The sequence below is a fragment of the Nannobrachium achirus genome (assembly GCF_963921795.1).
Source record: "Nannobrachium achirus genome assembly, chromosome: 20".
Classification (NCBI taxonomy): domain Eukaryota; kingdom Metazoa; phylum Chordata; class Actinopteri; order Myctophiformes; family Myctophidae; genus Nannobrachium; species Nannobrachium achirus.
This window is the reverse complement of record NC_137827.1, coordinates 8,939,076-9,011,164: the sequence shown is the minus strand read 5'-3', so window position 1 is coordinate 9,011,164 and position 72,089 is coordinate 8,939,076. Positions and strand designations below refer to the sequence as shown.

The 72,089-nt window shown below is 42.7% G+C and overlaps 2 protein-coding genes across 2 annotated transcripts; both read left to right on the top strand.

Annotated features, from left to right (window-relative positions):
* Window positions 1-21,185: 21,185 nt before the first annotated feature.
* On the top strand, window positions 21,186-29,958 carry LOC308305368 (E2F-associated phosphoprotein-like). Its single transcript, XM_080750152.1, is given in 8 exon segments — window positions 21,186-21,331; window positions 21,916-22,106; window positions 22,826-22,939; window positions 23,509-23,623; window positions 27,496-27,609; window positions 28,625-28,756; window positions 28,758-28,843; window positions 28,846-29,958. Coding segments are annotated over 8 exon segments (957 nt in total). The 5' UTR covers window positions 21,186-21,245; the 3' UTR covers window positions 28,965-29,958.
* Window positions 29,959-42,121: 12,163 nt separating this feature from the next.
* Window positions 42,122-65,169, top strand: strn3 (striatin, calmodulin binding protein 3). The gene is made up of 16 exons (XM_080750513.1): window positions 42,122-42,683; window positions 48,668-48,771; window positions 48,947-49,017; window positions 50,568-50,649; window positions 51,742-51,891; window positions 52,435-52,564; window positions 55,806-55,941; window positions 57,175-57,317; window positions 57,790-57,968; window positions 60,249-60,296; window positions 60,398-60,519; window positions 61,070-61,237; window positions 61,776-61,916; window positions 63,352-63,450; window positions 63,874-63,960; window positions 64,862-65,169. The coding sequence occupies exons 1-16, from the start codon at window positions 42,375-42,377 to the stop codon at window positions 65,029-65,031; spliced, it is 2,139 nt and encodes a 712-aa protein (XP_080606639.1). The 5' UTR covers window positions 42,122-42,374; the 3' UTR covers window positions 65,032-65,169.
* Window positions 65,170-72,089: the final 6,920 nt, after the last annotated feature.

Below are 72,089 nucleotides of genomic sequence, written 5' to 3'. Positions count from 1 at the left end.
CGCCCTTCCCAAACCAAAGAAGGGGGGCGAAAAAGCAACTAGCAAAGCCCACGGATAGAGGAGCAGTTGATTCCACATGATCTGCACGCTGAGCGGGGGCGGCGCCCACTGACTTCAATAGAATACGTGGAGCCAGCCGAGAGAACCGCCCGCGTTTATCATCAAGTGACATTTATCCACTTCCCATGCCCATGTCACTTCCAAAGTGACTTCCAAACCCTAGGTAAGGAGTTTTGGTCATAGATTCCCAAAACTAAAAACAGCACAGACCAGCACAATTTTCATGCTGGTCTGTGCTGGTCTATGCTGGTTTATGCTGGTTCATGCTGGTCTGTGCTGGTGCTGGTGCTGGTCTGTGCTGGTGGACCAGCATGGGACCAGCACAGACCAGCATAGACCAGCACCAGCACAGACCAGCATGAACCAGCATAAACCAGCATAGACCAGCACAGACCAGTACAGACCAGCACCAGCACAAACCAGCACATGTTGTGTTTTACTGCTGGTCTGTGCTGGTGCTGGTGCTGGTCCAGCATAGACCAGCACCAGCACAGACCAGCATGAACCAGCATAGACCAGCACAGACCAGCACCAGCACAAACCAGCACATGTTGTGTTTTACTGCTGGTCTGTGCTGGTGCTGGTCCAGCATAGACCAGCACAGACCAGCATGAACCAGCATAAACCAGCATAGACCAGCACAGACCAGCACCAGCACAAACCATCACATGTTGTGTTTTACTGCTGGTCTGTGCTGGTGCTGGTCTGTGCTGGTGCTGGTATGTGCTGGTCTGTGCTGGTCTAAGCTGGTCATGTACAAATAGGGACAAACACCCATTTTAACTAACAGGTTCCAGTGGCGCCGAGGATAAGTGCAGGACTGAAGTGCCGGAGGTAGTAAGTTAAAATCCCACTCACAATGTCAAAAATAATGTCACAATCTAATATGGTCAAATGGAGCAGAGCATCAGAACAGGATTCAAGCACCAGAGCAAAGAGCAAATTGCCACTGGAACCAGCAAAGACCTGTCCCACTTCTCAGGGGGGTCCCCCGGGGGTCCCTGACCACACCAGCACAGACCAGCACCAGCACAGACCAGCAGTAAAACACAACATGCGCTGGTTTGTGCTGGTGCTGGTCTGTGCTGGTTCATGCTGGTTTAGATGGTGGGACCAGCACAGACCAGCACCAGCACAGACCAGCAGTAAAACACAACATGCGCTGGTTTGTGCTGGTGCTGGTGCTGGTCTTACTGCTGGTTTTTCTAGCAGGGAAAGGAGAGAGAGAAGAAGAAGTCTAATCTTCTCTTCGCTGATCATCGTTGTAGTTTGAGAGCAGTTAAAAGCAGTGAACAACAACAACACGGTGCAGTGATGGCGCTGGGAGACTGTTGGAAGCAGCTCTCATGGTTTTATTACCAGTATCTGCTGGTCACAGCTCTGTACATGTTGGAGCCCTGGGAGAGGACGGTCTTCAGTATCCTTTCTTTTATAACATGCTAACTGTTAGCCTAGCATTGATTGTGATCCAAATGAGGAAGCTCAGAACTTGCTTTGGCCGAAAAGGACAAAATGTATTAGAGGACAAAACTGTATTATGACCCTGTAGCCCTAGGAAGCTAACGTGGTTGTGTAGCCTACTAGCCTTAATGTGTGGCTTAGCAGTCTTATTGATTGATTGATTGAAGACTTTATTAGAAGTTTGCATAGGAAAAGGTACAGTTTCATGACGGTACAGTTCACTGGTACAAGGTCTACTAAAAGGAGATCCATGAAAAGACTAAGCTTATTTCCACTGGAAACCATTGAAGTATCTCATATAACATTGAATGACAGACAAATAGAACACAGTACTATGCAGTAGTAAAGAAAAACAAAAAAGAAGACAGTAAGTCTAAACAAACAGTATATACAAAGAAGGAGCAGGGGAGGGTAGGGTTTTGTTACTTGCTGTGTCTGGAAGACAATGATTTAAGGAGCTATAAGTGATGTTTTGTTCAAATGTTGAATCTGTTATCTACCGTATTAATCATTGAGAGTGTTTTTCAGTAACTATGGTCTCTCCAGCTCCTTAGTAAACAGAAAATACATTTTCAGGTGGGTCACTAATTTAATCCAATCAGGAGTGAGTAATACATAAAGCATAAACGTTGTTGTTGTTGTTGTTGTTGTTGTTCCAATTGTTCAGCTCATTTGTTTTATTTGTTTATGTTCTGTAACATAAACAAATGCAAATACAAATTGGAGAGCTGAAGAGACCACTGTCACTGAACAAACACCTAATGATTACTTTTATAGCTATTTAACTTGTGTTTAATCACTTACACCTCCCTTAATGTGTGTACACATTTAAGATGTTATCTTATAGAATTGCTGATATGGGTTGTACTACTGACTGTAGTAGCCTACAGTTATATTGTTATATAACTGTAGGCTATATATTGTTGCTGTCGGACAGAAACCTCCTATCTCAATTATTTTACCTTGTGTTTGCTGAAACCGTCCCCAGATTTCGAGTCATATGTCACACATCACTGCTGTCATAGATCAGTGTTTCTCAGACTTTTACTATTCAAGGTCTCCTCTTAACTCTTGACAGTCTACAAATGTAGCTGCAAATTGCAACACTATGTTTTATTTTAATCGGATGAATCTAGAGTTGCAATACCTCCCATAGGCAGCCAATGCATCAAAACAGTTTTGTATAATTCTGATTGTATTAAATGGCGTCAAACTCACCAATATTGGGGCTGTATGGAAAGCTTGGAGTATCCTCTTTCTATCTGCAAAGTGTTTGTTTCATAACTAGACCAGGTCAACCTGGTTGTGCCAGACCCCCTGTCTGTCATCATCATTTATGACATCATGCCTTTTGTAGGCATGTCATCATCATGTCATCATCATATATACCCTTTATATAGAAAAGGGACAGACCGACATTTGCTTATGTAGGCCTACCCATTTCATGGGTCTGGCAAAAATCCGTAGACATGTTTAGGAGCTACTTTCTATCAAGAAATTGGCTTCAGGTGATTATTTTTTCTAAGTGCTGGAGCTTGTACAAATGGCTAGTACAAATGGAACCAAATGGACCCGCTAGGGTTCATTTGGTTCCATGTGTACACTGTCAGAGTTACAGACTTGTATGGGTCCATTTAGACCCCCTAAAGGAACCCCCAGAGTCCCTGGAATCCACTTTGAGTCACTGATGACTGTGATGATATGCATCTATGACTGCTGTCACAGGCTGGTCACATGAAGTTGGAGGTCCACATTGGAGCCAAGCTGTTTGAAATACACTGTTATTATTGTCCGGCAGAAACATCTTATATCCAGCTTCTAACTTTTTGTGTTTATTACTAACGCCTTACATGATCACTACAGTGTCACACAAAAGCATTTCAAAAGTAGCAGATTTGCAAGCTCAAAACGTGGAGCAAAGCGCCACATTTTGAGCTTGTTGTTGCAGATCTGCTACTTTTACATTTAGATCCTGAGAAGTAGCAGTTTTAGACCCCCGACAGCAACTATATGTAAAATCTAGAATTCAGCTTTCGCGTTGTGTGTAAATATTACCACACACACACGTTTGAAGTCACATTTATCCAAGTGACATCAAATCCTGGTTCATCATGCCCATCTGCTTTCCTGTTGAATGAGATTTGAATAGTTGAACTCAAATATCTGTGTTACTGTTTTTGTTGTAGTTTGTAGTCTTATGTTTAAAAGTGTGTTGCATGTGGTCAGGTGGATGTTGTTGTTGACAGTTAGTTGGTGCTGCTGTGGACTATAAAACTGTGTTTGTCTCTTATAATCACTTAAACCCCAGAGACGATCTGTTATTTTCAGTGAAAGCCTTCCCAACAATAACAGAAAATACACTTGAATAGGTCCCTGTGGGACTCCATTCAACCATTATGGGGTTTTTTAGACGTTAAAGCCTGCTCTCTCTCGGTCGTCCTCAGACGAGCTTCCATCGGAGTCTCCAATCTACTGCGATGATCTGCAGCATGGGGGTGATGCCCGTTCCGTCGGCGATCATGCCCACGTGTTTGGCTTTCTTTCATCGCGGCCTGACGACTTTCTATCCTCTTGCGAACGTTCCAGGAGGCCGCCTGGCCCTCTGAAATGGATGGTGGCGCCGAACTCGAGTTTCACCAAATACGGACTCATCTTCCCGCCTTCTGGGTACGCGGGATTGAAGTCCTTGAAGTCCTTTAAGTAAACCTTTCTCTGGCTGCCCCTGCCCCTGTTCCACTGACTCTCTCTGCTATTGACCATATTCACCTGGCGGCCATGTTTGAGATCTGCATTGAAACCGGGTGGCAACTGAGGTTGCATTTCATTAACTTAATGGCAATATGTCCGCCCTGTGAATATGGCTTGTGGATCTGCGGACACACACCACCCACACACTAGACGGAACCAGCATGATATGGTTTTTCACAAAAAAATAAATAATAATAAAAAAAAGAGTCACATTCTTTAAAAAAAAAAAAATCACACCCATGTGAAGTGAGCGGTGCTGCTGATGATCATGACACCCGAGGAACCATGTTTGAAATTTGCATTGACACCGGGTGGCAACTGGGGGAGCATTTCATAATGGCACCAGGGTTTTCGTGTCCATCTCTCACCTGGGCGAGCACGGCTCTGAGGACATGGCCCATTGCATGGGAGGACGGTTTATTGGAAGAGACCCTTAGGTGTATAAAACCCTTTCTTCGCCTTAGCTTTTTCTGTCAATGGCACCTCCCAATATCCAAACTCCAACATCTATTTCACTTCTTCACTTCGTCTGGTCTCAGGTAAATTATCTGTCAGACTATTTTACCAGGGGTGGTACGTATGTCGATGGCCTGGGTCTGTCCTGGAAGCTCAAAAAACACATCCCTAACCCTGAGAAGAGCTCCTTCACCTCCTGCGCTTGGTGTCAGACCCTCTCCTACGGCCACAGAAGGCGGGGTCAGCACGACCAACACGTGATTTCACAAACAGGGACAATCTTCTTCCACCAGTGTAATTCCCATACTATCTGTGACCACTGGGGATACAAATGAATCGCGAATGTTTCCGAAGAATATCCAGTATACCATGCCCTCTGTGGAACTATAAGTCGATATGGAAGTTTTACAAAAATATCGTAAGGGGGGGAGGTACCTGTAATAATACTGGTGTGACCCCCCCAAGACAGTTTGCTCCATTCTCCTTCAGTGCAAACCCACCAAAACCACGCCCAAGCCCAACTTGTACATCTAAATTCTGACCACGCATGCACCCAGAATTCTTTAACATGAACATGAAGTTTCCATGCCAGATAATGGTACTCTTCCATATCTCTGGGAACTATGAGATCCCCTCCCTTGCTCCTGCACCGATCTCTGCCTTGGTGCCATGTTCCTTGTTCCCAGATCATGAAGAAGTAAGACAGCTGAGGTCTGTTATTAAGCGGCCACACGTTCCTCAGCAACGTCTTTACGCTATTCTGTAGGGCATGAAACTTCTCCAGCAAGCGATCATAACTCCTTTTTAGAGCATCAAAGCTGAGACCCAAATCGCGGATTGACCCTGTACATGTGTTTAAGTCGGTATTGCAGACTTCACCTTTAGCAGTAAGTTGGGCGCTGAGAAACTGGCAAAGTTCTAACAGCTCAGGACAGGAGTCACGCTCTCTGCAGCTAGGTGACTGAGCCATGCCTGACCAATTCTGGCGCTCGGACATCTGAAACCTATCCACCATGGTGTCCTTGATATTCTGCAATGAGCTATTACTGCTAAATTCAATCATCTTATGCTTTCCTAACTTCCTTAGACAATTCTTTAGGCAATTGTATCTTCTCTCTAAGGCACGAACGGTTTCCTGCAACGAACTGTACTTATTATTCAAAGCATCAATGCTTTGCCTCAAATCGCTCTCCGTCACTCTGCATGTTGTAAGTTTATCACTGCACAAAATAAACTGTTCAGTGAGTAGAGAGTTGGTCCCCTGGCAGATCCTTAACTGTTCGTGACATGGTTCGTCGCTCTCGGCCGTTTGAGCCATTGTTAAGCCATTCTGGCGCTCAAAGGACTTAAACTTCACGATGGTGTCGTTGAGAGTCTGGCAAATGCTGTGCTGATAGGACACAGTGAACAGGGATAGACTGTTGGTCAATTCAAAGGAGGGGCCATCGGGCTGCATGCCACTGTCTGTCCCGTCGACCACCGCCTGCTGGATTTCTTGCAGGTCAATGTACAGAAGGCGATGGTCTTGCCCTCTCCCGGCAAACCTAGTTGAGACATGAACCAAGACATTGTCATTCTTCTCGCCCTGCAGTTCAATGTCAAACTGGAGGGCTCCCATCTTGTCGGCCGTTTGAGACCCAAATGGGTCCAGGTCAATGTCCGCTTCGAGGTCCGGAAGGCAATGGTCCTGCCCTCTCCCGGCAAACTTAGGTGCCAAGATATTGTCATTGTCATAAATATCCCCCCTGCCCAGCTTGGGGCCAACAGCGTCAAGGTTTTCGGTCAGCTCGTCGGCCATCTTGTAGCTTTCATTCACCACATGGTTAATCTGCTCCGGTACAGCAGTAAAGTAGCTATGAAGGCTGGTTACCGTTCCATTGATTCGGTCCACATCCACTTTGAAAGCTGCGTTTCCCTCAAACATCTTTGTGTTCGCTAGGAACATCACAGCAGTCACAAAGCAGAGAGCCATCTTCATACATTTGGTCTTGGAGCTCAGTTTCAGCTTGCCGCGGTGGCGGCCTGTCAGAGACGCAGCAGTGAACAATGGCATCAGGACAATGTACAACAGGCCTAATCCTGTACACATCAAGAAGCCCATCTCATACCACAGAAGCTGTCTCAAGGTAGTTTCCTCTGAATCAAAATCCCTCAATTAGATTTGTCAAATATAATTAGTATAGATAGTTAGATATTTAATAACCTTCAACACAAGAATATATGTGACCAACTTCTCAATGTGCCGCCTGTTTTTATAGGAAAATATTGTGGCGATGACGACACTGATGACGTCATAAAGTCGTCATGTGCGTTCTCAACGTCATGGCAACCCAACCCTCTACCACGTGTAATCTTCTTTGAGTGACACGCTATGAGCTTGCAGATCTGCTATTTTATTGAGCGGTGGTAAACCGCTCCTAAGAGTGGCTGTGCGCGTGTCTGTAGCCTTTTTCCTCAGTGTTTTGCCATAGTAAAATGTTTGTACGTAGCATCATGTTTGTCTAGTGATGTCATTGTATGTTATCTGTCTGAAGCCTTTTTCCTCAGCGTTTTGCCATAGCAAAACGTGTGTGTGTAGCATACCCTGTACATCCTAGACTCAAATCCTAGTCTGAAGACGTTATGCAAGCACGACCACCGCTCACTTCACATTGGGTGTGATTTTTATTCTAAAAATTGTTAAGATTTCAAACCCTACATTCCAGTCCATACAGTAGTCTATATGTCAAACTTATCTTTGGCCCGCAGGATGATTTGAGAACTGGCCCTCTATTGCACTAAATACCCTAATACTACAAGTCCCACAATGCACTGCGAGTGCATTGGCATGTATCGAGGGCACAGGCCTGTGTCTCCACTATTCATCAGCAGCAGAAGCGTATCGCCTGTGGTCACAGATATACAAGCTCTCGCAGCGCGGCACCGAGTGCCACGCTGCGAGCTTGTAGATCTGCTATTTCTTAAATGCAAAAATGTGTGCAAATATATTACTTTTTTATGCGAAGGTCTGTGGCCAAATACATATAATTTTGGAGGTCCTTCGCATGAAAAAGTTTGAGCACCACTGACATAGAAACATAGGTTTTTCAAAAAACCTTTTGATTTGAAATATTCAAAAATCAGATCTACAAGCTTGCAGCGTGGCACTCGGTGCCACGCTGTGAGCTTGTATATCTGCTATTTTTCAATAGTTAAAGCACAAAATAATGTGTAATCATTCATTCCCGGTCTAAATGGGTTAAACCCCCTCCCCCTATGAAGAACATTCATAGGGGGCCCGGCCCGCAGTGAATCCTTGTACCCAGGGCCCAGAATTTGATGCGACTTGCTTCTCCTAAATGGCTAAAAATGAAAGGTGAACTCTGAAAGCAGGGGCTTCCAAGCCAGGTGGGAGGCAGAGTATATTTTCACGGATGTAAAGGTTGTGGTTTGTGGTGGAGGTTGTGGTTGTGGTTTGGCTGCCAAGGGGTGTGTGTGCAAAGTTTGGCATGTATAGGGGCAACAGTGGCGGAGATATGACTAGGGGAAAAGTGTGACATGACGGACAGACTGACAGACAGACTGACAGACAGACAGACTGACAGACAGACTGAATGACAGCCAGTGGAGGTTTTGATAGTAACTGCGACCTGACGGTCGCAACCAGCGGTCCTCAACCAGAGGTCCTCAACCAGCGGCCAGCAAAATAATCATATCTGAACTGCATGATTATATTTTAACTTTAACTTTCCACACACACGCGTGTGCACACGCACGCACGCACACACACATTTTGAATTGCAAGAGTTGAGGCATTAGATTTAGCTGGGCTGGTCTCCACCAGCCGAAGGCAGGGGGAGAGTATGTTTTCGCCCCTGTCCGTGCGTGCGTGCGTCCGTCCTCCGAGTTTGTTACCAGCTAATCTCCGGCGCCGTTGGCCCGGACGCTGCTAAAATCAGCACACACACTCCCTGGATGCCAATTCATAACCTCTGCCCCACATTTTTCAAATGGCCCTGTTCTAGCGCCACCTTGAGGCCGATGTTTGCAAAACACATTTCTGTACACTACTCCTACAGATTTTGTCCAAAAATCACGCAAATCGGTAGACAGCATCTCTACAGTCATGTGATCGACACGGATCTGTCTGATTGTCCATATTCCATCCTGATTGGCTGATAATGTCTTTCAAAGTTTGTAAGATTGGTCCATTTTGGAAAAAATGCCTCAAATCACAAATGCAGAGTGCAATTAACATGAAAGCGCACACAGGTTCCCACTAGGATGAGGAAGAAATGCCACTTCAAACTTCTGAAATCAGCCTCATGGTGGCGCCAACAGGCCAATTCGTGGTTTTACCTATAACTCCACCAATCAGTTTCAAACTTTGTAAGCGCACTCCCTATTCACGATATTCCTGGCCCTGCCCCCGGCTTCCTGTTCATATCCTGAAAGAAAATAAAAAACATCATTTGGTTTCCTGTGTCCTTGCATTAAAGTGTCAGTAGAGGCGCTCTGGGCTCTTGGCTCTGAATGAACCGGTGTTGCCATGTCTGCTTATAATAAGCAATTGGTGTCGTTGTTTATTGGGCTTACTTTCTAATATTTTTTAAACCAGTGGTTCCCAAATCTTTTCATATCAAGGACCCCAGATTAACAGATTTGTCCACAGTCGCAGACCCCCATCTGAAAATATGTGGTGCCAGGGACCGCCACACAGATTTGTGTTGTTAAAATGTTTCAAAAATATTCAAATTATTTTCGTTTTTTCTTCCCTCTATATTTTTTAAATAGCAAATATACAAGCTCACAATGTGTCACAATGTGACACATTGTGAGCTTGCTGATCTGCTATTTTCAAATGTAAATGTAAAGTAGTAAAACTGAACCTAGTTAATTATATTGGGCTTATTATTCATAGACCCGCTTGTCTCTGGCAATATCTGGCAACAGACAATTCCCTGTCACTTCCTTGGGATCTCTTGTTCTTCGACTTGGGAGGAAGTGAAAAGATGTTTAAAAATGCTCCAGCGCCCTCTGTAAAAGGAAAATGGCAGCCTCCATAGAATGGCCAGGAATATCGTGAATAGGCCAAGGAAAAACCCGTTCCTTGCATTTTTCACATCACCCTTTTATAGCGCCACCTGGAGGCTGACTTATGTAAGACATATTTTTGGATATTACTCCTTCAGATTTGACCCAAAATGAACACAAATCAGTACACAGTATCTCTACAGTCATATGATCAAGACTGATCTGTCCTGTATTAAATATTCCATCCTGATTGGCTAAGATTGACCTCCAAACTTTGTAGGATTGATCCGTTTCAAACAAAATGCCTCAAATCAAACACAGCGTGCAATTGTAATGAAATTGTGCACGCACATTCGCAAAAGGCCAAGGAAAAAGGTTACACTACAAAATGTTCAAATCAGCCTCATGGTGGCGCCATGAAAGGCCTAAGATTGGTGAAGAACACATGCCACCCTTTTTACATTGGCCTATTATACCACCACCAGGACACGTGGCTGGTGGAGACCTGTGCTCGGAAGAGCACTTCTTCTAGTTTGATCTGATTTCTAGTATGACTCTATGACTAATATTGTTTGTAGGCCTATTTGTTGTGCTGAGGAAATGTCTGTAGGCCTATACAAGTTGTTTTAAATGTGCTATATGAATAAACGTCATTTGATTTGATTCCACAGGAAATTCCTTTCAAAATGCTTGCATCTTTCTTATATAATCTGACAATTTGGCCAATGTTTGAACATTTTTGAGCGGCGCTATCTGCTCCTACGTCTGGCTTTAGGAGCATGGAATGAGCATGAGCACGGAACTCCATGTATGGCGATAACTGACGTCACAGACAGGACAGCCCATACAAGGAGATATGCACGTGTGAAGTTTCATTGTACAATGTGTTGATTACTTTTGTAGCAGTAATTATGTTTTTTCATTCCATAAAAAAAAGTATTTACATTTACTGTCATCTGAGGACCCCCCCCCCCCCCCACACACACCCCCTCCCTGTAATGATGTTGTTTACAGAACAGACGACTGTCACACTATATTTCAATGCATCTTGGGTTTCTAGATCCCCTTTTCCACTGGCCCAACACCATACCACTCCACTCCACACCACACCGCCCACTTGTGAGAGGTTTTCCACTACAAGGACCTGGGTAAATTGGTGTGAAAGTGGTACTAAACGTGGTACTAAAAAGTATCCAATCTAGAGTAGGTCTGAGCTAGGCCAGGCAAACAGGGCCAAACACTTAATAATGACTGATCACTCACTGACTTTTCATTTAGACCACCAGGACATAGTTGTAATACATGATAATAGATTATATTGTGTTACAGTAACTTACAACCACTATTATAATCTATTATAGTGTATTATAATTATCATAGTAATACATTCATACTTTATAGTGTATTATAATCACAGTTCTATGTATTATAATTTAGGATAGTTGTAATACAAATGTATATTGTAATCACAGTTAAAAGGGTCAATTTGTTTCTTACCGATAGGGGTATTTTTGTGTAATGGAATATATCTATATTTTTATGTGGTGCGGTGTGGTGTGAATGATGTGGTGTGGTGTGGTGTGGTGCTAAAGCTGCGGGCGAAAAGGGGCTAGGAGCCACTTCTCCATTTGCATCCTGGGTGATGACAAGTGGACATACATACAGGTGTAATGCAGTCCTGGGGCCATCACCTCCTCTATCTTGGAGGCAGGGAGGAGGAGGGTGAACAATGAACATGTTCGACACCTTTTGGTGTCTGAACCGATCAAAGCTGTGCTGACAAGGAGGGGGAGTCAAGCCTGTACGGTGGAGAGCTATCCACCGCAAATTTGAGGTGGAAAGCTTTACACCTCAAGTCAGAAAATATGTGCAGGCCATCATAGTCACGGCCCACGGTGAAGTCCTTTACCCCGTCTAGACCGGTTCAGGTCGACCAATCAGTGAACGGGGTGTAGAGCCTGCCTGTCTGATAGTAAAAACAGAGAGATGTGTTGGGACTCGCGGTGGAAAGCTCTCCACCGTGAGGAATGATGTAACGTTGTAGTTTCACGACTCAAAAAGACTCAAAGACTACACCGCTGTGTAAAGCCTTCCACCGTGGACCCGACTATGATACAGGCTTCAGGCTACACAGGGACGAGTAATTGGGGATCCCATATACTGTTTACTGTATGTTCTAGGGCTAGGCAAATCCCCGCTGTGATTGGCCAGAAGTCGCTGTGATTGACAGTTCTCGTTTGATAGTTCTCGTTTGATTGATAGGTCTCAATCTCAGAAAATTTGAATATTTTGTAAAAAAGCATTGCAGATGCCATATAGCACCCCAAATCATAGCTGACCTCGGAAACTTCCCACTGGACTTCAAGCATCTCTGACTTCAGAAGGTTGGCATTTCTCTATTATAAATCCTTGTTTTGAGTGGTCTTATGTAATACCGGTATTGTAATATTTTGAAATGTGGACTTTTGATATTCATGTGCTGTAATCTGCTGTATGCCATAAAAAATCTACATAAAAAAAAAAAAAAAAGATTTGGAATTATTCACTGAATGTGCAATGTGTCTAGAATATTAAAGTTTCAATATGAAAGTTTCAACAATATTTACTTTTACAAAATATGCCTGCCTTAAATTAACTGTGTAGTTGACACACACACGTTTTCATACAACAAATATGTCTGCCTTAAATTAAAACACACACGTTTTCATACAAACTGCGATTTGATGGTCGCATTGCATACACCAAAGGGTTACACCTCTCTCTCTCTCTCTCTCTCTCTCTCTCTCTCTCTCTCTCTCTCTCTCTCTCTCTCTCTCTCTCTCTCTCTCTCCATCTTGTACAGACATTTCCAGCATCCACATACATAAATAGTCAGCTGAAAGGTTCCGTTTTAATTCCACGATCTCTGTCTCCCTCAAGTGGACAAAGTGAAAACTACAAGTAAAATTCTCCTAACCCAAAACTGCATCATTGAATTAAAAACAAACTATAAAACGTTTAATAAAGAGCCCTCTTCACTTTATCATCTCATCATCATCAAGAATAAGATAATGGGACTATTTATCTATCAGGGAAGTTCGGAACTGTAAGGTTAAACTACATTTCACAAAATACCCTGGTGCATCGTTTATGATTGCGGAACATTGACGTCACTTCTAGGCGGGGCACAGAATTCTAGCTTTGGGTGGGTGGGGAATGATTTAGCTGAAAGTATGGGAGTAAATGGAGTAGAGTTAAGCAAAACAGTAGTGTTTCCAGTAGTGCCCCCCTGGCTGTATGAGACGCCAAAAGTTGACTTCTACTTATTGGAAGTGAAAAGAAGGGAAAAGGGGGAGGTTGACTTGGTAAATGTTTTTAATAATTATGTCGAGAGAGAGTACAACGATTGGGTACAGATCTACACAGATGGATCAGTAGACCCAGAGACAGGAAGAGCGGGAGCAGCCTTTGTGGTTCCTGATAGGAATTATGAAGTATATAGACGGGCACCAGACAAACTCGGGGTGTATACTATGGAGATGTATGGGGTTTTAATGGCATTACAGTGGATAGAGGAGGTTAAAATAGATAAAGTGGTGTTGTTTTCTGACTCAAGCTCAATTCTTAAAAGCCTGCAGACTTTTAGATCTAAATGCAGAGAAGATTTAATGTATGAAGTGCTTCAAAGTTTCAGAAGTTTAGTGCAAATTGGACTAGAAGTAAAGTTTATGTGGGTCCCAGCACATGTGGGGATTGAGGGAAATGAACAGGTAGATAGTTTGGCCAAAAAATCACTTAAAAGCGAGGAGATACAGGTGAACATAAGTATGAGCAAAGCAGAGGCAAAATCAGTTATCTGGAAGAAAGCGGTGGCAGAATGGCAACAGAAATGGGATGAAGATGTAAAAGGGAGACATTATTATCAGTTTCATAGTAAAGTAAATGGAACCAGGACATGTAGAAATGGAAGTAGGAGAGAGGAAGTTATTATAACAAGGTTGAAAATAGGACACAGTGCTTTAAACAAGACGCTACAGTTGATGGGGAAACATCCTACAGGATTATGTGAACATTGTCAGGAGGAAGAATCTGTTGAGCATGCCATTATGAACTGTAGTTTGTATCAGGATGAAAGAGAGGCCATGAAGGAAGAACTGAGGGAGGTGGGAATAAGTGAGATTACTTTTAAGAAGATTATCAGGGCAGCAGAAAATAATGTGGGAAGAGGCACAGTATTTAGATTTATTAAAGAAGCTGGGTTGTGGAATCGATTGTAAATAGATAGAGACAGTAGAGGGCGGTAATGCAACTTTTTAGGATGCCAACCGCCATAAAACGCCAAGAAGAAGAAGAAGAAGAAGAAGAGTTGTGTGCTCAGACTCTGCAGCTGTGCTTATGGCCATGGGGGAAGGAGGGCTGGGGGCCCGGTCAGACCTGATGGTGGAGCTATTGGTCCTCTTATATAGAATTGAAAAGGCAGGAGGGGAAGTAGGTTTCCTCTGGGTACCAGCTCATGTGGGGGTGGAAGGAAACGAGATGGCCGATAAAGTCGCCAAAAGGTCTCTCAGAAAGGAGGTGGATATAGACCTAGCAATAGGAGCTTATGAATGTAGGTCCATCATTAAAAGAAAGGTAATGTCAGAGTGGCAGAAGCAGTGGGAAAGGGAAAAGAAGGGAAGACACTACTTTAGTATACAGGACAGTGTGAATAAGGGGCCGCAATACGTAGGGGCTGAGAGAAGACAGACAGTGACAATGACAAGACTGCGACTGGGACACTGTGGACTGGCCTGGGACTTGGCCAAAATGGGGAAACACCCAGACGGACTATGTGACACCTGTCATGAAGAACAGACTGTGAAACATGTACTCATGGAGTGCAGGCAGTTTGCAGAGGAGAGAAAGACTATGTTTGCTGCAGTGGCAAGTGAGCCCGCAAGGGAAATAACTCTTAAGTCTCTTGAACCCGACAGAAAACCAGCCAAGGGCTGTGAAAGCAGTGCTCGAGTTCATTGCTGCTACTGGCCTTGGAGTATAGACAAACGACAAAGTGAGGACTTTTCCCGACCAGAGGGAGGCAGCAATGTGCCGCAAGGCATCTAGTCTGCCGGAAACCACACGAAGAAGAAGAAGAAGAAGAAGTCACTTCTAGGCGCCTATGTGAAATGAGCAGAAATAGCGTTAGCAGAAATAAGGCTTCCGGCGCCGATCTCTTCAGAATAAGAGTACCCCTAAAGCCATTGCAAAAACATTGAAAACGGATAATTTTGTCATAATATGGACGTTACAAATATAGATTAAGTATCTAAACGAACAAACAAAATGCAAATTAGGTTTCTGGGTATAAAAGAAAGGTTTTAATAACATAAAAACATAATAAATGGATAAATGCTGTTCACTGGAGTGCATAGCCTTTACAAATTTGACTCTGGACAGCAGACGGCTCTTTGTGTCGCCACTTTGGAGACATGCACGCGTGCGGGAAAACCTCCTCTATCACGCCACACTCTCCGCTAAGCGGGGGAGGCGTCCCCTCAATTCTGTTGGCTTTGCAGTGCAGCCACCCGCTCAAAAAAGGGTAATTTTCGGACATTTTCAGACTCTAGTTGGCGCTGGAGAGCAGACGGCTCTTTGTGTCGCCACTTTGGAGACATGCACGCGTGCGGGGAAACCTCCTCTATCACGTCACACTCTCCGCTAAGCGGGGGAGGCGTCCCCTCAATTTCTGTTGGCTTTCCAGTGCAGCAACCTGCTCAAAAAAGTCAAATTTTCCGACATTTTCAGACTCTAGTTGGCGCTGGAGAGCAGACGGCTCTTTGTGTCGCCACTTTGGAGACATGCACGCGTGCGGGAAAACCTCCTCTATCACGCCACACTCTCCGCTAAGCGGGGGAGGCGTCCCCTCAATTTCTGCTGGCTTTGCAGTGCAGCCACCTGCTCAAAAAAGTGACATTTCGGACATTTTCAGACTCTAGTTGGCGCTGGAGAGCAGACGGCTCTTTGTGTCGCCACTTTGGAGAAAGTACACTAGTATAGAGACATACATCATATACTCATCTTTTAAATACATTTGTGTCTTTTAAATATACATTATTTACTGCACTTTTATTTTGAAGGCTGGAGCCTGGCTTATTTCTGCCCGCGCCCAGACCGGAAACGTTCTTTGACGGGCGGAGCGAGCGAAGGAGGAAGTGACGTCGGACGCCGGTTTGTCTGCCAGGAGCGGGCAGAGAGCGAACGCAAGTCGAATTCTTTCATGAGCTGTATCTTTGCCGTTTATTGAAACGGATAACATTCTTTATTGTATTGGGACTCAAAGCATCACTTTGTTGGAGGAGGACAAGTACAGGAACTGTCGATGGCTTCTGCCAAGGGGGGGGGGAGGGGGGAGCAAAAGTTTAAAGCGAGTCAACCCAGAAGGGGACTTAACTGCGGGGAAAATGAGGAAAACAGACGAGGAGTTTAAAGTTGTATTCAAGCTGAAGGACCCAAAGGGAGCGGGGGGGTTTAGAGCTGTGAATCCTTTAAAAATAGCAGAAACGCTAAAGGGAGTTGGTGAGGTGGACGCTAGAATTTTGGCTAATGGTATGCTTATGGTGACTTGTAAGAGCGCTGAAATGCAAAAGAAAGCGGCGACAGTCAAAAAGATAGCTGGGCTAACTGTAGAGGCGTCCATCTCAAAGAGAGCAGCAGAGGGAGTCAAAGGAGTGATTTATGGAGTTTGTGCTGACATATCTGAGAAAGAGATGCTTGAACAAATGAAGGGAGGAAAAGTTACAGAAGTGAAGAGATTTAAAGCGCGGGAGGGGGGTAACCAGAACGCCCCCGTTCTGATAACTTTCGAAGGGGATAGTTTGCCGACCAGAGTGTTTTTCGACTGTCTGTCTTTCCAAGTGAAGAAATATGAAAGGCCTCCGCTTAGATGCTTCAAATGTCAACGTTTTGGCCATGTTGCTGCGTCATGTCGCGGCAGTCAAAGATGCTCAAAATGTGGTGGGGGGCATGATTTGTTGAATTGTGAAGTGACGGATACTAAATGCTGTAACTGCGGAGGCACGCATATGGCATCTTTTCGGGGATGCCCTCACTTTGGAAAGGCAAAACAGGTCCAGGAGATCAAAGAGCAGCATAATATCTCGTATGCAGAGGCGGTAAAGAAAGTGGAAGGAAAAAGTGAAAATGTGTCAGTATACGTTGGCTCTCACTCTCAGATGTCCCCATCAGTGTCTCTACGTTCCCCATACCCTCCTGTGCCAGTTGCTCCTGTGCCAGTTGATTCGATTGTGGTTAAAAAAGAAGGTTTAATGGCATTTATGGTGGATGTACTGGTGTTTGCTACCAATCCGCCCAAAGGCAAGGAGTTAAGCAGGTCTAACATAATGAAGAAGGTGGTTGAGGCAGCCGGGAGGTTCTTGGGAACTGGAGCATGTGACCCTCATGTACTTCATAAATTTATGAATGACATGTCAGGCAACCAAGAGAAGGCACCTAAGCCACAGGATGATTTGGTAGAGGAAATTGAGGTTGATGAAGACGATGCTAATGATGATTAAATTAATTATCATGTTTGCTATTCTGCAATGGAATGCACGGAGCCTAATTGCAAATGGACAAGAACTAAAGAAATTTGTTGACATTGGAACAGACAAGCCTGATCTTATATGTGTTCAAGAGACATGGTTAAAACCATGTCTAGACTTTGTTATGCCAGGCTATGTGGGTGTAAGGAAGGATAGGGCAGATGGACATGGTGGATGTGCTGTGTTTATTAAAACAGGAATTCAGTACAAAGTAGTAGACATCGATTCTAGCCTTGAGTGTGTGTTAACTGAAATATGGAGTTCACAAGGGAAAATAACTGTTGTCAATTTCTACAATCCATGTGAGGCACTGTTACCGGAGGAATTAGACAAAATAATGGAGAAAATCAGATCCCCAGTTATTTGGGCTGGGGACTTTAATGCCCACAATCCTTTGTGGGGAAGTGAAAAGAGGGATAGGAACGGAATCATAATAGAGGACTTTTTAGAAAGGCACGGTTTGATAGTGTTGAATGACGGTAGGCCCACTAGGATTCAGATAGAGACAGGAAAACTGTCATGTATTGATCTCACGCTTGCATCGCCAGGGTTGGCTAGAGTGGGGGAGTGGGAACCCATAGAAAGAAACACTATGGGCAGTGATCATTTTCCCATTTTGAGTGGGTTTGGGAGAACACTAACAATAGAAATAGACAAGAGGCCCGAAGTGTTTAATTTTGCTCAGGCCCAGTGGGAAAAGTTTGAAGAAGAAACAGCAGCCCTAGTGGAGGAAGTTGAAAGTAATGGAACAATAGACTATTTTAATCAATCTCTTTGCTCAATGGTACTTGGTGCAGCACTAAACTCAATCCCCATGAGGCAGAGTCCCAAAAACAGAGTAGCTGTCCCTTGGTGGAATAAGGACTGTGATGCAGCCATAAAAAATAGAAATAGAGCATATAGAAAGCTAAGGAAATATCCTTCACAAATAAATGCAATTGAGTATAAAAGACTAAGAGCAGTTGTAAGGAAAATTATTAAGGAGGCTAAGAGGAATTGTTGGAGGAAGTATTGTGGGACAATAGGCCTGGATACCCCCCTTAGAGAAGTGTGGTCAAGAGTCCACAGAATGTCAGGAAAATTTAGAAGGCACGCAATGCCAGTTCTGAATGATGGAACAAGGGAGGCTGTTAGTAACGGAGAGAGGGCAAGTATGCTTGTCAAAGCATTTCAGGCTGTACATAACTCAACCACTCTGGGAGAAGAGGGGTTGAGGAAGAGAGTGGAAACGTTGAGGAGTGAGCAGTGGAAGCTTAATTACTGCCATGAGAATAGTGATGCATTTAATTTATTTTTTTCTCATAAAGAATTGAGAGAGGCCATTCAGGCCGGGGCCAACACTGCCCCAGGAAGAGACAGACTGTGCTACGAGATGTTTAAACATTTAAAAGACTCTGTGCTTGATGAGATAATAACACTGTTTAATATAATATGGGAGACAGGTAGCTTACCAGCGGAGTGGAAGCATGCAGTCATAATTCCAATACTGAAGCCAGGTAAAAATGCATCAAAGCCTGATTCTTACCGGCCTATAGCTCTGACGTCAGTTTTGTGCAAAATAATGGAACGTATAGTAACAAACAGGCTGGTGTATTTCTTAGAAACAAGAGGATGCTTTGTTGACTATCAAAATGGGTTCCGAATAGGAAGAGGCACAATGGACTCTGTAGCAGTCCTGGACTTGGAGATTAGAAAGGCCATGGTAAATAAGGAAGCTATAGTTGGAGTATTTTTAGACATTGAAAAAGCCTATGACTCCATGTGGAAAGAAGGAGTATTAATTAAACTGCATGATGCAGGAGTAAAGGGAAGGATGCTTAACTGGATAAAGGATTTCCTTATGGGCAGAACAATACAGGTGAGAGTGGGAGGGGCGTATTCCGAAACTGTGAACATAGAGAATGGCACTCCGCAGGGATCAGTTATCAGCCCAGTCCTCTTCAATGTTATGATTAATGATATTTTTAAAACAGTTGGGCAAGGATTTGGGAGGTCACTCTTTGCTGATGATGGGGCCATCTGGAGGAGAGGCAGGAATGTGAAGTTTTTGCTCAAGAAAACCCAGGAAGGATTAAATGTAATAGAAGAGTGGGCAAACAAGTGGAGTTTTAAAATTTCTGTATCTAAAAGTCAGTATATGATATTTGGGTGTAAAAGGAAAATCCCAGAAATAGGGCTAAAGTTGTACGGAGCTCCTTTAGAGCGGGTCAAGGAATTTAAATTCCTGGGAATGTGGCTCGATGAGAGACTCACCTGGAAAGTACATATAGGAAAAGTTGTGAGTAAATGTGAAAAGGTGATAAACATACTCCGGAGCCTGGCAGGGTGTGAATGGGGAGCTGAGAGGGGGACTATGCTCATGATATATCAGGCAATGATCAGGTCAGCAATAGACTATGGGAGCTTTGTGTATGGAGCTGCTGCAAAGTCCAACTTAGATAAGTTGGATGCCATACAGGCGAGAGCTCTAAGAACGTGCTGTGGGGCGTTTAGAACAACTCCCATCCCAGCTTTGCTCGTAGAAATGGGAGAGTGGCCGCTTAGAATTAGGCGCAATAAATTAGGGCTGCATTACTGGGCTAAACTAAAAGGATCCAGCCTGAGTCTCTCAGCCAAGTGCCTGCTGAATGAGAGTTGGGAGTTTGCTGCTGACGGAGGGAAAAAAAGAAATTTCTTAGCTGGGGCTGGAGAGTTGGCTGAGAGAGTTGGAGTGGATAAAGATAAAGTGGGCCTAGTACATGCTTTCTGGTCGATTGTACCAGTGTGGTTGCTCCCAGAGGCTATTGTAGATCTCTCATTGCTAGATAGGAAGCAGGAGGGAGGCATCACTAGCTCACAGGTTGACAGGTATCTAGAAGAGGCATGGGGGTCACACATGCAGGTTTTTACGGATGGGTCTAAGGACAGCCAAAAAGCAGGGTGTGGAATCTATGTTGTGGGCCCTCAGGTCCAGCAAGGCTTGCGTGTCACAAACGGGGCATCCGTCTTTGCCACAGAGATAATGGCCATAATCTGGGCATTATGGTGGATTGAACAAGTGAAACCCGAAAAAGTAGTGATATGCTCTGATTCAGCTGCGGCCTTGATGGCCCTGAGGAGTGGGACATCGAGAGCGAGAGCCGATCTGATAAACGAAGCTTTAATATGCTTAAACAAGATAGAGAAAGCAGGGTGTGATGTAGGCTTCCTTTGGGTCCCAGGGCATGCAGGTGTAGAGGGCAATGAAGTAGCTGACAAGTTGGCCAAAAACTCGCTACAGAGAGAGAACATAAATGTGAAAATCCCTTTGGGCAAGCCAGAATTCTATAGCACCATAAAAGAGGGGCTTGAGAAACAGTGGCAAGAGGAGTGGAACAATGAAGAGAAAGGGAGACTGTATTTCTCAGCGCAAACATCTGTCAAAAAGAGCATGGACATGGGGGGTGACAGAAGAGACTCTGTCAAACTGACTAGGCTAAGGTTTGGTCACTGTGGGCTAGCCAGCTGCTTGAAAACTGTTGGGAAACATCCAGATGGACTGTGTGAGTGTGGGAGAGCGGAGACTGTTGTGCATGTGCTACTTGAGTGTGAGAAATACAGGGAACAGAGGGCTCAGTTACGCAAAGAACTGGAGGATATTGGAATCTCTATCTTGGATTATAAATCACTGTTCAGTCAGCGAAAGGAGCATCATGCTGTGGAGAGGAGCATCCTGGCTTTCCTCCACAACGCAGACCTCTATCAGAGGATATAGGAACTCAAGGAGTGCAATACCACCCTGAACTGCGGAGGGCAGTAATACGCTAAAGCGTCAACACTGCCGGAAACCCCATTAGAAGAAGAAGAAGAAGGAAACGTTCTTTCTGCTCATTTCACGGACCTACATCGACTCACGCATTGGACTGAGGACATCAACAAGCAGCAGTTAATGTGAAGTGAAACATCGGATAAACTTGAATCATTGCATTAATGAACATGAATGTTGACATGCCGTCAGACGTGGACTCGTTCGGGATAGAAGAATGTCCCAGTGACGAGGAGAGGGCAGCCAGCAGGTTAGCAGCAACACCTTTTATTTAAACACGTCTGTAGCATGATGCTATGCTATGCTAATGCTAAACTAGTGCTAACATGTAAACAAACTTGGGACACTGGGGGTAAAGGCAGATGGATTGATTTGAATACTTTATTAACATTTAGAAAAGTACACGTGGTACTAATGGTGGTAAAAGGATAATTCTAAAAGCCCTACTCTGGCTTGTTGGTCCTGTGTATTCTACTGGGAGAATACCTGGGAGAAATACAACAATGTTCGAACACAGCAGCAAGATTTGTGAACTGTTGTAACAAAAGAAGGAAAGAAACAACCACCAGATAACAGATAAAAAGAATATCTTTCTCCAGATATGTTTCCATTCAAAGTGGATGGTACATACAGATAAAAAAAATATTGCCACAGATATAAAAAAAAAATATATATATATATCTGCCACAGATAAAATAATTATCTCTATGGCAGATATTTTTTTATCTGTATCTACCATCCACTTTGAATGGAAAAATATCTGGAGAAAGAGATATTTCTTTTATTTGTTATCTTAGAAATAGAACAATGACGTGGTGCTTGCTTTGGTCCCAGTTCAGAGGACGAGCTGGAGGTGCTGCTGAACGGCACTCCAGACCAGAAGAGGAAGCTGATCAGGGAGTATCTGACTGGAGAGAGTGAGTCCTCCAGTGGAGATGAGTTTGAGAAGGAGATGGACGCAGAGCTCAACTCCACCATCAGGACCCTGGAGGGCAGCTGGGGAGGAGCCACAGCCACACGCACAGGTCTGAGGAGTGCACGCTCACACACACACACACACACACACACACACACACACACACACACACACACACACACAACCCGAGGGATGCTAGTGTTCATGTGTTTTAGTTTTTCGTTACATGGGGGGACTTTTACATTTTGGGTGGCAATACCACTTAAGCTAAACTAAAGGTCTGTTTCATTGTATTTTGTCGCTCTGCTCCAATTTAAGGGGTGTGTATGTGTGAGAGAGAGAGAAGTGAGACTGAGACAGAGCAGTTGCAGCAAAAGGAAAAAGTTAATTTACTCTTCAATTCATAGAAACTTGGACAGACAAATGCAATGTGGAAGAAGAATAGTCAGAGATTTGGAGAAGAGGAGAGAAGTTGAGTTGCTTGTGCCAGTATTTATTGGTCTGATTTTTGATGGATCGGGGTTCCCTTTAGAAGTATTTACATTGAAGCCGGATAGTGTGTGTGTGTGTGTGTGTGTGTGTGTGTGTGTGTGTGTGTGTGTGTGTGTGTGTGTGTGTGTGTGTGTGTGTGTGTTGCCCTGGACAAGCTTGAAACGTATGACGGAACATACATTTAAACATTAGAAGATTTTGTCAAAGTCCCGGTTTGGGTGTTTGAAGATGGAAGATGGAGCCAGGTGACCAGATGGATAATGACACACTCACAATGTTTTTTGTCTGTCTGTCTGTCTGTCTGTCTGTCTGTCTGTCTGTCTGTCTGTCTTCCAGCAGAGCCAGTGGGACAGGCCATTGTCCCAGTGGGACAGTCCAGTGACCCAGTACCCCAGACTCTATATGACGATGTCTATTTTGACTCTGACTCTGACGAGGAAAACCGCCCAAGTACGTATTTATTTGTTCATTATAATGTTGGTTTAACTCTCTTAAAGCACTATGGTGCTATGTATGTAAATTAAGTTATTCCATCCGTGTCACTTTAGACTTGAACCTCTTTAACCATTATTTTATGCCTTAAACTATTGAAAAATAGCAGATATACAAGCTCACAGCGTGGCACTCAGTGCCGCGTGCGAACTTGTAGATCTGCTATTTTTGACCCGATTCTATAAATGTCTTATCTTTTTTTTAAATCAATGGTTCTCAAAGTATTTCATGTCAAAGGACCCTCAGAATTACATGTATTTGGCCGCAGACCCCCATCTCAAAATATGTTGTTCCAGGGACCCCCAGAAGCAGAGATTTGAGTTACAAAAGTTTGCTTTGAAAATAAGTCAAAGATTTGAAAAAATGTTGCGTAAGCATGTAGATCTGCTATTTTTCAATAGCTAAAGTATAAAATAATTACAGGTCTTAATGTGTTAATATTACGCAGCTCTTCAGATTTCCTAGCGCTTAGTGAAAGGGATTTTAAACATGACTCTTGTTAGATTCTCTTCTCTTTCTATTTCCAGGCAGTTCTACAGGAAAGAGGCGGAGCCAGCGGAGGATTCTGACCAATGATGAGCTGTTATACGATCCTGATGAGGACGACAGAGACCAGGCCTGGGTCGATGCCAAGAGGAGAGAGTACGACACGTTTCTCCTGTCTTATGCTCTGTCCAGACCGGCGAATTAGCGAAAGCGACGTGAATAAGCGAACCAAAAAGGCGAAGAATTCGCGATTCGCCTTTTTCCATACACACCAAAAAGCGACGCGAATATGCGTATGATATTCGCTTAATTCGCCTAAAACGAGGGGGTGATTATCTGCCTCTGGCGCAGGAGAATGGAGAAGAGAAGAGAGGAGAGAGTAGAACGGAGACAGGGTCCGGGGAAACAAATAGTACACGCGCTCCCTATTTGCGAGACGCGCTCTTCATATTATATCGCCTCTCTCTGAGAGTCTGCATGCAGTGCTTTTGGCCAGAGAGAGAGAGAGGGGAAGGGGAGCAGAGCGTTCACCGTTCCTCCTCCGCCCGTGTCCCTGCATACTGGCAGGTCCCCGCAGCAGCTGGTGGAAAGTAACTAAAAGTACATTTACTTGAGTAGCCTGTAGGCTACTTGTAGATGAGTCCAATTTCCAGTACTTTCTTTCTACTCCACTACACTTCGGATCCATTTGTATTTAATACCCAGCGATTTATTTTAAAACATTACAGTCTTTTTGCAGTTATAAATTAGCCTAAAACATACCATGCTTTTACCAGTAAATAATACATTCGAGTACTTTTTCAAAGCAGCCACGCTGCCACACAGAGAGAGACACGGAAAAGGAGAAAAACTCCCTTCCCCTCGGCCTCAATGTAACGTGAAGGTCCCTCCACCATTCTCTCTCTCTCTCTTGAAATATGGTAGAGTGAGCTTACTTTGATACAGAGAGAGAGAGGAATTCGCCTTTGAACGTTCACTTAATTCGACACAAGGGCGAATAAAAAACAGACGCCTTTTCGCTTTTTTTAAATTCGCGTTTGTTGTGGATGCTTCCATTGACTTTATAAGGTTTTAAACAAAAGGCGAATAATACGCTAATTCGCTATTCGCCAATTCGCCCTCTATGTGTACGGACCTTTAGACTTAGACAGATCTAACACACTGTTTAACTATCTAGAAGCTCAGGGATCTCCAAATATGGGCATAAAAGGGACAAGGACTGACATAGAGCATCGCAGTGAGGTGTCGGAAGCAAGCTGGCCATTCATATTTACCATAGGGTTTTTCATTATCAGCCACAAAGTCGTAGCAATTCAATGTACACTTACCACTAGGCTGGTGGTTGTAAAATGGTTCCATATGCTCCTGTAGAACCCCCGAGTATGTATGCAATCACTCTAGTTTGAGTAAAAACACGTTTTAATCCAGATCGCACGGAGAAGAACTGCATTTCCCATGCTGCTAAACGTAAAAACGACGTCTGTGATTGGTCTAGCTTCTTCTTCTTTCACATATCTTGCGGTTACCGCGGAAGTAGCTTACTGCCCCCTGTCTGCCCGGCAGATTATTGCACATCAGCAGAACTGCGTGAGCGAATACTTTCTTTTACAAATATGATGCACTGTGTTAAAGATGACGATAAGAGAGTCCACAGTGATGACAATCACTACATTTCAGGCCATATGCTGGCCTGGATAACTAAACTGAGCGTGATTTAAGGGCAAACAACAACAACATTCGCAAGGCATTCTGGGAGTGTAGTTTCCACGATTTTAAAGATAATGATGTACACAGTCTTGTACCCTGTCCTTTTTTTCAGCTTTCTAACTAATCTTTGCACTCAAAAAAATGTGAATATTGACATGATCCCTCTCCAGCCGAGGTGGCTTTGTCCAAGGCTTAAAAACGTTTAAATAAATACTTTATGAAATGTCTATGGAAGAAATGAATGCGGAAAACGCTTCCGACACCAGAGTGAGGACGGGGTGGGGCTTCAACTGCGATGCTCTATAGAGATCTCCATATATGGCCATTCATTTATTAAGTGAATTACATATACAATTCAAATGGTAAGACAGAATTAATTTGCAAGTGTGACTCACGTCAAGGCAACCACACTTGCAATTTCCAATTGCATCTTTCTAGTTGGTGTCCTGGGGAAACTTTATAGATTTCTAGGGTAACTTCTGGGGAAACCTTATTTATTACTAGGGTAACCTTTCCGCTGCCATTGGAAATGGCAGGGATAGGGAATCAATAGGGAATCAATTGGTGGAGCTTCACATGACAGTTAGCTTACTGTAGAATATAGTCAGCAACCACACTCGCTATTTTATTGAATACCTGGAGGCGGTGTCATTACTCTTATGTTATACCAAATCTTTATGGGTCAAGTTTATTCTCCTCAAAGAAATTAACAACAGTACAAAGGCATGGCCCTTAGCCAATGAGGAGCAGCCAAAGGGTAGATCTTTGTGCCCATACATGGTGTTCCATGCGAGCCCAGTCAGCCCACACTGTTTCGTAGGAACAGTATTTCTAGTTAGACAGCACACAGCCAAACAGTCAAATGGAGAGAGTATCCACGGCTTTCCAACGCTCCATAGTGCATTGCGCAGACGTTGTACCGAGCTTCCGGCGCCACAGCCGAGTGTGATTTACAAGCTCACAACGGGCTGCATCTGCGACGCGACGTGAGCTTGTATGTCTGCTGTTAAACCGGAAGTGTGGTCCAAATAATCTCCAGTAAACTCCAGTGGCAAGAGGTGGATAGTATCCATATCATGTGTCCTCCCCAAACGGTCTGGCCCCGAGTGCTGGGTGGGCGTTTTGCAGAATCAAGTAGAAGAACCAATCGCGGTCTGCCCTCAGCACCCTGTGTTCGACAGACGCTGATTGGCTCTTCCATTTTTGAAGCGGTGAAAGCCACTTCCAAGGAGTGGCTTTGTCTGTCCCGTACGGTCTGTCCCATAGGCTTCCAAGGAGTACCTTTTCCATGTGATGTGCGTCCAGAATTGAAGATTGGTCAAGCTTCACATGACAATTTGGCCCTCCAGACAAAATCATTCATTCATTAAGAATTCATAAAAATATAGAACTAAAACACATAGAAAGTATAGATCTAGAACACAAAATGTATAGCTCTAGAACACAGATTTCATAGCTCTAGAACACATAGAATAAAAATTCACTTCGAACCGAGGTTTGATTTTTGGTTTCTGCAGAATTTCCACCTAGAGTTTGGAGCCAGACCGGTCTGCAGAAGACACATGATAATGTGAATCCGCACGACCGGGATGGTTTACCAGGCAAATAGGCTACATAAAAGAGATGGACAGATCCAGACTTGATAGAATTGAGTATATAAAAAGCATTTTAATTAAATGGGGGAAAACATTGTCACACAGTGTTTCTTTATTTGGGGCTTTTATGCCTTTATTGATAGGACAGTAGACTGACAGGAAATGGTGGAAGAGATGGGTAGCGACATGCGGCAAAGGTTGTCTGGATCGGCAATCAAACCGGCGGCACCACCAGGCATCCATGCCTATGTGGCAATGCCTAAGTGGTATGCGCCTGGACCAGTAAGCCAGCGGGGACCCCGTCACACAGTGTTTCAAGAATATTTTATAATCTATAATCTGCCAACGCATTGTTGTGTGATGGGTTGTGAGCTCAGTTAGCTTTGCTATTTTTGCGCGACACTTTAATTATTTTTGCGTGACACTTAATATTAAATAATAGGAGTTAAGTGGTTAATCATCGATTTAGTCAATATGAAAAGTCTATTTACATTTACAGAGGAAGAAATAATCAATCGGAGCGCTCCCTACCTGGAGCGTGCATGTGACAATAGTGCCATGATACTATTGCGTAGTACGAACCTTCAGAATCCACCTCTGCATTCAGACCCCTCTCCTAATTCTGGCCATCACTGTCACATTTGACTTGCCTTGTTGGAAAGTGAAATTTCTCAGTAAAGTAAAAGAATCTCCTTGTATGTCTGTCTGTCTGTCTGTATTTTCCAGGTACAATGTAAAGCGTGCCAAGCTGTGTAAAGGACCTGTCCAGAGTCTGTCCAGCAGTGACGCTGTGCTCAACTGTCCCTCCTGTATGATCACACTGTGTCTGGACTGCCAGAGGTCAGAATAACCATCACAATATTAATAATTATGTGGATTTAACCAATTTAGACCGGTTACACCTATATGTTGTAACACCTTTCAATTCGAAAAATGAAAGTTGTTAGTTGTTGCCACTGTATGTATACTGGTCTATATAGCAACATTATCTATGTATACATAGATAATGTAAACTTAGGTCAGGAATTAGAAGCCATTATTAGAATTGACCTCATGTCTAAATCTCCCTGTTTTCTTGTGAAAAGACATATGACTGCATTTAGGTCAATATTCGCATAAGCTTACAGCACCTTGTGACGTGAAGGGATACCAATTTCATCCAATCAGGAGAGAGAACTCAGTCTCATACAGGATGAATAAGTGAAATCGGAAGAAAGTTTATTTTCTGTTAAATAGTGACAGGGAGACTCACTGAACAAACGCTCCATTGCAATGATTACTATCAGATTATAGAGTATAGAGCTTTTTCAAAACATACAGTATCACCAAAAACTAAATATGACTCTTGGAGAGTTCCTTTAACTGTCTCCTCTGCTGAAGGGACTCTGCATGTCCCACATGATGCCGCATTGATCAAATGTGATCTTTTTGTCTTTTTTGAATAAATATGGCTCTCTAGAGGTAATTAGGGGACTAATTATCTCCCTGCCTTTCGTTGCCCTTCAGTAACCAACCTCTGGAAACGGCTAATGCCAGAGTGATCATCTGTATATGTATTACTGTATATTTTAGCCTATTGGAACTTTTTAGCCTCCGACACACACTAGCATCATGTCCAGGGGGTGTAATTGTACATTGTGGTGGGGGGAAGTACTTGTATATCAAGCTACCTCACGCTACAGAAACAGGAGATGGGCTCCTGTCCCTATGCGCCACTTGGCTTGGGAACCTACTCGATTTATTATTATGTTATTGTTTTGCTATTATATTTGAATTGTGATATGTTATACTGTTGAGGTATCATGTTGTATTGTAATTGCATTGTGACATTGTAGTGTATTTTCTTCTGTTCCAGACACGACAGGTATCGCTCCCAGTACAGAGCCATGTTTGTTCTCAACTGCAGCGTCAACAAAGCTGAGGTGCTTCGATACAAAACACAAAACCACAGGAGAAACAGGAACAGGAAGAGGAAGAATACACCGGCAGCAGCAGCAGCAGCAGCAGCAGCAGCATCAACAACAACAGCAACATCAGAAGCATCGACATCGGAAGCAACAACAACAGCAGCAGCAGTGTTGGACTCAGACGAAGTCTACCATCCAGTCCTGTGTTCAGAGTGTTCCACTGAAGTGGCTGTGTTTGATAAAGACGAAGTCTATCATTTCTTCAACATCCTGGCTAGTCACTGCTAAACTAGATGGAATAAATGCCAGCACAACTTTGGACTGAAGTCAAACAATAACGACATGACAAACTTTCTGCGTTCAAGGCTCTAATTAGTTCGAAATTAAGAGAATAACACCAGCACTCTGTTCAATCTGTCCTTCAAATACTTTTATTTTTAAGTGAGAATAGACATTTTTGCCATGTTGCCTGCTAAACACACACCTGAACACTGGCTCTGCTCAACACAGTGTTTGTAATGTGTTTTGTAAAATCAGACTTTTGAGTTTGTTGAATCCAACACAGGTGAAGAGCTCCCATATCCTGACCCGGAAGAAGGGTCAGCAATACATCATGCGCTTCAATGAGAAAATGTTGTCCAAATTTAATCTACCCTGGAAAATGGAATAAAAGTCGACAACTACTGTGACAGACTTTTCTTTGTTTTGTTTTGGAGGATTTTGAAGAGGTCTCTGCTTGACGACCGACTAGTCAATAACATAGTGACAGTGAGTTCCTCTGGACTAAGGGATCTACACACCATCTTCCCTTGCTTTTATCAGTGGTTTGCAAAGTGCAATCCAGGGCGGTAGGGTTCCTTGAGGGCATTCTAAATGGACCCTTACAGGTCTGTAACTCAGAGTATAAAAATTTAACCAAATAGACCCTTAATCATGGTAGCCTGGGGTCCCCTTATGGGTCCATTTGGTTCCATTTGTATACCCTCAGAGTTATAGAGGTTCTTGAAATTAAAACAATTAGCGAAGTACTGATCTAGAGCGACTTAGTTCAAGATCAGTTAAGTTAACGTACTGTAATTAATTCTAGTCAGCTGAGAACAGGGCTGGAGGTAGCTCTGGTCCGAGTGTTAGCACTGCCAGGAATAGGGCTGTCACGATTATGACATTTTCTATGACTATTAATTGTCACTCAAATAATTGCGATTAACGATTTAATTGTGTTTCCGTCGTTGACAATTACACTTCTGTTTGGCTTGTAGGCTTTGAAGTTGCACATGGCAGATATGACACACAACCTAAATATACAAAGAAATGACTTACATATTTGACAACTGTATACTTGAAAAATTACTTTGATAGTGAAAATAGCTGATCTACATGCTCACAACGCATGCTCTACATGCTCGGCAAAGAGGTTTGGTGTAGAGGGGGAAAAGAGCAGACTAAGTACAGAGTGAAAGGTCAAGTTTAGAAAGTATTGATGGTTCAAGTGGTAAAATATCTGAAAACACATTGACATGAATCCAAAATACACTGATGATTGTGCTGTCAAACAATTAAACTATGGAATCTATGAACAGGTTGTGGGGGTCCCTGCTTAATCTCTCTCAACTAAGGGGTCCTTGACTGAAAACGTTGAAGACCCCTGATCTATAGGCATCACTGCTGTATGTTGGCCTTTCATATTGTCAAAAATAATCAGAATATGGTGCCCACATTTGGAGAGGTGAAAATAAGTGAACTCTGCAAAAGATTCATACTGTGTACTGTTAGTGTAATTGATTGATTCAGGGACTTGATGAGGAATCTACATCTGATGGTATCAGGCTTTCATTGCATTTCATTGCAATCACTGCAGAGTGAAAAGGGGAATCAGACAAATTAATCAAAATTATTAAGCCTGACTGGCAAAGGGAACTGTTTGAACAGAGTTTCAATAATGTTTTAAATTTATTATTTGAATATGAATCAAATATAAAAAAAAATACATCGTATGATTTAATGACTACTTTTAAAATATGATTTAATTACTACTTTTACTTTTATATTATATAGGCTAATAGGCCTATATAATTTGAATATGAAAATAAATAAAAAATACTGCCTATTATGATGACTGACTGCACTTAATCATAATACCTACAGGCATCACATGTAGTAGTTTTAACGGAAATAAATGTTTTGTTTTGTTTTTTGACAATCTCAAATGTCAGTCAGATCGACAGCTACTACGTCAGTGACCAATCCTAGGTATCTGCGCTGTAAACTTTGAACAAGGGAACGAAGCGAACCGGCGACGTCACTGACCACACCTTGGTGTGTGTACTGTGTGAGTTTCAACACCAGGAAGTGAAATCCCATTCTGATTCCACAGAAAGGAGAGAGAAACAACAAGAAGGATCAAGAAGCAAGAAGTCTAATCTTCTCTTCGCTGATCACCGTTGCAGTTTGAGAGCAGTTTAAAAGCAGTGAACAACAACACGGTGCAGTGATGGCGCTGGGAGACTGTTGGAAGCAGCTCTCATGGTTTTATTACCAGTATCTGCTGGTCACAGCTCTGTACATGTTGGAGCCCTGGGAGAGGACGGTCTTCAGTATCCTTTCTTTTATAACATGCTAACTGTTAGCCTAGCATTGATTGTGATCCAAATGAGGAAGCTCAGAACTTGCTTTGGCTGAAAAGGACAAAATGTATTAGAGGACAAAACTGTATTATGGCCCTGTAGTCATAGGATGCTAACGTGTAGCCTCAATGTGTGGCTTAGCAGTTTTGTTACTTGTTTGTGTCTGGAAGACAATGATTTAAAGTGCTAAAAGTGATGTTTTGTTCAACTGTTGAATCTAATTACTGTGTATTAATCATTGAGAGTGTTTGTTCAGTAACTATGGTCTCTGCAGCTCTTTAGTAAAACAGAAAATACATTTTCAGGTGGGTCACTAATTTAATCCAATCAGGAGTGAGTAATACATAAGCTTAAACGTTGTTGTTGTTCCAACTGTTCAGCTCATTTGTTTATTTTGTGTTTTCAGTATGAGTTGAATGAGTTCCCTCGCCTGAAAATACAGATTGGAGAGCTGAAGAGACCACTGTCACTGAACAAACACCTAATGATTACTTTTATAGCTATTTAACTTGTGTTTAATCACTTACACCTCCCTTAATATGTGTACACATCTAAGATGTTATCTTATAGAATTGCTGATATGGGCTGTACTACTGACTATAGTAGCCTACAGTTTTAGATTGTGTTGCTGTCGGGAAGAAACCTCCTATCTCAATTATTGTACTTTTTGTTTGCTGAAACCGTCCCCAGATTCCGAGTCATACATAGATATGTCATACATCACTGCTGTCATAGATCAGTGCTTCTCAAACTTTTAAATTTCAAGGTCTCCTCTTAACTCTTGACAGTTTGCAAATGGAACCAAATGGACCTGTTAGGGTTCATTTGGTTCCATGTGTACACTGTCAGGCCGGCTACAGACCTAAAGGGCCTCCCAGACGAAATGCGATATTGCATCAGATCAGATCTCGTCCCCGGGGGTTTATCGGTGATCATTTCAAACGACAGCGATCCTCTGTCTTCAATTCGGGCCCGGTATATCCCGCTGTGCCAGTGAAATATCTGATACCTTTTCAATTGAGCCAGATATCCTGGATGACCACCCCTAGCGATCTCGGGCCAGAGTTGAGTGGGGAAAAAGTTTAATTTTATTTTTTCTGGCAGTTGATTGAATAAAGAAACAAGGCTCCAGCCTCCACGGAAAGACAAAGTGGCAGCGGTTCTCAAACTATGTGTGCCATGGGCTCGCACATTGCCGACCATACTACTGTGTATAACGTGTATTTGCCCTTCAACTATAACATATATATTGTTTTTTATGAGACAAGCATTGTAATTAGGCTATGCTCCCAAATCCATTTTATTACCTTCTGTTCGCATATTCAATGAGTCCCGCAGTGCAACACCAAACAAAACAAGAAAAAAGAAACTGCGTTTGAAATTGCCTACTTTCCAGTATGATTTCAGTTACTTTACATTCCGTCCGTCTTTCAGGAGATTCTCTAGTCTCTCCATCCCCGCACTCTTCTGGAATGGTGCAGATTGTGGGCAACTCCAATATTTGTATTTACATTATAATAAATATTGGCGCTGTGGATTCTGTGTTTCTCGAACATTTCAAGGTCTCCCCCTTCAACTCTTTACAGTGTAGGCCTACAAAATACTATTGCAATGTGCATCAAATGACAGCTCCGTCGCGCGCTGGTCATCAACTGCTTTTTTTTCCTTTTCTTTTTTTGCGCAGCCTCTCTACAAGGCACGCATGGTGCTTTCATCAGTGCTGCCAATTAAATATTATAAAACGGCGAAATTAAACAAATATATTCGCTATAAGAGTCTCTCTCTCTCTCTCTCTCTCTCTCTCTCCCCCTCTCTCTCTGTCTGTGACATATTTGTAGCTATAATGCAGTATTGATACTTTTACTTAAGTAAAGAATGGGAGTACTTTTTCCATCACTGCTCAAATTAACTGTTCATCAGCGTGAATGCTTTCAGGTGTGTATCTGATCAATAGGAAATTGCCCATTACATTCTGAATGACATCAAAGCGACATGTTGTGATGTGAGCGTCTTGTGAGCATGCGAGAGAGTTTGAACTTGATGTAGTGCGCTACAAACTAGGTCAGATCAATAATTAGCGCATCAGTTCCAGCTGGTGGTCGCTGCAACAGCTGACTGGAGTAAAACAAATTTTCAAAAAGTTTGTCTGCATGACTAGGTAGCCTATTAAGTCAGATATTGCATCTGAAAGGGGCAGTGGTTCTCAAACTATAGGCCTATGGTTCCCGAGCCAACGTGGGATCGCGGAAGGTCCCATGGGCTTTGCCGACCAATATAAATAAATAATGAATATATTGTTGTAACCAAAATGGGTCATTCCAGAATTGGAGGACATTTTACCTCTCCATTAAAAATGTGAACTACCTCTCCATAATAGTGTATAAAGAAGGTAGCTAGTACAGGTAGTGACAACATACTGTACTGTAGACAAGTGCAGTGGTTCTCAACCTGTGGATCGGGAGCTTAATGATGGAGATGGTAACCAAATGGACCCTATATTAATCTTCTTGAGGGCAGGAAATGGGTTGTGATTTTATAATATTAAAATGACGAAATTAAACAAATATATTCGCTATCTAACGTCAGTTTAATTGCCATTTGTTTAATGTTTTGACAATGAGGGTGTCCCAGGTGATTCCCAGCTTTAATGATGGAGATGGTAACCAAATGGACCCTATTAATCTTCTTGAGGGCGTAAAATGAAACCGCCGTATGGCTACATTTGGTTTCATAATTCATAATCATGCGTGTTGAAATATTAGCGCTCACGACATTTTGATCTTGTGTTGTATGTCTTCCATTTCCGACAAGCAAGCAAGCGAGACATCTGGCTCTGCATGACTCCTAGATATTAAGTTAACTATAAAAATAAGAACAGATATTGCATCTGTGATAAAAGTTTAAAGTGGAAAGGATCCCAGCGCGCGTCTCGCTCCTCTGGTAGCCGGTGTAAATTGTATAGCCTACCTTTTACGCATAGTTAAGAAGGGCATAATAATGCAGTCGTCCAGTATGATTTCATTCACTATACATATTTTAAAAGATTACAGTCTCCATCACTGCCACTCTTCTGGAATGTTGCGGTTTGTACGCAAACTTTCGCAGTGTGCAATGAGAGTGTCGCATCTCCAATATCATTGATTTAATAAAATCCATTGCCTCATCCAAGCCTTCAATCAACTGTCCAAAAAGGAACATTTACCTGTAGGGTTCACTTGGTTCCATACACTGTCAAGTTGCAGAGAACAGATCTGTTATTTTGGGAACATTAACCATGCTGCGCATTTTGATGACCAAATAATCCTGTGTGCACTGTAATATTACGTGGGAATGATATTTGAACAATAGCCTAAATTGCGTGGTGTTAATGAGTTGTACAACACCAAACAGAACAAGAAAAAAGACCACACGTAGTAAAAAAGAAGAAAAAAAATCCCAAGGAATGTAGCCTATGTCTCTCTGACTTTGAGTATGATGACATTATATGAATAATAATGTGGCATATAGCATCAACCAGCATTTTAACGGCAACCAGCCAGACATTAAACAGACATGAGCTTAATCAGCTAATAGCAATTATGAATGTCCAAACCTCGCCGTTGTGTGCGTGCAGTCGCAGAAAAAAAAAAGTTTAACCCTCTCGCTTTTTTTTACTGTCCCACCACCTCATCCAAGCATATAGAATAGGGACAGGCCTAGGTTCCTCAATATCATTTAGCTGGGGACCCCCTGGAACTCCCCAAGGACTGGCGGTCCTCTTTGAGGAGAATGAGGACCAATGAACAAACTGACAGCACGAGAGACGCAATGACGTGCCCGCAGCCCGCGCGTAAAAGTAAAAAAAAAATAAAGGAATGCAATGGAATGTCTCTTGAGTATTACATTATATGAATAATGTGGCATAGTAGCATCAACCACCATTTTAACCAGCAACCAGCCAGACATTACACAGACATGAGCATAGGCTATGTCTATATAGCAAGATAGAGCAGAAGAGAACTTCAACTCCGCCAAATGACTGCGCAGAAGAAAAAAAAAGGAAAAAAAAGAACGCTATAGGCTATAACGTTTTTGAACAAATGATTACAACATTTTAGGGAGAAAGTAGGCTAAAGTAAAAAGTAAGTAGGTAATAATAATAATAAAAGTGTAGGCTATTCTATTGTGAGGTGACAGAATAGCCTACACTCTGCGCAGCCTAAAAAAAAGGGAAGAGCTGGCTTCATATAATCTGAAGCAATCCCGTGAGCTCATTCAGACGACATTAATTGTAAAGGATTCCTACCCGATGACCCGACAATATCAAGCTTTTTTGATATTATCGTGAGCGCTCCCGACGAGTCCCGATGTCATAAAAAACTAATTAACATAATCCGTTCGTGTCGGGGTACCGTTCAGAGTGAAGACCGATTCCGGGGCCGACCGAACGATTTTCCCGGGGATCATCCCGACAATCGGCCCCGGGGGAATCGGCCCCGGGATCGGCCCAGTGTGCACGGGGCTTAAAGGCACAAAAACGAGTGCGTGTCGTGTGGGGGAGGCGGGGGGCAGGCACAGCGCAATGCATTCCGGATGGGAGTCGAGTGGTTTGAAGTCGAGTGCGAGTCGTGTGGTGTTGTGTGGTTGCGTCCAACTTGCTCACGACTCGCACTAGACTTCAAACCACTCGACTTCCATCCGCAATGCATTGTGCTGTCTCTGCCCCCCGCCTCCCCCACACAACTCTCACTCAACTTGTGCGTTCCAGTCTGATTGCAGCCTCAGAGTTACAGACTTGTATGGGTCCATTTAAAGCCCCTTTTCCACTGGCCCAACACCACACCGCCCACTTGTGCCAGGTTTTCCACTACAAGGACCTGGGTAGAGTGGTGTCAAAGTAGTGGTACTAAACGTGGTACTAAAAAGTATCCATCTGAGCTAGGCCAAACAGGTCCAAACACTTAATGACTGATCACTCACTGACTTTTCATTTAGACCACCAGGATATAGTTGGAATACATGATAATAGATTATATTGTGTTATAACCACTATTATAATCTATTATAGTGTATTATAATTATCATAGTAATACATTAATACTTTATAGTGTATTTCACAGTTATAATCCATTAGTGTATTATAATTTAGGATAGTTGTAATTTATATTGTATTATAATCACAGTTAAAAGGGTAAATGTGTTTCTTACCGATAGGTGTAATGGAACTGTGTAGATATTTTTATGTGGTGTGGTACTAAAGCTGCAGTCGAAAAGGGGCTTTAGACCCCCCTAAAGGAACCCCCAGAGTCCCTGGAATTCACTTTGAGTCATAGATGACTGTGATAATATGCATCTATGACTGCTGTCACAGGCTGGTCACATGAAGTCAGAGGTCCACATTGGAGCCAAGCTGTTCGAAATACACTGTTATTTATTATTGTCTGGCAGAAACCTCTTATATCCATATTCTAACTTTTTGTGTTTATTTGCAAAGTAACGCCTTACAACATGATCACTTCAGTGTCACACAAAAGCATTACAAAAGGAGCAGATCTGCCAGCTCGAAACGTGGAGCAAAGTGCCACATTTTGTTGCAGATCTGCTACTTTTACATTTAGATCCTGAGAAGTAGCAGTTTTAGACACCCGACAGCAACTACATGTAAAATCTAGAATTCAGCTTTCGCGTTGTGTGTAAATACAACCACACATACGTTTGAAGTCACATTTATCCAAGTGACATCAAATCCTGGTTCATCTGCTTTTCTGTTGAATGAGATTTGAACAGTTGAACTCAAATATCAGTGTTACTGTTGTTGTTGTAGTTTGTACTCTTAGTTTAAAAGTGTGTTGTATGCGGTCAGGTGGATGTTGTTGTTGACACAGTTAGTTGGTGCTGCTGTGGACTATAAAACTGTGTTTGTCTCTTATAACCACTTAAACCCCAGAGACGATCTGTTATTTTCAGTGAAAGCCTTCCCAACAAAACAGAAAACAGAAAATACACTTGTATAGGTACCTGTGGGACTCCATTCAACCATTAGGGGGTTTTTAGCCGTTAAAGCCTGCTTTCTCTCGGTCGTCCTCAGACAAGCTTCCATCGGAGTCTCCAATCTTTCCGGTTCTCCATACACCCGGCCAGCTCCAAAGAGCTTTCAGCTCCCGCATCCTTCTTCAGGACGTCCACATACGTTAACGCAGAACGTCCTCGCGATCGATGCCCGCGCGTTGGTTCCCACAGGACCAGCCTGCTGGCCGGGAGCTCCCGATGTCTGTGGCAGTGGCCGGCCAGCTTCATCCTCCTAGCTGCTACCTTCTTGCTGAGCTTCGGCAGTTGCCTGTACAGGTCCACTGCACTCAGCATACTACAACCTAGGGCTGATAATAACCAAAACCGATATTCTTTCTTATATATCAATGAATAGACAGTGGTAGACACAAAAAGGGAAGAAATGAAATTTTTCACAATTGACTAAATCGGTTCGTCTGAATACATAATTACATATTTTTGGTGGGATAACGGTTCATTAATCGGGACGCCTGCCTGAGTCTGTGGGAAAAAAAGCTTGTTGCAGCCTTCAGTCAAAGATGCGCATGACTGAACACATTTGCTCTTGAGGGGAAATGTTGCTCCTCCTGTCTCTCTCTGTGTGTACATAGAAATGTAAATATTGTTCTTTAACTGCGCTCCTCAGACTCGCTGCTGGTGTCGGTAGCAGGCATGGCCGTTTACACTGGCTATGTGTTCATGCCTCAGCACATCATGGCCATCCTGCGCTACTTCCAACTGGCCCAGTGACCCCGCCCCCACACACCGCCTGGACCAATGACCACGCCCACACTACTGTACCTGACCTCCTTCTGGACCAATGAAACGGGCCACACACCACCACCTGAACTGACCCCACCCGAATCACCTGTGTGCCTGGCTAGACCAGCGGTTTTCCTCCTAGTGGGTGGTCTGTGGACGCACACCCCAGGGGTCCTTTGAGAGCGTTCCAGGACATCCCCAGCTAAAATTTGATCGATTTCTCACCCCATGGAGACTTGAGTTCAATAACATTTATTTTGTTTTAATCGCATTCCCAAGCCAATCATTTGAAGAGACTCTTTGTAGGACCCATCAAGAATCGATCCTAACCCTACATTTATTGAAATCAAATTATTGTCTTAGGAATGCGACAAATACAAAAAGATATCAAGTTTCCATGGCATGAGTAAAAATGACATTTTGGGGGTGAACTACTCTTTTAATAAAACATCAAAAAATCTGTTTTACCACTTTAACCCATATATAATACTGCGGCTATATGTGACACGTGAGCTTGTAGATTTCAGCAAATCTTGGAAGTGCAATATTTTATTTTTTAAAACATTTTAACAACACACATCCTCCCACACAAAGATATCTTCAGATGGGGGTCCACAGGCCAAATGCATATCAAATTGGGGTTCCTTGCCATGAAAACGTTTGAGAACCGCTGGGCTAGACCGCTGTGTGTCTGTTATGAATATGGTTGGGGTGGAGGTACTCACTCCTAACTACTGTACTTTTCTGAACCTCTCCCACGTTGTTAAGCTGCTGCTGTGAGGATATGGAGGTCTGGACCTGGTCACATCACTGACTTCCTGAAGGGTTGTTTGCTGGATTCGCAGCATCTTTGATTTTATTTTTTATTTTTCTCCTGCTGTGATGACGTGTCACACTGCACACAAAAAATGTCTCTAAATGACATGAGACATTCAAGCGTTGGCGTCTGTGAGGAAGGAGCGATGGAATGGATCCAATATCGCTGGAGTTGTATTGCTGATTGATTGATGGCTCATTGGAACTCCTCCGCGATTATATGAAAATATATTTTTATGATATGTGTTCCACTGCTTCTGAAATATCCTTTCATGACTATATAATCCCACTGCTTTAACTCCAGGAAATTGTGACCCTTCAAAATGGCATATCTTTCTCACGAGGTGTGTTTATAATCTTGCCTTCATATTTGTAAAGTTTTGTAGTTTCGTGTATATATTAAGACTTATGACTTATATATATATATTATATTATTACTATCTGGCAATAACAACTGTAATAATGACATATTTTCGCATCTTAAAAAGAAAAGAGTTGACTATCAGAACAATATAAGAAGTTATCAAGTAGATAGGGGCTATCACTGATGTGTGTACAGAGTTAACATGAATGTATAGCATCGGAATTATTTTTTTATTGCCAGGAATGTTTTGCACATAATGAGGACTTTGTTTCTGTGAGGTTGGTGCATTAACACTGAAAAAAGACAACATTAAACAAGACAGACTCTTAATGACGGCCCGGCCTCACTTGTCCCATCTTTAGCTATCAATGTGTCACCTTGCTAATTAATGGCCTATGTAAATGTTTTTTAAATGTATCAGAAAATAGAAAAAGGTTAACCAAACAAACAACATGAATATAAAATATTAAGTCACATTGTCTTTGATTTAGGCCCTCTTGTCAGGCCATTAAATTACAGGGGTGGAACCATAGAGTTATAATATTAAGGGTGGAACATGATCTTTTCAATAAGGATATAGGCAATTTTAGGTGGTCAGTGTTTTGAATAGCTGATTTAGTCAGAAATATAGATTTCTTCCCATGGACCTTTGAGGGAAATTCAATTTAGCTGCCTTGGAGTTACAACGTTAACATTCATCATTATTGGGAAAGAAAAACAAACAAAACGACAAATAAAAATAATAAGTTAGGAAAGGGAAAGCGAAGCGACGTGTTGTGTGCTTGTCGATCTGCTTTTTTTCCACTAGTTTGGTTCCCGGGCAAACGTCTACTCTAATGTCTCTTTCGGGTCTCGACCTGAAAAGTTTGGGAACTGACAGCAGTAGATTCATTAAAGATAACATTGATCTAGTGACTAGATTCATTGAAGACCAATGTCTTTAATTAATCTGTTGATATAGACTACATTATATAGTGACAACAATAGATTAATTAAAGACAAGTCAATACAATATACAGTAAGTCAATATAAAGACAACAGAAGTTTGATATTGTTTTTGAAATCAACTTTTTTTTAATCGAAAGGCACATTATGGGGATGTGTGGACCTTCATATTTGGATGGTACATACATTCATTATAGACAACATTGATCTATTCTAGTCAATATAAGGAGAGAGAGCAGGTGTTTGATACATTTTTGGAAATATTTTAAACTGGAAGTGTAGAGGCAAATATGGGGATGTGTGGACGACGTCCATACTTGGACATCAGTGTTGACGTCACAGCGAGCCAACACAGACTAGACATCTATGATGAGCAGTCATATCTATCATGTATGACTCCAGAATTGGGCAAGGTTTCTGCAAATCAAAAGTTTAAAATATGGAGATATTAGGTTTATTATAGTATTACATTAACTATTGTCTTCAAGACTTGACCCTGTTGATCTACATTGGTCTAGTCACTACTAGACCATTGATCGCCAGGGTCCCAGGGACAAACAATCATATCAAATGGGGGTCTGTGGTGTATTCGTTGCTGTTGGGAAAAAACCTCACATCTCCATATTCTTAAAGTTGATTAGCTGTCCTCCATTAAGAGCGTAGGCCTATTGAATAGCAGTTGGACCAAATTATAACCACCAGTTGAGTTACATTTGCAGTATGTTCTGTTATCTTTATTATAATATTGACTTATGTGCCTTAGTTGTAAGTAGTATGTAGGCCTATGTAACTTTCCTCTTCCACCGCAAGGCTATTTGACCCCGGGTCTCATTTTGGGCTAATAGAGCCTGTCAACTTGTTCATCTAAAGGGATAAATTGAATCCTAGGTCGAAATGTGTCAAACCAGAAACAGGTTTGTTTGTGTCAAAGCCAAAGGTCATGTCTCACGTAGACATGGGATAGCCTATAATGTCTCAATCGATGAGCAGGGGGACAAAATACAACCACCCGATTGTTATACTGTATCAACATACAGATTGGACAGAATTACATTTTATTAATAAAATAAAAAAGGTGCATAGGTGCATCATGCTTATGACTTGAGCTGTGAATAGCTATCAGGCCCTGATAGATCAGGCCTTGTATTTGTTACTAAATACTGCCATCTTGTGGGTGATGGATATAGCTGCTTCTTTTTCATGTATCAGGGCAAAACAGTGATCTCTAGTCACCTGTCACCACAATGTGTCATGTCACGGGGACTGCCCATAAGTCCTACATATCACTATGAATAGGCTAAATAATGATAATAATAAATGATAGAAAAGGCTGTTGTTTTCAGCTGTTTCACATTCTCATCACACACAGGTCAGCATCAGTTTACAGTACACTGATGACGTCAACGTCACGTCACACCAGCGAGTTTCCCGTCCCGTCGGCGAGTTTAGAAACTCTAGGCTTGCTAAGGGAAACCACGCCCCGCACTCATTTTTGAAGCTTGTGATTGGCTGAACCGGAGGTTGGGAGCGCTCCGTTGTAGTCACTTGGACCACGCAAGGTGCACCAAAACCCAATTATTATTGCGTTTATCGTGCGCTTGCCTGGGCATAAATAGAACGATTGCATTCACCACGGCTTCGTAACTCGCGCGGCGCTCCGCCTGGCCCGCTCTTCGCGGCCACTCGCGCCTGCGGCGCTCGGGCGCGAAGAGCAGGACCAAGGTCCGCTGGCCTTCGCGCCGCTTGCAATGTCGTGGACAATAACTGAAAACGAGCGCTCCTTCCCTTAGCAAGCCTAGAGTTTCTAAACTCGCGTCCCGTCGTGCAACTATGCGTGCAACGCGTCACCGAGAAGATGTCCTCCCAGCATGCACCGCGCTAGCAGCAGCAGAGCTTGGAGAGCCAAAATGGCGACGGGCTGAATCCACAAAACTCTTCTTGTGACTGTAAAAAAAACAACAACACCAACCAAAACAAGCACAGCCTTCCCTCTAAAACACCTCCTCCCCAGCCAAGAGAGAAAGACAAGAAAACGCCGCTGAGGGAGGTTGGGGGGAAAGAACAACACAGAAGGGAAAGAAACTCAGAAGAAGGAGAAGAGGAAAACAGGAGGAATAAATAGCCTACACATTTTTCCCAACTAGTTCTACTGAAAGAAAAATGGAAGAACACCCCGGCGACGGAGGAGGAGGTGGCGGAGGAGGGCTTGCCGGGAAGCAGCAGCAGGCAGGCCGGGAGCAGCACATCGGCACCCCGGCGCCCAGCCCGGTGCCTCCCGGTGCGGGGAGCTCCGGCTCGGGCTCCGGCGGGTTGCAGCTGCAGCAGCAGCAGCAGCAGCAGCCGGAGGAGATGCTGCCTCCCCGGCCGCAGCAGTACACCATCCCCGGCATCCTGCACTACATCCAGCACGAGTGGGCCCGCTTCGAGATGGAGAGAGCACATTGGGAGGTGGAGAGGGCCGAGCTGCAGGTCAGAACACTACCAACTACTACCATGCTTATTGCTGATTTACTTCAGGGGTCTTCAACGTTTTCAGGCCAAAGACCCCTTAGTTGAGACTTGAGAGAGAGAGAGAGAGAGATGAAGCAGGGACCCCCACAACCTGTTCATAGATTCCATATAGTTTCATCGTTTGACAGCACGATCATCAGTGTATTTTGGACTCATGTCAATTTGTGTTTTCAGATATTTAACCACTTGAACCGTCAGCTTAATAAACTTGACCTTTCACTCTGTACTTAGTCTGCTCTTTTTCCCCTCTACACCAAAGTTCTTAGCTGAAAATAGCCGATCTACAAGCTCACAACGCCCCGCAGCGCTGTGAGCTTGTAGATCTGCTATTTTTGGCTAAAGTTCTCAGGGGAAAAAGGGTTTCTATCACACAAAGATTTGGAGGACCCCCTATAGTAACTCTGAGGAGGTCCCGGACCCCCTGTTTGAGAGACCCCTGGATTACTTGATAGAATGGAACGGAACAGTGATTGTTGAACTTTTGTTTTTAGTGGAACCCCTGTGTTTGATATGCTAGCCTTACGGCCATGGACACCTATTGCTCTGTGGTAACCAAATGGACCCTTAAAGAGTCCATTTGGTTCCATTTGTACACTCTCAGACTTCAAAAACAAAACAGAATACAAACTAACAGAGCTAACCATTTCTCAGAGTGTGTACAAATGAAACCAAATGGACCCTTCATTTGTACACTCAGGTTACAGACCTGTAAAGGCAAAATACTGTAGAAATGGTGAATTACACAATAGTTAACAAATCTCTCACTGTCAGCTGCTAAGGGTCCATTTGGTTCCATTTATTTTGTACACTCAGAGTTACAGATCTGTAAAAAACTGAAAACCAACTAACAATGATAAAGTTCTCCTGAACTAACAGCTGCTAAGTGCTAAACTAACCATTCTTTCTCTGAGAGTGTTACAAATGGAACCAAATGGTCTCTTTCGGGTTCCATTTGTACATTAAAGTTAAAGATCTGTAAAAACAGAATAGAATAGAAATGCCCAAATAACTAAAGGGTCCATTTGGTTCCATTTGTGCACTCTCAGAGTTACAGATCTGTACAAAAAAAAGAAGAAATACACAATAATAGTTGAAGTTAAAACAATCACAAACCCTCTTCTAACCATCATCTGCCAACTAAACAGTAAAACCCCCAGTGTTATTTTAACTAAAAAAATCACACCCGTGTGAAGTGGAGCTGTGTGTGTGTGTGTGTGTGTGTGTGTGTGTGTGTGTGTGTGTGTGTGTGTGTGTGTGTGTGTGTGTGTGTGTGTGTGTGTGTGTAAATCATGTGTACCGATTTTTGTGACATTTGAAGAAAATATGTAGGAAAAGGAGCAAAAAGTGTGTTTTGGAGAAAATTCAAGATGGCGGAAAATCTATCCTGGCGCAAATGGGCGTGGCCTATATGGGGAGATGCGTCTTGACCCAAGGAATCCAGGGAAAAAGGAATTTTAATTTTCCGATCTACGGTTCAAGAGTTACGGGGCAAAACGTAAAGTGGGCCGTTATAGCGCCACCATGAGGCCGAGTGATGTAATTATTTTTCGATTCATTCTTAAAATCATTATGAATCTCCTTTCCGAGGTTTGAAACTGTAGCTCCTATGGTTTACGAGAGAAAAATACTTGAAAGTGATTTCTTGCATTGTCCCATTATAAGTCAATGGGGACAATTAAGCGTTGTTTTTTGCCGATTACGTCGGCATGGTAAGGCGGATCGGAACGAAAGGTAATAGAACACCATTCCCGGCCGAGCCGCACATTTTGATGTATATATTGCGCGAGTGGCGTAAATGGTGCGGCACTAGTTACGTGCCGAAGTCAGGCTACATACACACACACAGACAGACACACAGACAGACCCACACAGCCACGTATAGGGAGCTGCACACAGCTCCAAAAACAAAAAACAAATGGACCCTTCTACTGTGAGTAACACCAATGTTGTTGTTTGCGTGATATTGAAGTGTCATCATAACTCTGTGGTTCTCAAAGTGGATTCCAGGGACTCTGTGGGTTCTTTTAGGGGGGTCTAAATTGACCCATACAAGACTGTAACTCTGACAGCATACGTATGGAACCAAATGAACCCATTAGGGTTCATTTGGTTCCATTTGTACACTGTCAGAGTTAAGGGGGGAGACCTTGAAATGTGAAAGTTTGAGAAACACTGTAATAACTAATAACAGATTTGATGATTCAATTCCGTACAATCCATCCATATAATGTATAAGTTAACACTGGCTATGTTACTGTGTTGTGCTAGGCTTGAGGATTATATGCAGTAACAATATTTGATACATTTTTTTTCTCAATCAGAGAAGTGATTTGTTATAAAGTAACAGAGTAGCCATATTGGATTGCTCCACACTCTCACTACTACTGTCATGCTAGCTTTAGCCATACTGTTAGCTAAGGTGTTGATCTGTTGACAGACTTATAACAGCACAGAACCGTAAAGAGACGCCATAGAACCATGGTTGTTATGCTGGCAGCTAACTGTAGCCACGCTGTTTTGACAATGATCCTCCGATCAACAGCATCGATCACCCTTCTGTGAACCGTCCAGCCTGGCTGGAAATCAATTTATAGTATCATGAGAGAGAGAGAGAGAGAGAGAGAGAGAGGAGAGAGAGAGAGAAGACTGCATGAGAGAGGGAAGACATCATGAGAGAGGGAAGGCAGATTGAGAGAGCGGGGGAAGACGGCATAAGAGGGAGAGAGAGAGAAGGCAGAATATGAGGGGGAGAGAGAAGAGTGGGTCAGAGAAGGAGAGAGAGAGAGAGGTGAAGTGACAGTCCATGTATTTGTCCTAACACACCCTCAAGTAGGTTAACTGAACTGGAGGTGTGTGTGTGTGTGTGTGTGTGTGTGTGTGTGTGTGTGTGTGTGTGTGTGTGTGTGTGTGTGTGTGTGTGTGTGTGTGTGTGTGTGTGTGTGTGTGTGTGTGTGTGTGTGTGTGTGTGTGTGTGTGTGTGTGTGTGTGTGTGTGTGTGTGTGTGTGTGTGTGTGTTCATAGTAAAGTGGGGTCGATTCGGTACCATTTACACCCGTGGGAGTTAAATTAACACGAAGGATTTTACTATTGTGTGTGTGTGCACTGTGCACGTGTGCGTACAACATGGCTCTGTGTGTGTGTGTGTGTGCGCGCGCGTGTGTGTGTGTGTGTGTGTGCGCGCGCACGCGCGTGTGTGTGTGCGCGCGCGTGCTGCATGCCTTTACCGTGACTGCATCTGACGTCAGAAATAAGAGCTGCTCGCTGTCACCACCGCTGTGGCTCACAAACATGATTCAACCTAATATGGAAATACATACAGTCACAGTATGAATACATAAGAGTACATTTTATACATACAGTTAACACTATGGATACATAGACTACACTATACACATACAACAGTACAGTATGAATATCTTCTGTACGATATATACACAGTACAGTAAACATAACGATTGTGTCCTTGTGTGTGAGGTTCCCCCTTTGCCAGTGATTCATAGGATCTGGTGACCAGGGCATTAACATTGCTTTGTTATTACTACTACACTATCATTACTCTGTTACACATAACTTACTTACAACACTATTTCTCTACACTGAGAATATTATTACTCGTTCAATATTGATAAACTCTTATTACACTTACAAAACAATTACTCTGTTCTTAGGTTATAATACTGCTACTCTAACATTTCTACAATAGTGACAGTGTGTGTTTAGAATGATGTGGTTGTGTATAGCTGTGATAGTGTGTATTTAGAACATTTAGTAGTTGTGTGCGTGTGTATGTGTGTCGGCGCGTATTCAATGTAGACAGAAAGCAGACCCATGTGTCCTACGATGACCCCAGAGATGGTTCATGATATCGCACAGGAATCATCAGGCATTATTTTCGGCCCTAAACCGCTCACTGGCTTTATAAATCAACAAGTAGTAATTTGAACATAAATCCTTTGACGGACAGGGAGCCTGTGTAGAGCTCTTGGAACTGGAGAGAGAGGATCTACTTTCTTCTTGGTATTAATTAAAGAACTCCAGCAGCAGCGTTCTGTTCCAACTGTAGTCATGTGATTGTTTTTGTTTCTTGGGGAGATCTGTTACAGTGCAGTCTACCTGAAGATGAATGCATGGAAATGAAAGTTTTTCTGTTGAAATATAAGTCCTTCAATAACTGTTTAAGCTGATAGAAGGCAGTGACTGTGGTGCCATTCTTGTGCCTTTATCGTTAGTCACTCTTTTGATTTTATCTCTATTTAACTATGTACATCATAACAGGTTTTCAAAGTGGCTGACGGGGCCCCTTGGGGTGCCGTGACGGCAGTCGAGGGGTGCTGCAAGATAATTTGATAATATTTGGAATTTATTTGGACACTTGAAAAAACATTTAGTATCATTTTGAACTTAAAGTACAAAGTTATTTTCAGTCAGTTCTAACCAAAATGGCTATTATCTCAACGTTTTCCTCGCAACATAATCACTAAAATATTGTCACTGTCGGGCAGAAACCTCGTATCTCCAAGTTTCAAATGGGAAATGGGAAAGCAAAGCCCTGCTTCATCATACAAGACTGTCCCACAAAACTAGTGAAAACAGCCGATCTACAAGCACACAACTTGTGTGCTTGTAGATCGGCTGTTTTCACAAGTTTAGTACATGATTTATAGATGATAAATACAAAAGAACGGTTTTGGACATACAAGGTTTCCCCCCGACAACGGCGATATGCTCTAAATATAAGGTGCTGGGAGTGAAAATTATAATGTAATTGTACCTCGGATCAAAAGAAATATTTATGGGGTGCCCTGAGACAAAAAAGTGTGGGAACCCCTACAGTATATAACTGCAATTTGTTGAAAGCGTGCTTGCAATAATTAATTTCACCCAATAAATGTTGTATACCTGGTTTAAACTTGTAACAAGACTTCAATAACAGACAGATTCAGCCCTACTGACTGTACAGCCCCAGCGATATATTGACCAAATATATATAGATACAGTATATCGATGTGTATTGACCTATAATGAACGCTTTACTGGTTCAGTTGATTATTATCAAAACTGTAAAAGAACAGGGGTCCCGATCGTTTCCATGCCAACGGCCCCTAAACATACATGCAGTCTCTGGCTGTGGCCCTCTATTGCAAAAGAAATCTTAAAAAGAAAGAAAAATCTAAATCTACAAGGTCACAGCGCATCACAATCATCACATCATTTTTCCAAAGACTCTGCGACTGTTATATTATAATACAGTCCAAGGTGAAGCGTGCACATCCAAAAATAAATTTGCTCAGGTCCTGGACGACAATACATTACTCTGGAGAGAAGAAAGGGAGTCTGCACGGCACGCAGCATACTGTACGACAGCTCCAAGGAGATAGTTGTATTGAGGACAACATTTTGACCTCGCACAGGTCTTCAAGCATTAGGCATATCGTTGCTGTCGGCCAGAAACTTCCTATCTCCATACTTTTTGTGTTTTATTCGTGAATTAACGGCCTACTTGGATCTTCACTACAGTCACACAAAAGCACCGAAAGTAGCAGATGTTTTGAGCTTGTGGATCTTTTGACGTTTTGGAATTTGAGTCTTGAAGTTGAAAAGTAATAGTTTTGTGGATAATGAGGATTCCACCTGACAGTGACAATATTCTAATAACATGATGCCCAAAATAGGGCCAGGTTGATGTAAGTGTTTAAACTGGGCACAACAATCGTATGAATTGAATTTGAATTGAAATTGAAATGTTTATATGTTGTATATACAGGTATTCATCTTGATGTCTGACTGGTAGCTGGACATTTTGACTGTTTTGACTAGTATTTTACCCCCATGTTTCTTTCCTTTCGCCCCATTTGAAAACCTTTGAGCTAACTGTCCATATGTCTGTGTCTCTGTCATGTGTTGTCTGTCTGTCTGCCTGCCTGTGTGTGTGTCCGGTCCAGGCCAGGATAGCGTTCCTCCAGGGAGAGAGGAAAGGACAAGAGAACCTGAAGAATGATCTGGTCCGACGAATAAAAATGTTGGAATACGCTTTGAAACAAGAGAGGCAAGCATCTCTGTAAATGCATTGTAGTAATTAGATTTGTATTAATGTGTCAGTGCTGCAATGTTGTATATAAGTTCTCGTATGAGTCTTCCGATGTTGAATATGATTAATAATATTATGATTATAGATGGTCTAATATTAATATGTATATGCATGTTTTATGTTTTCCCTGCAGAGCAAAATATCACAAATTAAAATATGGAACAGAGTTGAACCAGGGAGTCAAACCGTCCAGCTACCAGACAGGTAGGACAACACATATGTTTACTGTACAGATATCCTATGATTCTGACCTGCATTTGGCTCTGCTCAGTCCTGTGGTTTGTCAGATTAGCCTGGGACAGACTCACAGACCCTCTTCTAGACGGCCCGGGAAACCTAAATGCCTTCTTGTTTGTTTGTATGTTTCACATTGTATACTTTTTGAATATCTTAACTTTATAATGGTAGTCAAAGTGGCTCTGATCAGGCTGACCTTGCCCAAATTTGGAGTCATACGTCATAGATATGTCATAAGTCATAGATGACTCATGTCACCGGCTGGTCACATGAAGTCTGAGATCCACATTGGAGCCACACCGTTTGAAATATAGTGCATCGTTGCTGTCAATAAGAAACCCCTTATCTCTATATTTGAACTTTCTTTTGTGTTTTTTCGTAAATTAACGCATGGAATCATGGAAGTATCTTTGAGTGGTGCTAACCGCTCCTACATCTGGCTTTGTCTGTTTGTCTCGAGACTCAGAGCACTTGATTGGCTCACATCTGTCTGGCTGTAGTACGCCCAGGGTAAATGGTGCAGGGTAAATGGTGCATTTATATAGCGCCTTCATCCAACGCGTTTTACAGTGATTGTGCATGACATTCACCAATGGCAGAGGAAACCAGGGCACCAATCGGGAGCAGTTAGGGGTTCAGAGTCTTGCTCAAGGACTCTTTGACACTAACTCTGGAGAAGCACAAGATCGAACTAGGAAAGCGGCCACTTTTGAGCCACTGCCGCCCCAGTGTCACATTGGCCAAGCTTTGGGTGGGATTCATAAATAACACCGCTCACTTCTCACTGGGTGTGATTTATTTTCTATTGAAAATGCCCACAGAGAAATCAGAGATTGTGTCATGTTAAAACCGTTACCGTGTTCCAAAAATGAACAAATCAGCCGGGTCGATTCTGTCAGCTATGTGACTCTGTCGTTTATCAAGTTACATTTGACTTCGGTGTTGGAAGAATAAATAAAATAAAAATCTCACTCTTTGGATAAATTAGTGACAGATAGATATATTCGGTTCTCCATTGAAGGTAGCTTTGTAGCTCAACTGTATTCTTTGATTTTGAAACGGTGTAGATTTAATGTTGTTGTTACAGGTATTTAATGAACAGCCCCCTCAGGTATATTTTCAGCAGTGGGATTTGCATGCCTGCTACTGACATCATACTTAGTGACGTCATATAGTACTAATGTCATAGGTGACTGACGTCATCGTACTGATATCACTGATAACTGATGTCATAGACTAGACAACGAAGTCTCAGATCTACATGAATGCCATGCTGTTTACTTTGGGGTAAACAAGCGGTGCTAACCGCTCCTACATCTGGCTTTGTCCGTTTGTCCTGTGTCTGTCCGAACTCCGAACTGTGATTGGTGGGCTGGGCATGATTTCTTTTTTCACATAATAAAAACAGGAAGCTGGTTAATAGACTGTGTACATTACAAACAGTACAGCAGCCTGCATCCACTTTTAATTTGCCCTCTCCTCTCCTCTCCTCTCCTCTCCTCTCCTCTCCTCTCCAGAGGAATATAAAGACACAGAGGTGTCAGCAGTTCCTGCCAACAGTCAGCTGACTTGGAAACAGGGAAGACAGCTTCTACGACAGTAAGACACACACACACACACACACACACACACACACACACACACACACACACACACACACACACACACAACCACTCTGTCAGAGTGGATAGGGTAAAACATGAATGACACGCTGAGTGGAAAAGCTTGTTTTGTGTGTGTGTGTGTGTGTGTGTGTGTGTGTGTGTGTGTGTGTGTGTGTGTGTGTGTGTGTGTGTGTGTGTGTGTGTGTGTGTGTGTGTGTGTGTGTGTGTGTGTGTGTGTGTGTGTGTGTGTGTGTGTGTGTGTGTGTGTGTGTGTGTAAATATGAATCATTTATCAATGGCTCTGTAGACGTGCTGTTTAACATGGAACCAGACACATTAGCACCAGAGCCTGTCCAATATATATATATGTTGTTGTCAGCATCTATGCAGCCAATAGGCGAACACTATAAAAGTTTCACAGCTTATAGATGAGCTATTTTCTGATATCTGTTGTTTAAGCCATTTTATTATAAGAGTCTATGGATTTTTGACCTTAGCATAGAAACGTTTGGGTAGCCCTGCTGTTAGCTGGGTCTTGTCAGACTGTCTGAGAGTGAGCTGTTGACTGAGATTCTTAACCAAAACATGCTCTTTGATTGATTCATCAGATAAATAGTCACAAATTAATGTATTATGTTAATAATACAATATATTTTGTACGTTAGGCCTGTTGGTTGTATGTTGTTATACCCCTCTCGTGTCCGTTTAGAATCTTTAGATGCTCTATGTATTTATTTATCATCCTCCATAGCAGATATACACACAAAGAAAACAAACATTTGAGAGCTTAAACCTTTCGCTATCACTGAAAATTACTTTTATTTGCCCTTATGCTCCTTAACATTTTGTTTTTGTACTTGTTAACGAACATTAGAGCATATTAAAGCAATTTGAGAAAAAATAATATATATATATATTTTTTTTTAGCTTTAAGCAGCTCTATTTTATACTTCATCATAAGATGGTGTTTTTAGTTGCGTAATAAAGGACTTTTTCAAATCAAATCTGGTTCTCGCTCATTCTCTCTCTCTCTCTCTCTCTCTCTCTCTCACTGTGTCCCTGTCTGTCTCTATGTCTCTCTCTCTAGGTATCTTCAGGAGGTAGGCTACACAGACACTATCCTAGACGTTCGTTGTCAGAGAGTTCGTTCTCTGTTGGGTTTGTCGTCCTCTCAGCACAACGGCTCCCTGCTCATCAACGGAAACGACGCCAAGAGGAAAGAGCAGGAGCTGAAGAGGTACACTACACGCACTCACACTCACACACACACACGCGCACGCCCGCACACATAGGGGTTTCAAACTAATTGAGAACTGTTTACAAGACAACCAGTGAACTAGTACTTTGTAAATGTGGGGTTTAATACTAGTGAAGTGTTTACTAGTTAACTAAACTCCTCACGAAAAGTTTGGAAACGTAACTTTGGTTGGTTATATCTTGCCTTCAATAATACCAATTGTTACCAATAGTTGATTAGTCACATTTACAACGAGGTGTAACGTCATAAGGATTGCGCAATCGTGGAATGCACAACATGGCTAACCGTGTCAGTTCCGCCACTTCCAAAACCACCTTATATGCTCTTGTTGGTAATCGCTCTCGTTTTGAGCAACGGCATTATTTGGCGCCAGCTCTGGTACCATTTCCAAACTTAGAACCAAGTTCTGTGAGACTGGTGAAGTCAAAGGAAGACATCACCCCAAGAAGACGGGTTCCTCTCCCTTAGTTCACTGAGTGTGTGTGTCTGTGTGTGTTTATGTGTGTGTGTGTGTGTGTGTAGGAGTCCTGACGTGTTGGAGACGTTTAACTTCCTGGAGAACGCAGACGATAGCGATGAAGATGACGATGATGAGGGAGACATTATCGATGACATCACAGATAAACACAGACCAAAAAAACACAAAACAAAGGTACACACACACACACACACACACACACACACACACACACACACACACACACACACACACAATCCTCCTATATCCTCCACAGTCATGAAATTCCTGGAAATATTTTGAAATTATTCCAGGGTCCTGAAAGGTCCTGCAGAAATATTTGGCTATGCATTGTGTTTGACTATTGATTTTGTTAATAAAAAACATTACAACATTACACAAAATATGTAAAATAAGTAGTTTTTCATATCCTACTAATGTATATGACAAAAATAAAAGATCTACAAGCTCACAAAGTGCTGCACCGTGACATGTAGCTAGCTTGTAGATCTGTTCCTTTGTCACGTGACACCAACCTGTGCAGTGCAACCTAGCTATTCAGAGCAACGTGTGAATCGTCGTTGAGGAACTTTTACAATTGAATTCCTACTTATGATATCGGTTGGGAAAGAAAAATATACGGTATATAGTTGAACTAGTATCCACCATGCCCTTGGATAGGTGGTGTAGAAAATAATTTGGCACGAAATGTTGGAATGCAATTAAACCATAATACCATTCTATGCTTTATTCATTCTTCACTGCCTGTCTTTGGGCATTGCGCATAGGAGTAAGAGACTTGTTATTGTGCTGAATGATTGTTATCAGAGCGATATATAAGAGAGTGGCGTCACGCTTTGAACTCGCCGCAGACCGGAAGTGGCTTCGCATGGAGCCGTTCTCATTCCTAGCGAGCCAATGCCCCGTCCGCCCCCCATTCTAGCCGAGTCATTTAAACTCGCTGGAAGTAGACCAAATCACGTCTTTTTCACCATTGTAACGCATTCACGGGCCTCTCTAAGGTAGATACCATTTTTAAAAGAGTGAAAAAGACGTGATTTAGTCTACTTACCAGCGAGTGAAAAATGAATGGGGGCGGACGGGGCAGAGGCTCGCTAGGAATGAGAACAGGCTCCAGTAAGCTAGGCTAAGTTAGCTTCCCACCATAGAGTAAATAGGCTTTTCACGCTTACTATGGGAGTCGACGTAAGTGACGTAACTCTCTCTTCTACAACTCTGATTGTTATATAGGCCTGGAAAATGGGTTAAATATTCTGAAATTCATTGGTAAAAAATCTGTGGGAACCCTATACTCTTATAAGGCTGTACATACACACACTATATTATGACTAGTCAGGTGATGGAAATTATATTTGTTTTGCAGCCAGTTGGTAAAGACCTGAAGTATAACACAAGCATTAGGTATTAATATTATTTGCCCTTATGCTCATTTAATGGAAGGAGAAAAACGCCCGCACACTGTTCATATGCTCCAAAAACTTACTTTTATTATAGGCAACTGGCTGCAACGTTTCGACTTTACGTCTTCATCAGGCAAAAGTTGTAGTAACAAACAAAGAACCCCTTATATACAGGACCATTACTTGATTGTAAGGCATAACACCTGGGAGTAGGGTGGTGCTCAAACCACCTACTCCAATCACAGGGACTGGATACATAGCTCCACCCCTCAAAAAGAGTACCTTTACTCAGATACTTAAACAAACTTACATACAGTGTATCAATGAAGTAGTAATACATGTTATGAACAATAAGATAAATATATACAAAACGTTAAAACTTTTAGTCATGAAAAAAGTTAAAGTTTACAAATAAGTACAAAAACAACCAAATAATCAACATGACATGATTAGGTGTTTAGGCCTATCCATGATAGGGTTTTAAGGTGAGTGTCCCTGGTCAAATTTGAACTGGGGACTTCTGCACAGGGGAATCTGTAGGCTAGATCTCTAGACCACTAACTGGCTTTTGAGAATCAGCCTAGAAGTACCAATGAGGGAATAAGGGGAAACTACACAAATAAACTAGAGGAAAGGCTTAACATCGAATTCCTCATTTAAACCATCTGGAGACATTGTATTGAGGAAATAAATCCAATATGTCTCACGTTGGAGGAGTAACCTTTCAAGATCTCCACCTCTTGGTGGCTTTTCAACCTTCTCCACACCAACATACCGCAAGTTATTGAGGTTATGACCAGCTTTTTTAAAATGTGCAGCAACAGGATTACGTTCGTCACCATTTCTTATGCTGCTCCTATGTTCAGTAATCCTGGTGCGTAGAGCCCGTGAAGTCTTGCCCACGTATGCCAACCCACAGGGACAACGGATCAGATATACCACATGTGTAGTGCTACATGTAATTGCACCACGTATGGATATATCCCGGCCTGTGTGGGGATGACTGAAAACCTTGCATTTTGTTGTATAAGTACATTGTACACAGTTGCCACATCTATAGTTTCCATCTGGTACCACTGGGAAGTTGGAAATACTCTGAGTGCCCAAATCTGATTTCACCAGACTGTCCCTCAAGTTGGGAGAGCGTTTAAACACAAGTCTTGGTTTTTCTGGAAAAGCATTTTTCAACCTCGGATCAGACTGGATAATATGCCAATGTTTTTGAATGGCACCTCTGAACTCTGAGCCCAGTGGAGAATATTTAGTGCAGCACATAGGAATATTATTCCCGGTTTTCTTATTTTTGGGGCGCAGGCAATCATTTTGTGTTACCTGGTCAAAGCGTTCTCTAGCTGCATCCACCCACTCTCTTTTGTAACCTCTACTGAGGAACCTGTTAGAGAGATCAGAGGACTGTTTTGCATATGAAGCATCATCACTACAGATCCTCCGAACACGGTGGAATTGGCTGACTGGCAGACTTTTTATCAAAGGTGATGGGTGAAAACTATCACCCCTTAAAAGGGAATTACGGTCTGTGGGCTTACGAAACAAATCAGTTTGTATAGTATTGTCCCTTTTGTAAATTTGTACATCAAGGAAGCTAATGCGCTCCCTATTAAATTCCAGTGTAAACTTTAGATGGTCATTACAGGAATTTAAGTAATTATGAAAGTCTGCCAATTCCTCCACACTGCAATCCATGATTATAAATATGTCGTCAATATACCTTCTATATAATGAAATCTTTGAGTAAAAGGGATTCACAGGGTTCAGCACAAAATTGTGTTCAAACAGACCCATATATAGACAAGCATAGTTTGGCGCCATCTTACTGCCCATTGCGGTACCTTTCAGTTGCAAGTATGCTCATTAACATTTTGTTTTTGTTTTTGTTAACGAACATTAGGGCAAATTAAAGTAATGTGTAATATCGTTGTTGTCGGGCAGAAACCTCCTATCTTCATACTCTAACTTTTTGTGTATGTATACTTTGTGTTTGTGTGTGTGTCTAGGTGTGTAACGAGGGTCTGGCTACGGAGCAGGGTGATGATGAGGAGGAGGAGGAAGTGATGAAGGAGTTTGACTTCCTGGAGGGGGAGGGGGAGGGAGCCGGAGAGGCCCGCAGCTCTGGAGACGGAACGGAGTGGGGTGAGAGACACACACACACACACACACACACACACACACACACACACACACACACACACACACACACACACACACACACTGTATGTACACTGTACACTTTAACACTATAACACAAACAACTATAAGAGGGTAGGGAATCGGAAGGTTCCCGGCTTGATACCCGACTTCAAAATGGTTTCTGTCACCAAAGTGTCCTTGTCAGGTAAACTCAAAGGAGGGAGCACACATAGGTTGTATTGAACATGCTGTTAAAGTGTCTTTTGGCCTAATCGCAATAATTATTTGACATAATCGCAATTATTTTGTCCTAAACCACTGTTTACCTGGTTACCATGGTAACTCTTAACTCGTCTGTGGACGAGCTTGGTTCAGGGAGGCACCTATCGTGTTAATACATGAGGCAAGGAAGAGGAAAATTTATATACCATTTGTTTATTATAATCATATGTAAATACAATTGCAAACTATCATTACAGTGGAGCAAGTGATCTACTCCCGGGTCGTCACCCGTATGTGACTTTTTGGTCGCTCTCTCTCACACCACGACAACACTTGGCCAAGATGTACTACATGTAGCCTCAAAATTCATTTTTGGACAGTGTAGTTTCCAAACCTTGACTTCCACTGCTCAAAGCAGTCAAAACATTACTTCATTACATGAAACAGTAGATCCAACTGCAGCAGAACTGAATTCATAGGTAGCAATGTTGTGTAACTAAAACTGCGTCTTCTATAGTCTATACAACAACGCACCTCACGACTTTGTCTACAGCCCCCCCAACACACACACACTCTACATACAGTACATGAAGAAGCAATGCTTTTTGTGGTGCGACATGGCTTTGGAGCAGCTGTGCGTGAGTGTGCGTGTGAGCACACGAAGCGTGCGAACACTGGGATGAGGCCGCCGACATTCTAGTGAATAATGGCAAACACAAACATAAAGAATAAACATATTAGTTATAAACATTGTACCTCTGTAGTAACGTTGTGAGAAAAGAGGATGAACATTGGACTGCAACCAGTGTTGTAGTGGAGAGTAGACACTGTTACAGTATAGTGTCAATCCACTCTGGTTTATCACCATGAAAATACAGCACAAAGTGACATCTCTGCTCTTGTCATTGTAATGAGAAATCTCTCTCTCTCTCTCTCTCTCTCTCTCTCTCTCTCTCTCTCTCTCTCTCTCTCTCTCTCTCTCTCTCTCTCTCTCTCTCTCTCTCTCTCTCTCAGTGGAGCCGCTGTCCTTCCCAACAGGAAGTGGGAAGTCTTTCATGTTGGGGGCGGGGCCAGACGATGTCCTGGAGAGTGTCCTGGGATTGGGTGAGCTCGCTGACCTCACCGTCACCAACGACGAGACGGACTACAGCTACGATGTAAGACACGCACGCACACCACACCGCTAGGGATGTAACAATATAGTAACTGAATCGAAAAATCTATATGCAAAAGCGAAATATTGTATCGTTTGGCTTTGTATCGTATTGTTTTACAAGGCAGATAATCGGTATCGAATTCTTTTGCAATGCAAATAATCGATTGTATGGAAACTAAGTATTTGTGCCTTGTATTTAGCAATTTTAAGAGGGAAAATTAAAAAGAGGGATCTTTTCCATTCCATATAGCTACTCTTGGTCTACTCTTGTGTGTAATCGCTGTGTTCATGTCAAGGTGCGGTTTTGTCCATGTGTTGAAATAAACGTGTCTTATCGTCAACTATGTATCGTGATGCGTATCGTATCGCTATTAAATGTATCGTTACACCCCTAACACACACACCACACACACACACATACATATGCACTGTCCACTTACTCACTGACTCTGTGTCATCCTGCTCCTCTCCAGCTGTTGTCCAACAAGGAGTCTTCGTTCCGGAAGACGTGGAGTCCTCAGTTCGTCCTGCGGAGCCACTTTGACGGGGTCAGGTGTCTGGCCTTCCACCCCGTAGAGCCCTGCTTGATCACCGTCTCAGAAGACCACACGGTCAAGCTGTGGAACCTCACCAAAACGCTACCTACTAAAAAGTACGTAGATACTAATGCTGCTGCTGCTGCTATTTCTACTGCTATGGCATCTGTTCAGACAGTAGACAACTATACAATAGACACTACAGGGGGTTGACACTAAGGTCTCAGAGGCACTTGCAGATGGTCATGTTGCCCACTTGCCCGAAAAGTGAATCGGCCATTATAAAATGATAGGCGATAATAAATGTCATAACTAAATGTCACCTGCCCAACAGTTTTATTTACCTGCCATGGGCAGGTGAGCAAGCCTTAGTGTCAACGCCTGCACTACATTCATTCACATAGGGGAGTCTGGGTGGCGCAGGGATAGAGTTTCTGCCCTCCTCTGTAGAAACTGGGATTTGATTGCCCTGCCGGTGCATCCGCTTCCAACAAACACAATTGTCCATGAGGGAAGGGTGATCTCTGTCACTGCTCTAGTGCAGAGGTGGATTCCAGGGACTCTGTAACTCTGACAGTGTACACATGGAACCAAATAGGGTTAATTTGTACACTGTCTGAGTTAAGGGAAGACCTTGAAATTTGAAAGTTTGAGAAACACTGCTCAAGCGGATTCTTATGTTATGTTGGTCGGGGGTTCCTGTTCAGCAGGGAACAGAACATGTGTTCCTCCACACACGTTCTGTCTTCCTTGTGAAACTGGCATGGATCAATGTTCCCAGTCGCTAAGGACTGATTTCAGTCATCTGGGATTCCATAGAATCCCAGATGAATTGTCTCCCCAGGTGTGGCAGAGGGAGAGCAGAGCCCAGGATTACATAGCTTAGTCAATTGGCACTGGGTGAAAAAATCGTGGAATAAAAATGATTTAAAAAACAAAAGGGATTCCATAGAATCCAGCATCTCTTCTATGAAAAAATAGCTGATCTACAAGCTTGTGAGCTAGTAGATCAGCTATTTTAGGCATTTAGTTATTTTAAGATTAACACATCTGGTGCCAACCCCGAGTTTCCCGAGTTTGTATTGGTACCAACGCTGTGCCAACCCTGAGTTTCCCGAGTTTGGGCCGTTTTTGAAAAAAAAATAATCAAAAATGTTTTTTGGACCTCCAGAAATGTGTTAGGCATGATCGCGATCGCGAAATTGCATGTTTAACCCCCATACCAACCCATTCTTTCAAACATGGCAGCCATGTTTGTTTACATCTGAAGAAAACATAATGGCTGATAAATCATGAATGCCTGAACGGATTTCCAAGCGGATTTTTTTGTTTGAAAGCTGTGAACAGTGGGCACACACGTGGTGCATCATCTAGGCATGGGCGTGCACTTTTTACACAATTGCGCAATTACATGGAAGTCTATGGTAACCATGGCAACGTGGGACATTGAAGAGAAAAAATCATAGCAACATAAGTGTTAAAGAGCATTTGAAGTCGTCAAACTAGCCATATAATATATGAAACATGAAAGGTCTCAATCTGTGATTTCCTCACCTGGTTGGCTGTATGTAGATAGGTTTAGAATGATAATACCTAAACATAATCATTACATTTTCAGTCATGAGATTTTATTTTGTTTTATTCCATAGGCTGGAGACTTCCAGCTATATTTTCATCCATGCCTTGCCCCCCTTATCCATAAACATTTTAAAATACTTCAAACACACATTGTGAGCTTGTAGATCAGCTATTTGAAATATTCAAAAATGTTTTTCAAATTAAAAAAAAAGGCAAAACATCTAGAGATATGGGACAAAAATAGAGCCCTTCATGTGCTGTCAGGGGATGCTGTTGTCTGCGCCTTCCCCAACACAACCACTAGGGGTCAGCAGTGGCCGGGACTTCACTATTAGTTGCCTTAATGGTCCACGTCACATTGATATAAACCAGTATGCGCATGCTGGTCGGCACAAAATGAACCCCACCGTTCATAGGATGCAATCCTATGAACTCAGCTCAGAACGGTTGAATTAGTGACGCGATGTGAGTTTGTATATCAGCTACTCTTGACGCGGAATACCGTTGCGCAATGAAGTATATATGTCTCGATAAGGGCGCACCCATGGGCGCACCTCACTAGCACAAAAGAGGAGGTTGAATAACCAGTGCTCCCCAAAGCAACAGGTTTGGGGATCTGTTGGGAATTGATTACATGATACAGTCAGCTGTGCATTCAGTCTCAATGTTTGTAAACAAATAATTGGTCTATACACATGAGGGAGAGTAATGGCATAAGGACTGAATTGGGGAATGAATGAAAGAACATTAAAACATTTAAGTGTGGTGTGATGATTATATGTCTGCTGATACTAATGAAGGTGTCTGTGCTTTTATAGAAGTGCCTCATTCGATGTGGAACCCATCTATACGTTCAGAGCTCACAGGTACGCATCAAGACAGACACACACACACAGCGATAATACACATGCACAATCCTCCTGGTGTGATGAGTGTGAACTGAACTGTAACCTTTGTGTTTTGCTAGCGGAGCGGTGTTGTCGTTAGCGGTTAGCTCCAGTGGAGCTCAGTGTTTCACTGGAGGAGTGGACTCTACCATCTGCTGCTGGAACGTACCAAGTTCTACTGTTGACCCATACCAGAACTACGGTAGGGTACATGCACGCACATACGCACACACACACACACACACACACACACACACACACACACACACACACACACACACACACACACACACACACACACACACACACACCCCTACCTTAGTGGATCGGATTGGATCCAAGCATTCCATTCCATATATCAATCAATATATTTAAACAATGAACCTAGCATTGTCTAAACAATATCCACCTGTTTCCGCAAGACTTTACTGTAGCATTATCTGTGGGACACTTCCGGTTAACAGCAGACATACAAGCTCACGTCGCGTCGCAGATGCAACCGTTGTGAGCTTGTAGATCACATGCGGCTGCGACGCCGGAAATGCCGCTTGCCTTCTGCGCAATGCACGATGGGATGTAAGTTGTGGATACGGTACTATAGATTGAAACTATTGGATACCAGGCTAAACCATGATCCTAGCAGCATGTCTCTCAGTACAAACAGTGACTTAGTGAATATTTGACAAAAGATATGACAAATGTAACCACCAAGTTATTAATCCCCTACTCTTTTGTTGCTATGGTCCAATCAGATCCCTCGGTGCTGGCAGGCTCTTGGGCGGGCCACACGGACGCTGTGTGGGGATTGGCTTACAGCGGCATTAAGAACCGCCTCCTGTCGTGTTCTGCAGACGGAACGGTCAAGCTGTGGAACCCGGAGGAGAAGGACCCGTGTATCAACACCTTCTCTGCTAACACAGGTTGGAACGGAGATGGATTTCATAATGTATTGATGAAGTGTCTTTTTAAAAGTTCATGATAAACCTGTAGCATGTGACACAAAACACTAAAGCTGTGGTTACTAAACTTTTTTCATGTCCAGGACCCCCAAATCAATATGTATCTTTTGGCCCTGTGGACCCACATCAGAGAATATTTAGTGCCAGGTGCCCCCCCAGCTTGTAAAGTGTTGAAACTTTTCCTCATTTTTGCTGTGGACCCCCTGGTCCCAGAACCAATGTCCTTAACCTTTGATTACCAATGTTTTGACCCCATATTATGTCAAAAAGTGCGGTTTTCTAATCAATATGAAAAATCTAGACTTGATAGCCGATCTGCAAGCTCACAAAGCTGGTATTTGTTTCTAATGTTCTTTGGTGTGGGTGTGTGTGTGTGTGTGTGTGTGTGTGTGTGTGTGTGTGTGTGTGTGTGTGTGTGTGTGTGTGTGTGTGTGTGTGTGTGTGTGTGTGTGTGTGTGTGTGTGTGTGTGTGTGTGATTGTGCGTGCGTGCGTGTGTAGAACACGGCATCCCGACGTCGGTAGATTTCATCGGCTGTGACCCCGCCCACATGGTGACATCATTCAGCAGTGGAGATATCGTGACCTTTGACCTGGAGACCTCCCAGCCAACCCTGGTCCTCCACGGACAAGGAGACACAAGTACGCACACACACACACACACACACACACACACACACACACCCTTTGCTATTACTAAACTTTGAGGACACCATCCTGAATCTTTTCCTATTGATGGTCAATCATTTTGAACTACAAGGGCCGTGTCCAAATAGAATGCCCTTTGAGTTGGTAGTGCAGTCTGTTATGTATTTCCATGGTAAAGATGTGATGTTGCAGCTCCTCTTCCCAGTGCCCGAGTATTGCGCCTCAGAGGTCCCGACGGACAGCGTTTATTTAGTGCAGCGCCCACGGGAGCTTATTTACAACCCGACATTGAATCATTACTACAACCAGTCCCTGTTTATAGTGTTACAGTACATTTCTGCTCAACCGCGCATCACCAGACTTTCCACCGCAGAGGAAAGCCTAGTATTCGTTCTAAACCGAGCCGTGTGATCTGGTTTAGAAAGCGGTTGGCATTGCATTGTTTTTGTTCCCCACATAATGCAAATCAATGCGTTTATTTTAGAATAATTTTAGAATTTAAGATGATTATACCGATTATTATACCAAAGGAAAACTTGGGGAATAATTTTGGAGGTGCATTTAAAGGACAACTTTGTTTTTTTACAACAAGGGTTCATATTTTAGATTGTAATTAGAGAAAAGAAAAAGTGAGTGTTAAAATGTTTTCATTTGCTTCGTTCTATTGTTTTATCGCGTTTACCGTGCTTAAATGTGGGGCATGCGTACAAGTGGCTAAATATGTATTTTTAGACACAATACGCCAGCAGTTTCTTTATTGCTATTTACAGTAACACTTCTAGCCCCCATAAGTCACATCTAACCATGAAAGGTTGCGTTGTATCTTGGGAATGGGCGTATTCTGTGTAAAATGACATATTTGACATGCAACCATCCAACCACTGAAATAATAATCTCTAAAACAATAGAAAGAAGTAAATGGAATCAATTTAACACTCATCTTTTATATTATTTAATTACAATCTAAAATATGAACCCTTGTTGTAAAAAACTAAAGTTGTCCTTTAAAGTTGGTAAAAAGTGAGGTACATTCTTTTACCGAACAGCCCCAGAAAGAAAATAAATAAGTGTATAATTGTGATCTTGGGCAAGTAGAACATGACCTGTACTTGCCCAAGTGCCTCTGAGACCTTAGTGATAACCCCTGAATATTCAGTGATACTGGGCAGCAGTGGCTCAGGGGTAGAGTGACCGGTATAGCAGACGGATGCAGTTCGATCGCAGTCTCCCTCAGAGTTAGTGTCGAAGTGTCCTTGAGCCAGACTCTGAACCCCTAGTTGCCCCCGATGTGCAGGTTGGTGCCTTGCATGGTTTAATCCGCCATCGGTGTATGAATGTGTGTGTGTGAATATAATGCACAATCTATGTCAAGCACTTGGGACACTTGTGCCAGGTATGAACCATGTTGTTTTATCTCCTGTATTGTCAGGTATCAACCACATCAACAGGGTGGTGAGTCATCCTACACTACCCATCACCATCACAGCTCACGAGGACAGACACATCAAGTTCTTTGATAACAAATCAGGTGAGGGTTTACCTGCATTCATCACGTTCTTCTTATTTCAACACAGCTGTGTGAGGGCTCTCAACGTAAAAAAAGACAGTAAAAAGTCTTATTTGAGATGTTCCTTTTAGGCAGGGTGTTTAACTGTACTTGTACTGTACTACATTTCTATTTTATTGACTATACCTATACTGTTCTCCATTTTGTCGAATTAAATAATCAAAAACAACAGGTCAATTTGAATCTGGTTGGTCCCTGACCGACCAAAAGCCAGCTCCATCCTCGTTTGGCCTCCTTCTGGTTGTTTACCGGCAAAGTTTGCTGAAAATGTACAAAAACTAAAAGTGTAAGTGTGTGTGTGTGTGTGCGCGTGTGTGTGTGTGTGTGTGTGTGTGCGTGTGTGCGTGTGCGTGCGTGTGCGTGCGTGTGTGCGTGTGTGTGCAGGGAAAGTGATCCATGCCATGGTGGCTCACCTAGACGCAGTGACCAGTCTGGCTGTGGATCCAAACGGCATCTATCTGATGTCAGGCAGTAAGTGACCAATCAGTGCTGAGATCTAATAAAGCAGTGCTTCTCAGAGACTCTGAGAGTGTACGCTCTGAGTCATGGGAGTTACCTTTTCCCTCCCTTTGCTAATAATATGTTGGATTCATGTTAAATTTGCAATCTGTAACTTGTAGATCTGCTAGTTTTGGCTAAAGTTCTCCTCAGAATACGGATGTGAGGGTTCAAGTTGTTATTTTAAAATAATTATCCTATCACACAAAGACTTGGCGGCCCCCTGTCGTAACTCTGAGGACCTCCTAGGGGTCCCGGACCCCCTTTTGAAGACCCATGATGTAGACAGATGCCAGCCAGGTCAACAATGACCTGGCAATGTCCTATAGTGTGTTCAGTGTACAGGTTATTGATTTATTTGGACATTCTACTGTTAGGCTGATGCTAAGTTCTCGGTTTACCTACAATCCTAGATGACTATTTCTATGCATATGAAGTATTACATTGTGTTGTCCTTCCTTGCTTACTGTAAATCGCTCTGGATTAAGAGCGTCTGCTAAATGCCTAAATAGTAAATTGTACAGTAATCAGGGAAGGCATTGAATTTAGCCTTCCATGCAGTACCACTTGTCAACCAATAGATGTCCTACTAGACCACACAGGATCTAAATATTTCAGTAGAAGAGCAGAGAGACAGTAGTGTACTGTATTTGAGTGTGTGTTTGTGGACCAATGGATGCCAAGTTCATTGTGTTTTTTTCAGTGGTACATTGTTCAGACAGATGCTCACAATAGATATTCACTACTACTTTATTTTTTTTTATTTTTATGACATTTCTTAGATGTGTTTGATACTCGAGTCGCTACCGGCCCACATGGGAAACCATGTTCTGTAGAGGTTGTATAACGTCTTGCTCTGTGTCGCCCCCCACAGGCCACGACTGCTCGGTGCGCCTGTGGAACCTGGACAGCAAGACGTGCGTCCAGGAGATAACGGCGCACCGGAAGAAGAGCGAGGAGGCCATCTACGACGTGACCTTTCACCCCTCCAAAGCCTACATCGCCTCCGCCGGGGCTGACGCCCTGGCCAGGGTCTACGTGTAAACACAGTGCTGGTTTCTCAACGTCCGGCCCGGGGACCACCATGGGGGTCCACCTAATGGGCCCTTTAACAACCCATTTAGAACGGGTACACATTATTGTGAATCATTATTTTGTGCTTTAACCAGTGAAAAATAGCAGATCTACAAGCTCACAGCACGGCACCGAGTGCCGCGCTGCGAGCTTGTAGATCTGCTATTTTTGAAAAATCATGAAAATTAGAATTTTGACTCGATTCTATAAGTGTCTTTTGAATCCTTCTAAAACCTATGTTTCTATGTCAGCAATCTGGCCAGCCATCGTCAAAGAAAAGGTCCTTTTCACTTAACTGGAGCTCAGTTAGTCTGTTCTTGAGAGACCGCTATGTCAGTGGTTCTCAAACTTTTTCATGTGAAGGACCCCCAAAATTATATTTATTTGGCCATCTCAAAATATTTAGTTCCAGGGACCACCCAGAAGCAAAATTTGAGTTACAAACGTGCGCTTTGCTCGCAGCGCGGCACTCGGTGCCGCGCTGTGAGCTTGTATATCTGCTATTTTTCACTGGTTAAAGCATTCAATAATTCTAGGCCAAATATCCTATATGCACAGCAGCCATTGTGGAGAGAAGTGGGGTCTGTTCCCACTTCCTTCACAGGTGATACCAATGATACTAATGAAGGCTCTGTTCCATTCTGGTCGAACAGAGTCAGGGTGCTGATATTGTGCATAATGTTGGCTCACTGGAAACACTCTGCTACACCAGTGGGCCTCGTAGCGGCCTTTTCCACCAAAAGAACCTTGGTTCAAGAACCGGTGCCGTTCAACTTTCTTGGAACCTTGGTTCGTTCTTGCGAACCGGCCGTGAACCAGCTTGCGATTCCACCAGATTGAACCAGAGGAACCAAGGATTTTGTGTTTCCCGTTCCGAACTTTTACGGTTCGGAACCAACTCGGTTGTCGATGGAAAAGCTCTCTTCTGGTTCATCCCATAGGCGGGGTAAAATAACCCGAAGCGGTTCTTTGCCGGTTGAAAAGCGCGGTCCAGGGACCCTCATGGTTTCTTGATTGGGTTCCAAATGACCCCTTAAAAGGTGTGCAACTCTGAGTTGCGGGTCCATTTGGCGCAATTTGTACACTCTGAGAGTTACAGAGGTCCTTGAAATAAAAGTCTTGAGAACCACTGTGCTACATGAAATGGAACAGAGCCTTAGTATTAGTAGGAAGAGAGAAGAGACCCAACTTCTCTCCAATATGGCTGCTAGGCATATACTGTAGCCTATGAGGTCTGTAACTCTTCAGAGCGTACACACAGAATCAGTTTCTATGCTCTCAGAGTTGGGTTAACACTGAGGACTTTTCACAGTGTAGATTGGAGGTCCCAGAGATTAAAAACAAAACGATAAATAAAAAAGTATCAAAGGAGGCAACCTTCCCACGGTCATGTAATTCCTGGAAAGTTAGAAACAGAAAAAGGTTTTGCAGGCCAGATGACAGTAAAGTTACAATTTAAGGACAGTTTAAGATCTTTTTAATACCTAAGAAAAGAAAGCAAAGAAAAAGACAATTAACTGGCATCAAAAGTAACCAACAAACTAATACTATAAAAACTGGTCAAACGTTGGTCAGAATTTTCAAATAACAGAAGAAAGAGGCAGACATTTTGGAAATAGACTGCTATTTTCACAATATTTATGTGTGGAACCGAGTCAAACTCGGCCTCAACTCCTACAATTCCAAGTGCTCGTCAGTGTGGAGGGAAGGGTCCCCAATTCCAATAGGATAATCATTTTGAGGGGTCGCAGCCTGAAAAGGTTGAGAACCACTGGTCTAATGCATAATATGGCGCTGGGGGTCCTTGGAAGTTTAAAAAGGTTGAGAATCTGGTACCCAAATCTATTTTGTAAACTTCTCGGTGCTTTTATTTAACTCTGAGAGTGTGCAAATGGAACCAATTGGACGGTTCCATTTGCACACTCTCAGAGTTACAGACCCTGTAAGGGTCCATTTGGACCGCTGGTGGGCCCCCGGGCCGGACGTTGAGAACCACTGGTGTGGAGGACAACACGAGGACCCTTCAACAAAAACACTGCTGCTCCTGGAACGCTACAGCCTATGGGATGGATGGATGGATGGATGGGGAGGAGGGTGCGGTTACCATGGCCACGGTCCCATCCTCTGGGTGGGTTCGGCCCTGCGTTGTTTTGTTTTTTTAAAGTCCCGCCCCTACTCGTCGTCAATGTAGCGGAAAATGAACTGTTTTGGCCAATCATTGTCATCCTTTTCAAGCATTATTTGCATATTTAACATATTAGTGTAAAATAAAGTGTTTTTTTTTAAAGAATCCTCTCTGCTATAGCCCCGCCCCCGCACATCTGCCTACAGCTGTCTCATTCGCACAACAGGGCTACAAACCGTCTTCACTACAGAACTAAAAACTGTCTCGCTTTTTAGGATTGAATCCTGTCTAACTGAAGAACTAAAAGCTGTCACTACAAGGGACAACTGTCTCACTGCAGGACTAATTACAGATCCATCTAAAAAGAAATAGAATATTGTGTAAAAAAAAAAAAAAAAAAAAAAAAAACGTTGCAGATGCCATAGTCTCGCGTAGCCAGACAACTATTCCACAATCTCCGAATGGAACGGCAGCTCCCGAACGGCGAGTATCGGAAGTAGTCACTGCTGCACGAAAGTTGACAGAACTGTTACAGTCCCACTGGAAACATAACAGAAGCACACTCGCACAGACGGAGTCATTCGAGCAGCATATTCTTGTTATGGGTGTCTAGTTTAAGAAAACATTTGAAAACATCATGGAAGTAACACCAAAAACACCAGAGAAAGACGAAATAATGCCCCAAAAAATATTGAAAGGAGACACAACGCTTCCAGTAGGACATGTTATTGCTACTGCACCAAGGGAGCGGTCGCGTCACATCCACTCTATCTCGCACTCATCGTTTCTATTTCCATGCCCCAGACTGTTGACGGGAGCATTTGCAAATCGCGGAGGCGACAGTCTGGCCACGCGAGACTACAGATGCCATAACAGCCCAACTCATAAATGACTGAGGGAAACCTCCCACTGGACTTCAAGCAACTCTGACTTCAGAAAGTTGACATTTCTCTATTATAAATCCTTGCTTTGAGTGGTCTTGTGTAATATTATAATTTTTTTTGAAATATGGACATTTGATATTCATGAGCTGTATGCCACAAACATTCTAAATTTTTACAAAAAGAATAAAGGTTTGGAATAATAATTAACTGAATGTGCAATGTATCTAGAATATATTCTTAAAAAGATATGAAAGGTTCAAGAAAGTTTACTTTTACATAATATTCTAATTCTTTTTAGATGGATCTGTTATTTTCCTCACTGTAGGACTTAAACCTGTCTCACTATATCTCTGTCTAACTGCAGGACTAATTATTGTCTCACTTTAGGACTAAATCCTGTCTCATCATCAGTCACAACCAAATAGTTACCGTGGCAACGGTTGCCTGGTAACGGGTGAGTGTGTGTCGCTAGGGTGGGCGTATTTTAAGGGTCATAACGGATTCATTAAAACCTTTGTTTTATTCTGTAAAAACTATTTTTATTTTCAAACATGCTAAAATGTGTGGTGTACCAAAACTACATTTTTTTTGTTTGTCTAATTGCATGATTAATACCCATGATCAAGTACCACGATTATAGTACCATCAAAGTATTTTTTCTAGTCTTCCAAAACGAGGAGGAAAAAAAAACATTCTGATCGGTTTGGTGTTTTGTACTTTTATTTGTTTTACAAACGACAGGTTTGAAAGATTGTGTCTCTAAGAAGCAAAGCAAAAAAAAACAAAAAAAAAAAAAAACGTCTGAAAAGTAAATGTATATAAAATGTCTATAATATTAAATGTTGTAAACTGTACTCTCACAGCCTGTTCAGACTCTTTGTTTGTTCTGGCTGATGAAGACCATGAGATTTCCCTTTTAAAGGTTAATTATTAAACGGTTCTATTTTAACAGAATCACTCCAGAGTATTTTCAATACGTCCAAGATCTCTCAATTCTTTAGCGTTTGTTGTGTTACTACTTTGTTTTTATTGTCTGATTTGTGACCACTTTAAGCCTGCCGTCCCTATCCTAGGCATGTTATTATAGGATTATAGATTGTCTATGTTTTAACCTTCTCCCCCTTAGTTGTTCCACTGAACTCCTCCCCACACACATTTGTGTGTTGTCACTGCTGTTGTATCCCACTGGCTCACACCTGCTAGTGAGGAGCCCCCACCGGGAGGACGTAGAGCCTTGTCCTACTCCTCCCGCCCTGGCACTCCATGTAATGCTGACAGGATTACGATTCCACGATTTTCTTACCCATTTTTCACCCAGTGCCAAATGCCTACTATCTAATCCTGGGCTCTGCTCCCCCTCTGCCGTTCCTGGGGAGACAACAGACTGACCTCACGCTTCCTTCTATGCATGAGTAGGCCAAGTTGCTTCTTTTCACCTGACAGTGGGGATTTCCCCGTTTTGGACGTAGCGCTTGGAAGGAACACCTTAATTCAACCCGTTCCGGCAGCCCCAGACTCCGTGGAGATTGTCTATTTTTTAATTGAATATTTTGTATCTATTGCTCTGCTTATAAGTTATGTAATAGAAACTTTAATCAAATCTGACTTCTTGACAAAATATGGGTCAAGAGAAGACATACAGTAGGTAATCTGTGGTTTAGGACTGACTCTTAAAATTGGGATTGGTATCGGAACAAAAAATCTGGAATCGGTCGGGCTCTATTACGTTCCCTTTATGATAAGTATCATAATACTGAAGAAGTAAAGAAAAAGAAGAAAAAAAGACACCTTACAAGCGAAAAGAAGCAGCCTTCACGACTAGGAGTGAGCAGTGACAAAAACATCCGTCTAGGACATGACAAGTTTGATTTCAAAGTGTTTTAATTGTGTTCTTCCTGCACACTTTCAAGAAGGCCTGTCACAGCCTGGCGGTAGGTGAGGAACACACACACACACTATTGCTACCAGTAAGACTCCCTAATCGGGAGATAAGCGACCGTAGGTCACTTATCTCCACAAATAGGGCAAAAATGTGTTTTGCCAAAATCTTCCTGATCCATGTTGATGACATGAGTGTAGACATACTGTGTAGTGATTTTCGTGATTTTAGGGCAAAATCTGTAGGAGCAGTGTCCAAAAATGTGTTTTTAAAAATCGGCCTGGAGGTGGCGCTATATGGGAGAGATTCATGTTGATGGGATGAGTGTAGACATACTGGCCCAATTCCAAACCGTTGACTCGCTGACTCACGGACTTAGCCAAAGTCAACGTGCGCGTTCACGTTTGGGCATAAGGGCTTGAGGGTTGTTCCAATGTAAAATCGGTAAGTCCGTGAGGGTGCGGGAACGCCCCTTTTTGTTAACTTTCCTTAAAGGGGGCGTGACACGGCCAAAACAGCTAATTATGGCTATCAAATTAGCCAATTTTTTTAATGATGTCATGTACCCCCATGTTAAATTACCCAATCAAATTAATTTATTGTAGTTACTGTACTGAAAGTAGTACTTTCTGTACAGTAACGGCAATACATTAATTTGATTGGGCTAATATGGGGGGAGGGGCGGAGACACGCGGAGTCGAGTATCCATATCATTATCTTTTGAAACTGCCCCAAAAAAAGCTGACCGAGGTGTGTTTCCGACTTTCTAAACCAACTTTAAAACTATCAGTTCTAGGGGTAAAAATGATATAGCATTCGCTAAAATCAATGGTTAGACCGATAAAAAAGTAAATGTCTTCTTCAAAAAAGGTGTCAAAAAAGGTGTACGAGGGTCAACACGCTTCTCCCCGTCTATGAGACGGTTTTGTCGGCCATACCCTGCTGTCTCTTTCCCTAACCTGACTGGAGCACCAGAGTAGACCGACCGGAGCAAGCCATGTCCTGCTGTCTCACCGGCCGGACTGAGGTCCGTGCTCCGTGGCTCATACACTCTGTGTGTGTGTGTAGCCTGTGTGTGTGTGCTTTAGCGCGCGCGTGTGTGTGTGTGTGTGTGTGTGTGTCAATAGCTCTCGCAAACATCTATGCTCGCAAATAGCCGTGCGGTGCAGCCATAGAGGGTGCAGCATTAGCAGGGCTACACGCTAACAACAAAGCCATCACGTTGTGCGCGGCACCACACGACGGACGAAGTATACATTGCGCGGCACCGCACGACGGAGGAAGTATACATTCACTACTAACTGATACGGCCCCGCCTCCCTTTCAGACCGTTAGAACGGTAAAGTTGGTTTAGAAAGTCGGAAACACACCTCGGTCAGCTTTTTTTGGGGCAGTTTCAAAAGATAATGATATGGATACTCGACTCCGCGTGTCTCCGCCCCTCCCCCCATATTAGCCCAATCAAATTAATGTATTGCCGTTACTGTACAGAAAGTACTACTTTCAGTACAGTAACTACAATAAATTAATTTGATTGGGTAATTTAACATGGGGGTACATGACATCATTAAAAAAAATGGCTAATTTGATAGCCATAATTAGCTGTTTTGGCCGTGTCACGCCCCCTTTAAGTCCGTACATTTGCAGACTTTGGCAAAGGAATTACCCACAGTTCATAGCGTTACTAGGGGAATCAGCTGGATCCTCCAAATTAAATGTCAATCATTTAAATGTGGAGATGAGTCACGAATCGCGGTTAGAACGTCCACAAGCAGCAGTGCTTTCTCACTGTTCTCAAAGTGAGACAGAATGGAAGATAGATTTAGTTAAAAATAAGGGGGCACTTGATAAGACATATGCAAGGTAAATGCAGAATATGGAAATACCATTTAAAACGAATAACATTATAACTCATAAACAGAAATTAAAATGAATAGATTAATGTATAGGTCTATAGCCTAATATAATAATAATCATCAATGATCACATACTTTAAAGCAATTACTGTAAATAAGGACAGTAAAGATTTGTAAATGTGATGTAAAGTGTCATGAATTAAACACTCATCTAGCAGTGGTTCTTAACCTTTTCAGGCAACAACCCCAAAAGAATCATATTTGAACTGGTCAGGGGGCTTTGT

What these genes read in the sequence shown, in the direction of transcription:
- strn3 (XM_080750513.1), top strand. Translation starts at nt 42,375, where the DNA reads ATGGAAGAACACCCCGGCGACGGAGGAGGAGGTGGCGGAGGAGGGCTT. An exon ending in TACGCTTTGAAACAAGAGAG is followed by an intron (nt 48,772 to 48,946) that starts GCAAGCATCTCT and finishes TTTTCCCTGCAG; the next exon opens with AGCAAAATATCACAAATTAA. An exon ending in TGGAGACGGAACGGAGTGGG is followed by an intron (nt 55,942 to 57,174) that starts GTGAGAGACACA and finishes TCTCTCTCTCAG; the next exon opens with TGGAGCCGCTGTCCTTCCCA.